The 71,679-nt window shown below is 37.4% G+C and overlaps 5 protein-coding genes and 1 pseudogene across 8 annotated transcripts in view; 4 read left to right on the top strand and 2 right to left on the bottom strand.

Moving 5' to 3' along the window:
• LOC143570448 (aluminum-activated malate transporter 12-like) overlaps positions 1-14,361 on the top strand; it is a 15,041-nt pseudogene extending 680 nt beyond the window's left edge. The window contains exons 3-8 of the transcript XR_013141933.1: positions 1-196; positions 304-367; positions 11,775-11,779; positions 13,001-13,062; positions 13,153-13,296; positions 13,760-14,361. The exon at positions 1-196 is cut by the window's left edge and continues 76 nt beyond it. The product of XR_013141933.1 is annotated as an aluminum-activated malate transporter 12-like (transcript). The remainder of the gene's footprint in view (positions 197-303; positions 368-11,774; positions 11,780-13,000; positions 13,063-13,152; positions 13,297-13,759) is intronic.
• Positions 14,362-19,204: 4,843 nt separating this feature from the next.
• On the top strand, positions 19,205-22,746 carry LOC143570458 (uncharacterized). The gene is made up of 2 exons (XM_077056108.1): positions 19,205-19,496; positions 22,127-22,746. Exons 1-2 carry the CDS (start codon positions 19,205-19,207, stop codon positions 22,642-22,644), a joined length of 810 nt encoding a protein of 269 aa, XP_076912223.1. The 3' UTR covers positions 22,645-22,746.
• Positions 22,747-26,933: 4,187 nt separating this feature from the next.
• Positions 26,934-30,754, top strand: LOC143570456 (protein ABCI7, chloroplastic-like). Its single transcript, XM_077056105.1, has 3 exons — positions 26,934-27,844; positions 30,004-30,263; positions 30,334-30,754. Exons 1-3 carry the CDS (start codon positions 26,981-26,983, stop codon positions 30,656-30,658), a joined length of 1,449 nt encoding a protein of 482 aa, XP_076912220.1. The 5' UTR covers positions 26,934-26,980; the 3' UTR covers positions 30,659-30,754.
• A 2,686-nt stretch (positions 30,755-33,440) lies between these two features.
• Positions 33,441-35,219, top strand: LOC143570447 (expansin-like B1). The gene is made up of 6 exons (XM_077056097.1): positions 33,441-33,588; positions 33,663-34,246; positions 34,330-34,439; positions 34,538-34,719; positions 34,801-34,933; positions 35,019-35,219. Exons 2-6 carry the CDS (start codon positions 34,099-34,101, stop codon positions 35,217-35,219), a joined length of 774 nt encoding a protein of 257 aa, XP_076912212.1. The 5' UTR covers positions 33,441-33,588; positions 33,663-34,098.
• A 1,704-nt stretch (positions 35,220-36,923) lies between these two features.
• On the bottom strand, positions 36,924-41,500 carry LOC143570455 (SUPPRESSOR OF ABI3-5-like). 2 transcript variants are annotated; one of them, XM_077056104.1, is made up of 15 exons: positions 41,381-41,500; positions 41,160-41,200; positions 40,457-41,048; positions 40,295-40,366; positions 40,118-40,210; positions 39,951-40,030; positions 39,732-39,873; positions 39,563-39,629; positions 39,380-39,471; positions 39,241-39,309; positions 38,993-39,169; positions 38,758-38,920; positions 37,860-38,687; positions 37,495-37,679; positions 36,924-37,292 (listed from the first exon to the last, which is right to left on the bottom strand). In XM_077056104.1, the coding sequence occupies exons 1-15, from the start codon at positions 41,426-41,428 to the stop codon at positions 37,113-37,115; spliced, it is 2,829 nt and encodes a 942-aa protein (XP_076912219.1). In that variant the 5' UTR covers positions 41,429-41,500; the 3' UTR covers positions 36,924-37,112. The 2 variants fall into 2 exon arrangements, with proteins under 2 accessions (XP_076912219.1, XP_076912218.1); XM_077056103.1 differs by having other exon boundaries at positions 36,925-37,292; positions 39,545-39,629.
• Positions 41,501-52,292: 10,792 nt separating this feature from the next.
• LOC143570453 (type I inositol polyphosphate 5-phosphatase 2-like) lies at positions 52,293-56,162 on the bottom strand. 2 transcript variants are annotated; one of them, XM_077056101.1, is made up of 11 exons: positions 56,082-56,162; positions 55,891-55,996; positions 55,695-55,790; positions 55,528-55,612; positions 55,327-55,431; positions 54,527-55,084; positions 54,306-54,441; positions 53,957-54,141; positions 53,246-53,354; positions 52,958-53,106; positions 52,293-52,617 (listed from the first exon to the last, which is right to left on the bottom strand). In XM_077056101.1, the coding sequence occupies exons 1-11, from the start codon at positions 56,109-56,111 to the stop codon at positions 52,401-52,403; spliced, it is 1,776 nt and encodes a 591-aa protein (XP_076912216.1). In that variant the 5' UTR covers positions 56,112-56,162; the 3' UTR covers positions 52,293-52,400. The 2 variants fall into 2 exon arrangements, with proteins under 2 accessions (XP_076912216.1, XP_076912217.1); XM_077056102.1 differs by lacking the exons at positions 55,891-55,996; positions 56,082-56,162 and having other exon boundaries at positions 55,533-55,612; positions 55,695-55,767.
• Between the last annotated feature and the right edge of the window lie 15,517 nt (positions 56,163-71,679).

The following is a 71,679-nucleotide window of genomic DNA, read 5'->3' as shown; positions in this document are numbered from 1 at the left end:
ACGTTTAACTTGATCACCGTATCAAGTTATCGCGTCGACGATATCCTAAAACTAGCGCAAGGGCGCATTTCCATGATTGCGATTGGTTCTGGTGTTTGTATATTTATGAGTCTTTTCTTCTTCCCGAATTGGTCTGGCCAAGATCTTCATAATTCAACTGTCACCAAGATTGAAGGTCTAGCAAAATCAATAGATGGTATATATGTGTATATTTAGACAATATATTAATTTCCATATGATTTACATTTAAGAGGTTAATTAATTATTAAATATGTTTTATTTTTCTTTTTAAACAAAATGCAGCTTGTGTCAACAAATACTTCAACGATGAAGAATCAGAAATATTAGAAATAGATAATGAAGAGACGTGGATCGACTCACTGGTAGACGATCTACTTTCCTCGGGTGTGATTATGCTATTTCACCGATGGTTCTCTTGGATCTGGGTTCTTCCACCTACAAAATGAACAGCACCGTAAACTTACCCCTCAGAAAGGGACAGAGGGGTCCTCTTTGGGGTAACCCTCCGGTGTGAGAATAAGTATTTGTAGGAGAAGATAATGTTATGAGAGTAAGGAAATGGAATGTATTGCTTAATAGCTGAATACTCTGTAGTTTGATGTGGTTGTGTGTTTGTTGTTTGTTGTTATGATGATCTCTCCTTGTGGAGTTGATGCTGTATTTATAGTGCTAGGGTTTCCACTGATTGGGCTAAGACCCAATTAGGGTTTTGTTGGCCTCCTCCAATTGATTTACGCCACGTGTCCTTTGGGACACCTGGTGCTTTCTCATTGGTTATAACCACGTGGTAGCACATGGGTTTTGCTGAGTTGTCCACCTTTCATTGGCAGCTGTCAACATCAGCATATTCTTATTCCTTAAAAAGATACCTTCTGGAAGGTTGTCTGACGTGCACAATCAAGGTTGCCCTAATCATGATTTGGATAAGGACGAGGTTGATCATGTGCATGTGTGATATGCGCCTATCCTGAGGATGCGCGAAGTCTTCTCTTTATTCTCACGCGCAGATGTTTCATGCGCAAATGTGATATGCACGAGCATGTGATATGCGCTGCGCGCGGATGCGCCACGCGCATATGTGATATGCGTGAGCATATGTGATGCGTGAGCATCTGTGGTGCCTGAGCATATGTGATGCCTGAGCATATGTGATGCGTGAGCATATGTGATGCGTGAGCATCTGTGGTGCCTGAGCATATGTGATGCCTGAGCATGTGATGCATGAGCATATGTGATATGCGTGAGCATATGTGATATGCGCCATGCGCATAGGTTTTGGCTTTGCGCCTTCATAATGTCTTGATTTCAAGCCTCTTGTCTATATCTTTGTGGGTTGACCCGCCCCGCTCGGTGTTGAGGCGGGTACATACCTCTTCAAGCCCCCCCAGTCTAATGTGTGTCTTTTCTCGCGCGAGCGAGGTAAGATAGATGTTAGACTAAATAGCTTGCTCTTTTAGTAAGGGTTTTGTCTTTTTCTTCTTATTATTCATCGTTGCGCGAAATTCTATCCTTTTAGTTGAAAGCGAATCGTCCCTGTACGTGGTTGGTTGTTGCTGACATGCGTCAGTGATGGAGACGTGTCAGACCTTTCGTGTGCTCGAGGTGCTACAGTTGCCTTTCGTGTCCCCTCACATAGTGTCAGGGACACGTGTCGCGCTCGCGTTGGTCCGTTCCTGCGAGTGGTGGCGCGTGAACTCTGGCAGCAGCTGTACAGTTTCTTTTCGTGTCCCCTCACACAGTGTCAAGGACACGTGTCGCGCTCGCGTTGGCTTACACCTGCGAGTGGGGGCGCGTGAAGTCCGATCGGCACCAATTTTTCTCTCTCCTGGGCCTATAAAAGCCAGCCCTTAGAGTTTTTATTCTTCATCTTCTTGCTTATTCAGAGCTTTTCTTTCTTTCATTCTATTCCGATTAGCTGTCTTCTGCTTCCAGGTCTCTGTTCTTCAGATCATCCTTTGTTCGTTGTTACAGTTGTATGTCTGATAGCTCAGACAACACAATCTCCCCCATCCATTGCCGTAGAAAATCGTTAGTAATGTCTACATTGAAGAAGACCGGCAAGGGGAAGAAGGCTGCTGAGGCCTCATCGGAGGAGGTAGGGAGGACCAAGGCCGTGAAGAGGTGGAATGAAATCCCCTGCAAACTGAGGCAGGCTGATCTTGACAGCCTTATCGCCTCTCAGGGTTTTCTCCCTGTGTTTGGCTGCATGTTGCCTGGGGCCGGGCAAACGGCGGCGGACCCGCCTACCGGCTATATATCCCTTTACTGCCATTTTTTCACCCATTGCAACCTTCGTCTCCCGATGACAAGGTTTTTGGGTGCGGTGCTTAGGTTCTATGGGATTCATATATCCCAAGTCCATCCGTTTGGACTCGTGCGCATGACTCACTTTGAGTTCATGTGCAAATCTCAGCGCGAGGAGCCCACCCCTCGTCGCTTTCAATTTTTTTACAAGCCCAAGATCCAAGATTCTTGGTTCTCATTTATTCCTCGCAGTCAGAAGGTGAAGTGCTCCACTGTTTCATTCAAGAGCCTTCATGACTGGTCTGAGAGGTTTTTTTACATCAGGGCTGGTGTGATCCCCATCCGCATGACGATGCGCGCGATCTCTTCTGCGCCTGCGGATGTGGGTGTCTTCAAGAACCCCGCTGGCGCCTGGGTTAAAAAGTTGACCGCCGAACCATCCCCCGCCAAGAAAATTTGTGAGGAGGCGCTGGTGGGGGTCGGTATGAGCAGGAGGTGGGCTGACAGCGCGACTGAGCCCGTTATCCAAGTTGACGGCTTGTGTAAGTTCATCTCATTGCCTTACTTCTGCGCGAATATGATTCTTTTTGCTGATATCATTTGACTTGTTTTGTGCAGTCGTCAAGGAGTATGTCCACGCCGCCTATGATGAGCATATGGAGGGTGGCTCCATCGCGCTGGGCGCTGGGGAGGTTGGCTTCCCCGATCGATTTGATGACATGTTCATCCCTGTTGATCTGGGATTTGTCTTTGACAGCGATGCGCCTGGTAAGCCTTTGTACTTATGCATTTTCCTTTATAATACCAAATTTTGCTAACATTTCTGTTGCGTGTATTGTAGACGCGCTTGAGAACTACGAGCTGGAGCTCGCGGAAGAGGAGGAGGAGGAGGCGCCCCAACTAAAGCGTAAAGCTAAGGGGAAAACTGGCGCAGGGGCCAGTAAGAAACAGAAGAAAGATGTTGCCCTTGCTGCTAAGGATCCTCCTACTCAGGCAGGGGGATTTGAGAAAACCCAGGAGTTTCCCTCCAAGTTTCCCTTGTCTTCCCTGCCTCAAAAAGTGGGCAGACCTCCTGTCCACACGAGGTATGGTGCTACTACCTCCTCCCTTCGCGCGGTGGAAAAGGGAAGCGGCGTTGCGCCTTCGACAGGTATACTTTGCTTATCCTTTGCTTATCTTTTATGGTTCTATGAGCGCGATTCTGATAGAATTACTAATGAATCTTTGCTCACTCAAATGTTTGTAGAGCCGGCGACAGCGCAACAAGATGCCGAGGCTGCGCCGGAGGTCGCTTCGAAGTCCCCTGTTTTACCCTCAAAGAAGGGTAGAATGGACTTCATGGCGATGTTTGCTTCGCGAACGGAGTTGCGCCAAGGTACGTATTGCGCTCTTATTTTCTGACTTTCTTTTAGATCAAGTCATGAACCATTTCTTTTTGTTGATTTTTTCATAGAAGCCGTAGCTGGCGTACAAGCTGCTGGCGGCACTCCTGGCGCCGGTGCCAGCGCCGTTGGCTCTGCTCCTGCTCCTGCAAGCGATGAATCTCCCCTCATCGGGATTACTAAGAAGCAGGAGGCCGTTTTACGCGCCGATCTGGCGGCGTCGAGACCTCCCTCACCTCCTCCTGCGCACAGCCCTCCTCGCGAGACTGATTTTGATTCTAGGTCGCAGGAGAAGAGGCCTATTTCAGAGGAGGATGAGGAGGTTCATGCTGAAGACTCTGACGGCGGCCGCGCCAGCCCTGCAGCGCCACGAGGTTTCGCGTCGCCGTCTTCTCGTGGGCCTGCCGCTGACTTTTCTGCTTCGTCCCCGCAGGTATAATTTTGTTTTTGCTCCGCTGCGCGAACTTTCATATTAATTTTTGATGACTTAGATCATTACTTTGTGTTTGCAGGAAGCCGATCACATCTACCGCCCGAGATGGAACATTACTGAGGACAGCTCATTTCAGTCCATGGGTGTGTGTGAGGACTTCTGGGCTCATTCTGTGCCTCCAGCTGAAAGGAGGTTTCAGGAGGCCCGCGCTCGCGATGACTTGCTTAAAGATCATCTGTTTGCTGGGTCGGCTTTCTTTGCTGCCTCCCAAGAGCTTCTCTATGATTACGTAAAGGTACGTGATGCTCTTGCGGAAGCCAAGCAAGAGGCTAAAGTATCTGCTTGGCATCTTTCTGATGCTCGAGAGAGAGCTGAGAAGCTCCAAGCAGAGCTCAGTGAGAACAGGGCAAGTGCCAACACCGCGTTCGTTAAGCGCGGGCATGAGCTACAGGCTGCGCGGGAGAAGCTGCAGGCGGCCGAGGCGGACGCTGCCAAGTACGCGCGTAGAGTGCGCGACTTGGAGCTGGACGCGGAGGCGCGTGACCAAGCTCTTGTCCAGTCTATAACTGACAAATCATCGCTGGAGAGTGAGGTTGCGCGCCTGAAGAAGGAGCTGGCGGCCGCGCAGGCCGATAAAGATGAAGCCTTGGCGACGGCAGCGTCTAGCCAGGAAGCACTTGATGCTGCGCGGGCGGAAAAGGAAGAAGCCTTGGCGGCAGCAGCGTCCGACAAAGAGGAGCTGAAAAAGACTAAGGAGACTGTTGAGTTGTTAAACTCTCAGGTTCCTGCCCTCGAGACGTCTGTTGCTTCCCTCGCGCAGGATCGCCAATGGCTAATCTCACAGGGCATGACTCGTTGCGCTTACGCGATGAAATACTCAGACAAGTTCCAGGCCCTTGTGATGGATTGCAACGCTGCCAGCGCGCTTGGTGGGTCGAGCTGAAGGGTTTACGGATGGCTATGAATATGGCATGTTGAAGAAGAACCCATCCGATTACCCTTATCAGAGCGACGTTGCCTGCGCGGACATGGCCGCGATGGGGGAGAAGTATTTGAATACTCCCATTCCCGTCCTTGCGCAGGTATTTTAACTTTAATGAGATTACCTTGACTTATTTTCCAAGTCTTTTTGTACTCATAATTTTCCTTATGATTTGCAGATATCCGCGCTTGCTGACCAGCCCGATCTTGGCGCGCTAAAGAATTTACTTGACGAGTGCGAAGGAGCTGGCGGCGGCGATGACGGCGCAGGGAATACTGCTCCTGCTAGCGGCTCTGGCGTGGCCAAAGGATCCGCTCCTGACACTGTTGTGCTAGAAGACTCCATTCAAGATGAACAACTTGACTATGGTCAGTTGGAGATGATGAGGAGCGAGCTGCGCCAGATGTTGAGGGCGGTGATGAGGATGATGAAGAGGCTGAAGTCGACGTGGAGACCTGAGAAGCCCTTCATGTTTTTTATTTTTATTTGTAATTTGTATCTCATCATCTTGTAAACTTGTAAATTTCAATGCTTTGGAATGAAATTTTGTTTTTCCCTTCTTCGCATCTTGCGCATTCCCATTCATCTCTTTATATTGCATGTTTGCTTGTTGAATATAAGATATGCTTGCACGTTGGAATAAGAACAAGGTTGTAAGGAATTTATTATACTTAACCCTTGTCATATTGTAAGTGATTTTGCCATATCTTGATTATGTTGACATGTGCCTTGGCGTTTTCATTATTCCTCTTTTGCGCGACTTTTTCGCGCATGGAATTATGAGTTTTTTAGCCTTTACGTGTCAATATGTGTTACTCAGATATCCATTACAATTTCATGCGCGACCTCGACCTGAGACCTTAACAACTATGTTTTGGCATTCGCTTTGCCTTAGTTGTGCTTAGGTATTTTTATGGTCAGTCTGCGCAGCATGTAGGATGGATGTTGTGAGTGATTTGAGCTAAGGCTCACATTATTGGGCTAAGGCCCTGACGTATTAGAGTTAAGACTCATTAACGCGTTTGAGCTTGAAGCTCGCGCATGTATGTTTTACTTCGTTTTATTTCGTTTTGATGTCAATACAATGTTATCATATTGCTCAAAATTAATAAAGGGAAGTGTGAAACATGTATGCAAAAGGTAATAGAATTGGGCTAAGGCCCTGACGTTTTATAGTTAAGACTCGTTAACGCGTTTGAGCTTGAAGCTCGCGCATGTATGTTTTACTTCGTTTTTATTTCGTTTTGATGTCAATACAATGTTGTCGTATTGCTCAAAATTAATAAAGGGAAGTGTGAAACATGTATGCAAAGGGTAATAGAATCCACAATAAGTGAAGATAGCGCGTATCATTATTCATAATGGCTTAAAAAGCCTTGATTACAAACTTGACATTTTTTACATGAAACATTTTCTAAGCTGTGCCGCGTTCCATGCGCGCGGGATCTTCTTTCCATTCAAATCTTTTAAGGCGTATGCGCCTTTTCCCAATTCTTCCAAGACTTGATAAGGTCCCTCCCAATTGGGGGACATTTTTCCCGGGGGTATCGCGCGGCTAGCTTCATTGTTTCGAAGGACAAAATCATTTTTCTTGAAGTGGCATTCTTTCACGCGCTGGTTGTAATATTTTTCCAGTTTTTTCTTGTATTTGGCTTCACTGATGATAGCCACCTCTCTGCGCCCTTCAAGTAAGTTGAGATCCAAGCGTCTTTCGCGCTCGTTATCAATCTTGCTCATCATGAGCACTCTATGGGATGGGCATCCAATTTCTGCTGGAATCATTGCCTCCGTTCCATAGGTTAGGCTGAACGGGGATTCGCCATTGCTGGTTTTGCTTAATGTCCTGTGTGCCCACAGGACATTAGGTAGCTCTTCGACCCAAGAATGGGATTCTCCCTCCAACCTTTTCTTCAGCCCATTTAACAAGCTTTGGTTCGCGCGTTCCACTTGTCCATTCCCCTGAGGGTGATAAACTGAAGTGAAAATTTGGTTGATGCGCAATTCCTTGAGCCAGCTGGATATCTTCTTGTCAGTGAATTGCTTGCCATTATCGCTCACAATTTCCATGGGCAAGCCAAAACGGCATATGATGTGGCTCCAGATAAACTGCTTCATCGCTTCGGCTGTGATTTTTGCTAGTGGCTTGGCTTCAACCCATTTTGTGAAATAGTCTACTGCCACTACCAAAAATTTTACTCGCCCTGGCGCTTGCGGTAGGGGACCCACAATATCGATTGCCCATTTGTGGAAAGGCCATGCGGAGGTTACCGGAATCAAGTTGTTCTTTGGCCGCATGGTGTTTGGCGCATAGCTCTGACATGCTTTGCATTTTTGGATCTCTTTTAAAGCGTCCAAGTACATGCCTGGCCAATAGTAACCTGCGCTCATTGCCTTGGCAACCACCATGCGCGGGCCAGCATGTATTCCACAGATTCCTTCGTGTATCTCTCTGATCACATAGCTTGCTTCCTCAGCATCTAGGCATTTCATGAGTGGTCCAAGATAAGAGCGTCGATATAATGTACCATCAAGCAGTTCATAGTTCTGCGATTTGTGCCTTATCTTCCTCGCCTGTGCACGATTGCCCGGTACCTTTCCCTCCTTCAAGAATTCCATTATTGGAGTTATCCATGATGAAGGGGTCGTATGAGTTACAAGGACAGACTTCGCTCCCACCGACGGGTTGCTCATTACTTCCACTCTGACATCTTTGCCAAAGTGATCGAAGCTGGTTGATGCCATCTTGCTCAGCGCGTCAGCAGATTTGTTTTCACTGCGCGGAATATGAATGATCCTGAAGCAGTCAAATTGCTCGATGAGTTTTTTCGCCTGCTCTAGATATAGAGGCATGGTGTTCTCCTTGGCATCATAAAGGCCATTGACCTGTGCTGCTACCAAGTATGAATCAACATGGGCCTCTAGTTTTTTAACTCCGAATTTGTGCGCGATGCGCAGCCCAGCCAGCAGGGCTTCATACTTGGTGCTCTTGAAGTCCAACCTGATGGCGTAAGTATATTCATGATTCTCTGGATCCACCAGTTTAAGGCCTGCGCCGGACCCCTCGTTGTTTGAAGCTCCGTCAGTGAACAATCTCCAAACATTTTCTTCATCATTGGCTCGCGGAGGGTCTACCTCGCGCTGAGCCTCTTCAATTTTTCCTTCTGGAATTTCAGCGATGAAATCAGCTAAGACTTGTCCCTTTATTACTGGACGGGGCTTATAGGCGATCGTGTGCTCGCCTAATTCCAGCGCCCATTTTGTCAGCCTTCCTGAGAGCGCGGGGCGCCGCAAGACTTGCTGGATGTTGTAACCAGTCAGAACTTCAATGGGATGACCATTGAAATATCTATGAAGCTTGCGCGACGCGTGTGTTAGTGACAAAACTAACTTTTCCATGATGGAGTAGCGCGTCTCAGGATCTGTCAGCACCCGACTCACATAGTATATTGGCGTTTGGATTCCCTTGCGATCCACCAATAATACTGCGCCGATGGCGCGCTCTCCTGCTGATAGGTATAATGTCAAAGTTTCACCAGGAAGTGGAGCTGTGAGCGCGGGCAGATTTATCAAACATTCTTTTATCTCCCTGAAAGCTTGCTCGGCCTCAGGAGTCCATTTGAATTGGCTTTTCTTTAAGCAATTCCTCAATGTGTTGACAAATGGGGTAGATTTGCTTGCATGGTTCGCTAGGAACCTGTTGATTGAAACCAATCTACCATTCAGCTTCTGGACCTCTTTCATGGTGGATGGCGAAGGCATGTCAAGGATGGCCTCCACCTTCTCAGGATTCACCTTGAAACCATCCTTGGTGACCATTACACCCAGAAATTTTCCCTCTTGTACGCCGAAAGTGCATTTGCTCGGATTGAGCTTCATGTTAACTTCCTTTAGGCGCTCGAGGGTTTCCTCGATGTCTTTGAGCATTTGTTTTTCCTCCCTGCTTTTGATCACCAAATCATCCACATAGACTTCTAGGTTTCTTCCAATTTGCTCGTTGAAAACGGCATCCATAAGTCTTTGGTAGGTGGCGCCCGCATTCTTCAAACCAAAGGGCATTTTTGTGTAACAAAAAACACCCTTGTCGGTTCTGAAGGCGGTCTTGTCCTCATCTTGTGGTGCCATTTGAATCTGGTGATAGCCCTTGTAGGCATCCAGGAAACATTTGAGCTTGAATGGCGCCACGGAGTCCACCTTTGCGTCGATGTTTGGGAGGGGGTAACAATCTTTTGGGCACGCTTTGTTGAGGTCCTTGAAGTCAATGCACATCCTCCACGACCCGTTACTTTTCTTTACCATCACAGGATTGGCTACCCACGTCTGGTATCGTATCGGGCGGATGATGTTTGCGCGCAGTAAATCCTCAACCTGCTCATTCATGGCCCTCGCTTTCTCATCCCCCATGACTCTCTTCTTTTGAGCAATTGGCTCTACAGACTTGAACGTGTTGAGAGCATGTTGTGCCAGGTCTCGCGGAACCCCAGTCATATCAGAGTGTTGCCACGCGAAGACCGACATATATGCTGTGAGCAATCTTTTCATTCTCAACCTCGTGTCGTCTGATATCGTAGCGCCAATTGTGATTTTTTGCTCCGGGAATTTCGGGTTGAGAATCCATTCCTCTGGCGCGTTGTCTGCCATTGGAAGTTTCATTCTCCCCTCCCGCGGAGTACTTGTCACTGCGCACAAATGATCTCGGTATACAAAAGTTACACCTGTTGGTGTTGGGAACCCCAACGCGCCGTGCGCTGGCGACGGTATGGCGTTAAATTGGGCAATCGTTCCTCTACCCAAGATCATATTGTGACAAGAAGTGGTGGGCAGGACCAAGAAGTTGACCACTTCGGCTCGCTTGTGTTTCTCATCCCCCATAGTTAGCTCAAATTGTATTTGACCTAGGGGATGAATGATTTCATTTGAAACACCAGAGATCGGTGCATTCACAATTTCAAGCCTTGCTTGGTCTGCCGGATCCAGTTTCCTGAAACATTGCTCATACATTATGTCTGATTCGCTGCCAGTGTCCACCAGGACTTTTGACACTTCATAATGAGCAATGTGTGTAGTGATGACAAGAGGACTGCTGATGGAAGGGCCTCCCCTGATTCTTGGGAAGATGACTTGTTGCTCGCGCCAATCTCCTTGGATTTGCGCGCTTCTCTTTCTTGATATTTGCCCTTGCCTTCCTCCCTCGGCTACACAGATTCTTTTGTACTTTTTGCTGGCTGAGGCTCCTGATTGTTCATTTTCTGGTCTTGAGTTTTTTACCAGGTGAGCCAGCTTGCCTGATTTTACATCTTTTTCAATTGCATCCTTCAAGTGATGGCATGCATCAGTGTTGTGTCCTGTGGACTTGTGAAACTCACAGTACTTGCCACTGTCTGATGGTCCCTTGTAGTGTAGTGGCTTGGGGCTTTTGAACTGGACATTCTCAGTGCTTAACACCTGTGAAGGCGTTTTAGTGAGGGGAGTCCATATTCTTGGCAGAGGTCTGTTACGATCTCTGCCGCTCTCCCTCTTGTCACCCTCCCCGCGATTACGAACATCTTTTTGGGGCTGGGGTGAGCTTGGTTGCGCCTGCTTTTCTGCGGAAGAAAAACTGGTTGGTTGCAACCTGGACCATACAGAGTTCTGTTTGCCCCTCTTTTCGTTGCTGCGCGGTGACTCAGCTTGATGCGCTCTTTCTCTTGCCCTATCTTGGGCAATTTGTTTTTCATTTCTCGCGAAGACTCGCGATGCTTCCATTAGTTTGGCCCAAGTGGTGGGCATGCCATCTCTGCTTACGAGAGCTCGGCGGAGTTGATCACTGCGCGCGCCTTGTATAAAGGCCACGTGCAGGAGTTGCTCAGTTATACCTCCGATTGCCAAAGACTCCTGATTGAAACGTGTTATGTAGTCTTCAATCGTTTTATCATTCCTGCGCACGCAGTGCATGATGTCATCAGGGTCGCGCGTGTGTCTGCGCTGCTGTACGAAGTGGGCTTGGAACTTTTCCAATAATTCCTCGAACCCATCGATTTGCCCAGTCGGCAAGCTCTCGAACCAGACACGCGCCGCGCCCGTGAGGCAGCGAGCAAACATGTGACACCATGTTGGCATCGTCCAGCTCTCTAGGTTTCCCGTGTTGTAAAAACCTTGCAAGAAATCGTCTGGATCTGTTGTGCCGTCATATTTGCCCAAACCACTTGGCATCTTGGTTTTGTGCTGGATGGGAGCCTTCGCGATGCGCTCAGTGAACTTTGAATGTTTCACCAAGATGGCTGGTCTGTACGGTGTGGTTACGTCCACTTGCCCTCTAACTGGTGGGCTGTACGGTATGTGCAGATCCAGATCGGCTCTGGCTCCAGGCGCCGTGTTCACGTGCGCGCGGAGCTGTGAGCCTCCTGCATGAGTATCTCGCGTCTTCCTCATGCTGTGCACTTCTTCATCACTAAACTCAGTGTGTGCAGTGTGAACAGAATGTCCTTCTTCCGGCGCGCGCGCCCTTTTTGTTCCATGAACGGTTTGCTTATCAAACGCTTGCTTTTGTGTTTTGTGTTTGACCAGCTCATTGTACTTGTCCATTAGACGCCTTTGCTCGTTTATGAGCCATTCTTTAGGGTCATTTGTTTCATCTTCTGGACCCATTGGTCCTTTTTGTTTCGCGCCGGCAAGATTTTGTAACGTGTGATCGTCTGGAGGAGTTTCAGTCTGGCCATGAGGAGTTGTGATGAAGGGACGGTTACTGGTGGTGCGCGTAGAATCACGCGGCACCCTCAGAAACTGCTGTCCCTCATTAACATCCTCACGTTCAATATCCTCCAGAACTTGATCAACGTTACGAACGCCAGAAACCATGGTGAAAAAAATTTTTTTATATAGATCTGATGAGATCTTGTTGCCGTTGTAACAGTGGATGGCGCCAATGAAGAGACGTGGATCGACTCACTGGTAGACGATCTACTTTCCTCGGGTGCGATTATGCTATTTCACCGATGGTTCTCTTGGATCTGGGTTCTTCCACCTACAAAATGAACAGCACCGTAAACTTACCCCTCAGAAAGGGACAGAGGGGTCCTCTTTGGGGTAACCCTCCGGTGTGAGAATAAGTATTTGTAGGAGAAGATAATGTTATGAGAGTAAGGAAATGGAATGTATTGCTTAATAGCTGAATACTCTGTAGTTTGATGTGGTTGTGTGTTTGTTGTTTGTTGTTATGATGATCTCTCATTGTGGAGTTGATGCTGTATTTATAGTGCTAGGGTTTCCACTGATTGGGCTAAGACCCAATTAGGGTTTTGTTGGCCTCCTCCAATTGATTTGCGCCACGTGTCCTTTGGGACACCTGGTGCTTTCTCATTGGTTATAACCACGTGGTAGCACATGGGTTTTGCTGAGTTGTCCACCTTTCATTGGCAGCTGTCAACATCAGCATATTCTTATTCCTTAAAAAGATACCTTCTGGAAGGTTGTCTGACGTGCACAATCAAGGTTGCCCTAATCCTGATTTGGATAAGGACGAGGTTGATCATGTGCATGTGTGATATGCGCCTATCCTGAGGATGCGCGAAGTCTTCTCTTTATTCTCACGCGCAGATGTTTCATGCGCAAATGTGATATGCACGAGCATGTGATATGCGCCGCGCGCGGATGCGCCACGCGCATATGTGATATGCGTGAGCATATGTGATGCGTGAGCATCTGTGGTGCCTGAGCATATGTGATGCCTGAGCATATGTGATGCGTGAGCATCTGTGGTGCCTGAGCATATGTGATGCCTGAGCATGTGATGCATGAGCATATGTGATATGCGTGAGCATATGTGATATGCGCCATGCGCATAGGTTTTGGCTTTGCGCCTTCATAATGTCTTGATTTCAAGCCTCTTGTCTATATCTTTGTGGGTTGACCCGCCTCGCTCGGTGTTGAGGCGGGTACATACCTCTTCAGATAACACAATAGATGATCCTATTTACAAGAACTATAAGGCCGTTCTAGACTCGAAATCAACCGATGAAACCCTAGTAAGCTCCTCGTAATTTTTTTTATATAAATAATATTGAAACTTGATTACTATTTTTATAGTTTTTTAACATAACTATTTATATGGTCAGGCGCCTCATGCAAGTTGGGAGCCGAGACACTCGTGGCATTGCCACAAGTTCCCGTGTCAACAATATGTGAAACTAGGAGGCGTTCTTCGACATTTTTGTTACGGGGTTGTCGCTCTTCATGGAAGTCTTCAAACCGAAATTCGGGTACTTTTTTCTTAATTATATATATACATATATATTTGCCATATATTTATTTACAAGTTGCTTAATAAGTTATTGTTTGTAGAGAGATCTAATTATATATAGAATGTTCATGAGAGAAGATTCTTTCTGGAATATATATGAATATAGAAGAGATTTAAATAGTTATTTCCAGATCAGGCTATAACTTATCATCAGATCTTTAATTTACTTTTCAACATGTAATATATATTTATATTGATTAATAAACAATAAAATAGACAATGATCAAAATTTAATTTTATTGGGCTTTGTTAAAGGATTTATATTGTTTTGTCACATTTTTTTATAAGTGATCATACCCTATAATGTGCAACCTTTTTCCATTAACGAGACATAAAGTATTAAAATAACTTTTATGATATTTAAATTCAAAGTTTGTTTATTGACTTTTGTTGATAACATATTTTGCTACAATGTTTTTCAGACTCCAAGATCAGTTAAGACAATTATTCAAAGACCCTTGCATTCATCTAGCATCTGAAGTAACAATCGCTCTAACCGAACTCGCTAATAGCATAAGAGACCGACGACACTGCTCGCCCGAGACCCTCACCAACCATCTACAACAAGCGTTACAAGACCTCAACACAGCTCTAAAGTCCCAACCACGCCTCTTTCTCGGACCAAACAGCCCCAACAACACTTCCAAAATGCTAGCCTTTGTGGCCGCAACCGCACGTCAGAAACTAGAACACCACCCATCAAACCTAAAACCAGACTCCCCGGCCTCCTTTGACCGAAAGTCAAAAGAGGCCGAGAAGCGGGTTTTGAGGCACACATTAAGTAAACTTAAGATCACAAGTTTGGAATTCTCGGAAGCGCTTCCGTTTGCGGCTTTTGTGGCTTTGTTAGTGGAATTAGTGGCTAGACTTGATCTTGTGATTGAAGAGGTTGAAGAGCTTGGGAGAGTGGCTTGTTTTAAGGAGTATGAACATGGTGATGAAGTGGTAGTTAATGTGGGAAGCAGATCAAGAACTGAGGTTAATCTTCCTAATTCAGTTGGGGCAGAGTGAGTAGTAAACGTGACGTATATATATTATTATAAGTATATATATATGTCGGTACTTTTGTCTTAAGACTTTTAGTATTGTGACATATATAATATAATATAATATAAGGATGGACATGGACGATGATGTGGTGGGCAATGGATGAAGATGCCACGGATGTCACGTTGAGAAGGTCCGTCCGTAGCTTCTCTGTTCGTGTGGACGGACATGTGTGTGGGACCCTTTCTATATTTTTTGTTTTCTTTTTTTTTTTTTTGCTTTTGTTTTTCTTTATTCTGTCTTCTATTTTAAGGAATTTTGAGTAATGTTTAATAGTAAGTTTCGTGGAGTTAAAAAATTATATATTAATAACTTGATACTATCTTCCAACATAACTGTTTTCTAGTAATCCACTAGTCATTGTTCAATACACTAAGGTTACAACAAAAATTAATAACATAAAAAATAACATGATTATCGATTACAATAAAGTTCTTTAAAAGCAAAAGAACACCACGTATCCTAATCCAATCCAACTATTTTACTCCTATTATGCGACTTAAGTCTTCTTTGGTTCTATTGAGCGAGGTTGTGATCGGTCGCTTTCTAAACACTCCAACATTGTCATGAGCATGATTGCTTGGATTGCTTTTCTTTTTCCTTTATGGCCTTTTATGTTGAGATGAATTTTAGTTAATCTTGGTAATTATATTTGTATATTATCTAATGATATGATGTACAAGGAATATAAATAGGAAACATAAATACACTCTAGACCCTCTATTATAAGATAATATAAATATTGTCTAATATTCCCCCGCAAGCTAAGGCCGAGGAGCGACTTGTAGCTTGGACCGTAGCTCAATAAACGTTGAGAGGGAAGTGGCTTTGTAAAGACATCCGCGATCTGATCGTCAGTCGATATGAAGTGAACAGAGAGTTCTCCTCGAGCAACCAGTTCCCGAACAAGATGGAAGTCCACCTCAATATGTTTTGTACGTGCATGAAATACCGGATTCTTCGACAAGTACGTTGCACCCAGATTATCACACCATAACGTTGGTGCCGTTTTCATAGGAACCTGAAGCTCATGTAGAAGTGCTCGAAGCCAAGTGAGTTCAGTGACCGTATCGGCAAGTGCTTTATATTCTGATTCAGTACATGACCGAGAGACAATTTTCTGTTTTCGTGCACACCAAGAAATAAGATTCGATCCAAGATAGACTGCGTATCCCCCAGTGAATCGATGATCATCTGGGTCGCCGGCCCAGTCAGCATCAGAAAAGGCATTCAAATGGTTGAAAGTAGAATCTGTGTAGGCATGAAGGGTAGTACCCGAAGTGTGTTTGAAGAGAAGACCATGATGTGCCGTACCTTTTAAATACCGAAGAATGCGCTTAACTGTGGACCATTGGTTTTCGGTTGGCGAGTGCATAAATTGGCAGACCTTGTTAACTGCATAGGTAATGTCTGGGCGAGACAATGTAACGTATTGAAGAGCACCCACAATCTGACGAACCTGGACTGGATTATGGAACGGGGGGCTGTCACTAAGAGCAAGATTAGCTGTAGTAGTAATCGGTGAGGATACAGGGTGTGCATGAGATAGATCAGCCCGCTCAAGAAGTTCAGGGATATACTTTTGTTGTGATAGGAGGAGATCTGAACCGTTAGTAACAATCTCAATGCCCAAAAAATAAAATAACTTGCCCATGTCATGAACAGCAAATGACAAGCCGAGTCGGCGGACAACGTGATCAATTGCTTGTGAGTTATTACCTGTCAAAATGATATCATCAACATACACAAGCATATACAATAGTGTGCCCTTAGAGGAGTAGATAAACAGTTAGGGTCGGTCTTGGACCCCCTAAACCCGAGTTCATGAAGAGCAGTAGTCAATCGATGAAACCATCCCTAGGCTCCTGTTTTAAACCATATAGGGATTTGTGCAAAAGACAAACATGGTCAGGCTTCTGAGGATCAACAAATCCGGGAGGCTGCTGTAAGTATACGGTCTCCTTTAGATTGCCATGTAGAAAGGCATTTTGTATGTCAAGTTGCCTTAGGGGCCATTTTTGTGTAACAGCCAATGAAAGCACCACGCGGATTGTTGTTGCTTTAACAACAGGGCTAAATGTTTCCTGATAGTCAATGCCCGGTTGTTGTCGAAACCCCTTGGCAACGAGGCGGGCCTTGTACCGTTTCATAGCCCTAGTTTGGTCTCATTTTAATTTGTACACCCACTTACAATCAACCACATTAGAATTCTGAACACGAGGTACTAAAGTCCATGTGTCGTTTCTCAAAAGAGCTGAATACTCTTCAGCCATGGCTTGACGCCATTGAGGATCCTTGTTAGCAACAGTAAAGGTGGCAGGTTCAGTGTCGGATTAAGTTATGTGGGTATGAAAAGAGGCGGCATTATATGGTGTGACGGTTTTGGGGTTTTGTCGAAGATTGGAAGGTCGGGACCTTGTTAGGGTAGGAGGTGGGTTGTCAGATGTTGTGACAGATAGTGGGACAGTGTTGTGTTGTTCAGAGATAGGAGTTGGGGGCTGTTGGGAAAGAACGGTGGATGTTGGTTGGTTGGGAACAGGTTGGTTAAGGGCTGTGTGGGTGGAAACGAGTTGTTTGGGGCGTCATTGATAGGTCTGAATAGGAGAAGCTAGCTGATTAGGGGCTGTTTGGGTGGGAACAGGCTGCTGTGGGGCTGTTGTGGACTGCTCGGGTATAGAAGGCTGGTTAGAAATGTTGGTGGTTGTAGTTGGAATAGATGGAGAAGACTGATTGTTAGGGATGTGGGCTGTGTTGGAGGGTATTTAAGAGGCGGCAGGTTGGTTGGGAGGAATAGGGAAGGAGGAGACATAGGGGGAGGGTTGAGGGGATGGATTTGGGGTGTGAGTAGGTTGAGCGAATGGAAAGTATTGTTCATTAAAACGAACATGTCGGGCAATGTAAAGGCGATTAGTTTTGGAATCAAGACACTAACCATGATGGGATGGACTATATCCAAGAAAGATACACGGTAACGAGCGGAAGTCCATTTTGTGGTGATTATAAGGACGTAGATGAGGGTAGCATTGACATCCGAAAACCCGCAAAAAGGAGAAATCGGGTTTAAATTTAAAAATGTGTTCAAAAGGAGAAATTTTGGAAGCAACACGAGAGGGCATTCTATTGATAAGATAAACTGCTGTGTCGAAAGCAAAGTTCCAAAATTTCTTAGGAACACCCGACTGAGCAAGAAGGGTAAGACCCATTTCCACGACATGTCGGTGGCGTCTCTCAACAAACCCGTTTTGCTCATTGGTGTGAGGACAGGAGAGACGATGAATGATTCCAAGTGAGGAGAAGAAATAGGAAAGAGGTCGAAACTCTCCGCCCCAATCTGTTTGGACAGATTTTGATTTGGTTTGAAATTGGCGTTCAACCATGGCATGAAAATGTTTGAAAGTAATATATACATCAGATTTGTGTTTTAATGGGAAAATCCACATATATCGAGTGAAATGATCAACACAAAGTAATAAATAGTTATCACCATTAAAAGATTTAACAGGTGCTGGCCCCCAAACATCACAAAAAATTAAATCCAAAACATTACTATTAAAAGTTGAAGATAACAAACGAAGTTTCGAGGATTTTCCCCATGTGACAAGAATTACAAGAGGTACTCAAACTTTTATTGCTAACAGGAAGTGAAAAATTAAATAACATAGACTTCAAAAGATCTGGATGAGGATGTCCAAGTCTTCGATGCCATGTATCGGTAGAGGCACGAACAGCAGAGAATGCAACTTTGTGAATAGGACGAAGAGGTGGCAGACAAATGGAGTAGAGCCCGTTTTCACTTGGACCCGTGAGGAGGGTATTGCGTGTAGATATGTCCTTCACAGCAAAAAAGGTAGAGTGAAATTCAAAGAAAACATTATTGTCGTGACAAAACTTTTGAACAGAAAGAAGGTTTCTTTTAATTTGTGGAACATGAAGTATATTAGAAATTGAATAAGTTTTGGTAGGGGAATGAATTTTGGTTGAACCGATATGTAAAATAGGTAAACCCTCACCGTTGCCAACATGAAGTGAATCCTCACCATAATAGTGTTATGAGTGTTCAAGGCTGCGGATATCTGATGCAACGTGACTGTTAGAACCAGTGTCCGGAAGCCATGAATTTGATGCCTGTGAGCGATAATCAGCATAGTTTGCGGACGGTTGTCGTGTCCTTAGGGTGTTAGGATCACGGTTGAGGCACTCAGACGGGATATGCCCGGTTCCACACCTATTACATGTACCATAAACTGTATTTTGATTAGATGCCCAATTAAATTTACCTCGGTTACCTCCATTGTTGTTTCCAAAAGAACGGGAGTTGCTTCGGCCACCACGACCGCGATTAGAGTAACCGCGACCACGGGAAGCATAGAAGGCTTGCGGCTGTGGTGTTTGTGGCTGAACTTGAAGACCAAGTTGAGACATAAAGTGTTGGAGTGCCTGAAGGGTCTCAGCAGGTATTGGACTAGTCGTAGCAGGAGGAGATGGCCTACTGGTTGTGGCAGTGAAAGCCTGAGCGGGAATTGGATCTGTTTTCTTAACCATAAAATCATGGTCAGAAAGAAGACTGTGAAGTTCGATAAAGGCAGTCGGAAACTGACGGGTCAATATAGTAGACTTCAAACTATTGTACTCAGTGCGAAGACCAGCCATAACAAGCATAACTATGTCTTTTTCTTTAAACGGTTCACCTATATTAGCCAAGGCATCAGCATATTCTTTTGCTCTCGTGAGGTAGGCAGAGGAGGTTTCATCATCCTTCATCTGTAGTTTGAGTAACTGTGATTTTAGAGTGTATTCATGAGAAGTCGTGTGAGGGGCAAATGCGCGTTCCAAGGCCAGCCATAATTCTCGAGAAGTACTTCCCTGAACATGCTGGAACACTCCTTCAGAAATTGTTGACAGTAGCAACATTCGTACGTGGGCATCATAGATATCCAAGTGGCATGATTGGGATTTGGTTGGGTTGTGGGAGGGTCCTCCTTGTTGGGGGATGCTATTGTGATGGTGGAATCGGGACATGGGATAAACCCATCAACATAACCAAAAAGCTTGTTGGTGATAAGAAAAGGTTGTATCATAGTTTTCCAGTAACCATAGTTAGTGGAAGAGAGGGTGAAACCAAACTTGTGAGAATTATGATTGGTTTTCTCTGTTGTGGTGAATGAAGCAAGCAACGCCATTGTCTTTGTATTTGAAAAAAGAGAAGGGTGGTAGCAGCAGGCAAGGGTTAATTGGCAGATTTAGGGTTGCAGAATTTTTGGAGGCATATTAGGGTTTCAGAGACGTGGCTCTGATACTAAGTTAATCTTGGTAATTGTATTTGTATATTATCTAATGATATGATGTACAAGGAATATAAATAGGAATCATAAATACACTCTAGACCCTCTATTATAAGATAATATAAATATTGTCTAATAATTTTTAGTAAATCCTGATTTCAAACAACGTATATTAGTTGAACACCACACGTCCACGCCAACAACTAAAATATCTCCATATGACCGGAGCAACATAACAAGATATCATAATGTGTTCAATCGATTCCAATGAGTATTCACATTTTGGTTATCGTCTAGTCTCGTCAACAATCCATGTTTTGCAAAGCACATCTGACGTTGCTATCTTTTTCATCTTTGCCTTCCACCTAAATAGGTTCACTTTTAGAGGAATCTATTTATTCCAATCAAGTACAAAATCCGATGTTATTTCCCTTTCCCCTTGTATCACCGACCTACACGATTTGGATGAAAAAAACTTCATACTGATCATGATTTCAAGACACCATTTCCATGTATCCTCAGGGACCATTTGCATCCCAGGTAGCAATTCCAAACATTGCCACAATGGCTCCCTTATCCAAGTCCAATCATATGCTTACTATCTTGTAAACTTTGGGGCTACTACAAGGCATCATTTCCAACATTGCTACAAATAAACCCGTTCGCATCAACTTTCTTTAATCACCTTCCATGATGGTGCGACATTGGTTGTTCCAACGGCTATGTGGGCAATACGACGAGCTGAGCAGAGCATTGATACATATAATCTTGAAGCCATTGGTGACCCTCTTTCATAAGAAAACCAGGTACTTTGATTCTACTAGGTCGAAACGACACTTACCTTTGCTTGCGTGGGATCTAAATTTCTCAAACATAAGGAGAGATTTAATCAACAATATATCACTCAAAAAATTATACAATGGTTGTTAATTCAACCAAATGGGTTGGTAACAACGAGTTGGGTCAACATGATTAATATATTAAGCTTCAAGCTCTTAAGAAAGGAATTTGAATAACTAATAAAAGTACATATGATGATAACATACAAATTAAAAGGGAATCAAGCTACACAAACAAGCAAAAACTTTAAAATTTCAAAACCCTCTACATTTAGAAAAAATATATAAATATACCTTTTTTAACGAGATCATCATCATCGTACTCAGTATATCCCACCAATAGCAAAGCTATGGTAGGGTCTGAGGAGGGTAAGATGTAGACAGTTTTACCTCTACCATTTAGGAATAGAGAGGCTGCTTCCGGTGAGACCCCCGACTCGATAGTAGTTTTGCATCAAGCCTTGGACATAAGATACATAACACTCAACCATCGGGACACCGCCGATTGGTGCATGTTCTGTTGTCTTTCGGCTATCAGCGCCACCATATGATGCTTGATCAACCTTCTGTCACTTTTAACGTTATTTTCACTTGATTAGTAAAATAACGTCAAAATTAGTGCAACTTTCTTGTTTTTAACGAGATCATGTCATTAATTTATTAGAATTGATATTTTGTGATAACTTTCTTACCTTGATTTTATTAGTTTACCGAAGAGATTAGTGAAACACTGGAGTATCAAATTTAAAAGATTACGATATAACCAATTACTGCTTTGAAAATTACCATGGCTGTAAAAAAAAGGTAGCAACTAAATAATGACAAAAAAGGGCCCTACCGAGTTCGAACCAATGACCTCTTAATCTGCAGTCAAATGCTCTACCACTAAGCTAAGAAACCCTTCATACTTAAATTTAGTGTCCATATTGATCTGATGTTTGCATCATTTTTCTATAGAAATAAAGTATGTAATATTAAACGGATTTCAATACTCACATTTTTTTAGTATAAACTATGATATAATGAACATATTTATTTCTATATATTATTGATATAAATATTCTGGTGTGTGTGTATTTCTATGTTTTATTGTTATTTTAACTTATTTTATTTATTTTCTTTAATAATCAATTATTAGTATAAAGTCGTACCAATGTGTGGTGCCAATGAGAATTGAAAAGGTGCAATATATTGAGGATAAGATACAAATGAGTGGATGAAAGATAGTGGCCCTCATGCTCAAGTTTGTGGTTTTTTTGGAATTGTTTTTGGGCATGGCTTCTTGCATTTCAAATTGTGTGCCTCTTTGGTTGGAACATAGGCAAAAACAAAACCTATGATAAACCTCAAACTAATTATCATAATATTGATCTTCCTTTCCCTTCTTCTCTACTCACCAAAAACTTTCCTCAATGGTACACACACTCTCTCTTAACATGTTTTTCTTGTTAGAAGTTATCAAATTCAACCCAAATACGTTGTGGGGTTGTAATAATACAGCTGTATCGTATAACCCCACAACGTAGTAAGTGGCTGAAAGTTGTTTAAAATATATATTAGACGAAATGAACGACATATATTAGTTTGGGAATATTGTTGAGTTTTGAATGATCTTGAACAGGGAAGGAACTAAAATGTTGCTACAAAGCCACCTTAGATGGATTTAGTGCGACTTCATTTCACGAATGTAGCGATTTCAAAGGCCCGTGTGTAATAATCGGCTACACCGACTCATTCAAGTTTGGAGCATTTAATCCCGAAGGTTATAGAAGCACGGATGATTACTACGACTCGTTTGACGCGTTCTTGTTTTATTGGGCCGACGAAGAGAAACACGAGCCCATTGTTTTGCCTAAAGTAGGAAGTAGTGGGGCCGCCCTTTTTGATTATGCTCGTGGTGGGCCGCAGTTTGGGGCGGATGGGCTTTTGATTGGGCCGCCACTCGCACCCGTCATGGGTGGGTTTGCTGGGCACGATACGAACTCGGGTGTTGGAGATCTTAGTCAAGCAAAGTCAAGATTGGGCTTGTCTTATGCCAAAAGGGCAGATGGAAAGGAGTCTTTGTTTGGAGATGAGTACAAAGCTTGTCTTGAAGAAGTGCTAGTTTTTTGCAATCCTAAAATTGCAAGTTTATATTAAACTAAAAGGCTGAGTGTCTAGAAATTGTATAAGGTTATGCTTGTTTTACAAACTTGTACTCTATTTTTGTAAATAAATTCATTAGCTCCTATTAATCACCAAGATCAAGTGGATTTTTATTTGTTATTCTTGACCAACTAAAGGTTTAGGTTTAGGTTACGTTGATTTTTATTTGTTACTCTTGCTTCTCAACAAACAAGATTGGTTGAATAAACAATGCCCACAAGTCTTGACTATTGAGTTAATTATATATTTTATTGATTTGTTTCCTTTTTTTTTATAAAGTATTTCACAAAATTCTATTTTAGCTCTCCATTTTCTTAATCACAAATTTAAAACATATATTTACATGTCCATTGTTTGTTTTAAAGATAGTTTTGACTCGTTAGGTGTAGTTAAAGTAAAGTGAAATGAGTATTTCATTAGATCTTTCATAATAGGTAAGTCATGGGCGCATTGAGACCAAATGGTTGGTCAAAGAACCAACTATATCTTTCCTTTTTATTAATATTTTTTTGTTTAATTATTTTAAACTATATATAATAATTAAAAGAGGTTTTAAACCTCTTAAGTATATAGTTCGTTTACATGGTGTTTGACATAAAAAAGACGTTTTTAGCCCCAAAACTACGGATGTCCTTATGTAAAGTAGTAAAAAGATTAGAAAACAGAAAAGTATAACCCAAATACCCATAAACAAATCTAGTCGTCTAGTCATTACCGGTTCAATCGACTATTGCGAACATGTTTTATAACACTTGATTAATTGATTTAATCTATATGTTCTCTGTTCGTTTTCAGTGAGGGTCCTAACAAATTATTATAAAACTTTTAAATAAGTTAATATAATAGTCAGTGGCGAAGGTTGAGACACCGGAGGGCCGGATTCAAAATGTATACAAAATTTCACAAACGAAGGTGGGCGGACTAAAATTTTTGGCCAAAAAGGGCTAAGTTTATACTACGTATAAAAATTTCGGTCGAAAACGTCTAAATTTTACATTACATATAAGACATTTCGGCCGAAAACGGCTAAATTTTACACTACGTAAAAGAAATTTAGGTCGAAAACGGCTAAATTTTACATTACGTATAAAAAATTTGGGCCGAAAACGGCTAAATTTACACTACGTATAAAAAATTCCAGACGAAAACCGGTAAATTTACACTACTCGTAAAAAACAGGGGGCCGGGGCCACCCGGGCCCTAAGCAATCTTCGCCACTGATGATAGTCCATGGGTGTAACAATAACTAGGGTTGTTCACGAGCCGAGTTGAATCGAACAGACCTTTGCTTGTTGCTTGACTGTTTACAAACCAAACCGAGCAAATCTGCTCGTTTACACTCGAGTGAAAAGACAAACAGACATTTTTTTAGGGAAAATTCCCAAAATAGGTATTTTTGATTAGGTTTTTCAAGTTTTAGGTGTCATTTTCAACATATTCCCAAAATAGGTATTATAAACTAGTCGTGACGAATAGTTTATGATTATTCACGAGTAGTTTGTATAATCAATTAAAACTTGCCACGTGTCTATAAACTAACCAAAAACGACTTGTTTCACTAATAATCTACTCGTAAAGATTAAATAAGTTTAAACCCTCGTAATCAGCGCCACACGAGTAAACAAGATATTCTTTAGTCGCAACGAGCAGATTATAAAACCTTAAGAGTCACGAGTATTTTATCAAACTAACCACGACGATGAGTTTGATAAGCAAATGCATCTAACTGGTTTGTTTTACAAAACACTAAGCGGAATGGTTTGTTTGTTTCGTCAACTAGTCTTTACGAGTAGATACAGGTCAACGACTACTTTATATCCATTATACGAGTATTTTGTTGATAACCAACTCTTCTCGATAAGTTTATCTAGTAAACATTACTCTTACGAGTAGTTCATTTGTAGTTAACTCGTCGTGACTAGTTTACCTTGTTTATATTCCCTATACGAGTATTTTATTGTTAATCAACTCGTTCTGATAAGTTACCAGATTTAAATTAACCATACGAGTATTTTATTGGTAGTTAACTCGTCTTGTGTATATCTTGCTATAAACTAGTCGTGACTAGAGGTGCACAAATCGGGTTTTTTAAATACCCGAGTTCGGGTATGGAACCGGGTTCGGGTATTGAGAAAACCATACTAACGAGTTTTTTCGGGTTTTTTTTTCGAGGTTTTTTCAGATATAAATTGGATTTTTTTTAAAGTTTGCACTTTTTAGGGGTATTTTTAAGGTATTTTTCGGGTATACATCGGGCATTTGAAATACTCAGTTTCGGGTTTTGGAAAAACCTGGTTCCGAGTATGGAACCGGTTCGGGTTTTCGGGTATTACCGGATACAAGACGAGTTAACTACCAATAAAATACTCGTATGGTTAATGTAAATCTGGTAACTTATCAGAACGAGTTGATTAACAATAAAATACTCGTATTGGGAATATAAACAAGGTAAACTAGTCACGACGAGTTAACTACAAATGAACTACTCGTAAGAGTAATGTTTATCAGATAAACTTATCGAGACGAGTTGGTTATCAACAAAATACTCGTATAATGGATATAAAGTAGTCGTTGACATGTATCTACTCGTAAAGACTAGTTGACGAAACAAACTAACCATTCCGGTTAGTGTTTTGTAAAACAAACCAGTTAGATGCATTGCTAATCAAACTCATCGTCGTGGTTAGTTTTGATAAAATACTCGTGACTTTTAAGGTATTATAATCTACTCGTCGCGACTAAAGAATATCTTATTTACTCGTGTGGCGCTGATTACGAGGGTTTAAACTTATTTAATATTTACGAGTAGATTATTAGTGAAACAAGTCGTTTTGGTTAGTTTATAGACACGTGACAAGTTTTAATTGGTTATACAAACTACTCGTGAATAATCATAAACTATTCGTCATGACTAGTTTATAATACCTGTTTTGACAAACGAAGTTTTATATAATTTACTATAAAACGATTACAATAAAGTGGCAGGCAAACGGGCAACAAGCTGCGCCGCAACCCCCTTTTGAATAGCAAAGCCAATCCTGCTAAAAACGAAGCTTTGGGACCTAGAAGCTGAAGAGGTTCCGTGTACGACGCGCTGAACCCTACTCAAAAATTTCACAGCCTCTGGAGCCAGAAAACCAAATGTATCAAAGGCAAATGGTAGAAAGACATGTTGATTATCTAAACAAGCTTTCTCGTGTTTAACAACTTTGCCCGATTCAGCCTTCAGCGCAGCCTGACCCACAACAAACCCACGGTCCCTGAGCCCAACAAGAGGAGACACTCCTGTAAGATCCACACAGGGGTGTTTCCCCCCTGCCCACCCGAACACAAGAATATCAACTGGTCGTAAAGTAGACCTCCCTTCAAGAGGATCCGTGAGAAAGTTAACAGGGGCCTTCTTTTTAGCAGAAATCCCTGCCCGTTTAAGAACATCACACAGAACATCCCTAACCAGATCATGTCTGTATTTAAAGCCAGGCAATTCTTTGCAATGCACCGCATGGTCACCAAAAGAATCCAAACAAACCTTGCGACAAATTGGGCAAGGTTCATCCGTCGGGAACATAGGGATCATTAACCGGTACTTAAGGATAGCCCGATACTCCAAACCCGACATACGTTGGCCTAATCCTTCAATGGGGATGGCCGTTAGAAAATCCTGAGACCGAGGAGCCCGAAGGCATTCAAACACCGCCTTTTGGCGAGGGGATAGATCAAACTTCACTTCTAAACTCTTAACGATTCCACTAAATAAGGCACTCGCCACAACATGTTGGGCTTTAGGGGGGGCGGTGTCCTTATTAGAGAACCCGCTAAGATCAAAATCTGGAAGTGAAATACGTAAACGATCCATCGCACACCCATAATCAAAGTCCAACTCATAAATATCACAACCCTGAAGAATATGGTCTTGCAAACACCACGATTGTGCTCTCGAAGCCACAAAAGCATATGTAGATACATCCTCGGCCGAACAGAGACCCAACCCCCCATAACGGATCGGAAGTGATGCCAACCTCCATTGGAGATCCCAAAGAACGGACCTCCACAAACCACGATGTCCTCAATCGCCCTTCGAAGACCATTGTCAAATATGGAAACAGCTTCCCTCACATACCTGTTTTGGGAATATGTTAAAAATGACACCTACAACCTGAAAAACCTAATCATAAATACCTATTTTGGTAATTTTCTCTTTTCTTTTAATCAATTTTCAAGCGAGTCGCAAGTGGTATAGGCGGCCCAATCAATACCGTAAATAACTAAATATAATAAACCTGGGCGGCATAATAAGCATTGGCGTCTGTTCCTCGATAACACCCCAACAATGGCTGCTGTTTCAGCCTTCACCACCATCTTCCACACAACACCATCTCCATCTTTCACTTCAAGAAAACCCAAACCCGGATTCTTGACCCGACCCCCAATTTCCGCCTTATCCGACCCGTTTGTCCTCCAAATCGCAGAATCACTAGAAGACTCTGTACCCACTTCACCAAATCTTGAAAAGCTTCGATCTTTATCCTCAGAAACCCTTCTGAACACACCATGGCCTTCACGAAAAGACGAGCCTTTCAGGTTCACAGACACGTCTTTCATCAAGCAATCGGATATCAAACCGGTTTCGTATCCTCCAATTGATCAATCTTCAACCAGTTTAACAAATTCGAGTGTTTTCGAACAAACCCATTTGCCCAATTTGACTATAATTGATGGGTACTTGGTTGATTCTTTATCACAGTTATCGGGTTTACCAAAAGGGGTTTTTGTTGGGAGCTTGTTGGGTATCGAATCGAGTGAGATTACGAAAAGGGTGTTTGAGGTTTTGCCGGTTTCGGTACAGGGTGACTTGTTTTGGTCACTTAATGGAGTTGGGTCACCTGATTTGGTGGTGGTTTATGTGCCAGAAGGGTGTAAGGTTGAGGGCGGTTTGTGTTTGAGGTATGTGTCGAGTGAAGGGAGCGGTAAAGGTTCGAGGAAGTTGCCGGTTTCGAATCCGAGGGTGTTGGTGGTGGTGGAGAAAGGTGGGGAGGTTGGGATAGTTGAAGAGTTTACGGGGGGTGGTGATTTGAGTTATTGGAGTAATTCGGTTTTGGAAGTTGTGATCGGGGAAGAGGCGAAAGTTAGTCATTCGTATATTCAGATGCAGTCTTTGAGCTCTGCACATATTAAGTGGACATCTGTTCGACAGGTTAGACTATTAGTATGTACTAAACTGTTGTTAGTATTGATTGAATATAACGCAGAGTAGAAGCACAAAATTATTTACTCTTGATTGAAAATGATATATTATTGAATGAAGAAATCATTTCACCAAAATTTGTTTTATAAGGAATTCTAGATTTTGATAGGTATTGCCAAATCTTTGAAATTGAAAACCGGAAATTTAATACTGGAAGTAAAGACTTTACGCATATTACACTAGAAATAATGAACGCCCTGCTTGCGGTGCGCACATATAATGTATATATGTGTGAACCCTTGGGTGGGCAAAAGTAAAATTGCACTAATTTTGACGTTATTGTACTAATCACGTGAAAATAACGTTAAAAGTGGCGGAAGGTTAATCAGGCATCATGTGGTGGCGTTGATAGCCGAAAGACAAGGGCACATGCACCAATCAGCCGGTGTCCCGATGATTGAGTGTTATGTGTCTTATGTCCAAGGCTTGATTCAAAACTACTATCTAGCCGGGGGTCTCACCGGAAGCAGCCTCTCTATCCCTATGGGATAGAGGTAAGGCTGTCTACATCTTACCCTCCTCAGACCCTACCATAGCATTGCTATTGGTGGGATATACTGAGTACGATGATGATGATGATGATGATGACACTAGAAATAATGATTTAGAAATTGCGATGATTGGGGAGAAATCTTCAATGCTGAAGCCGCAGCCTTAAATGATGGAATTTCGATCTGACAGTTAGGCCTACATGATCCGGCTTGTCGAGGCCTTTCCGTTCATTGCTTATGGGCCTTATAACTCCACTTATAGCCCAAGTTATGCTCCTTTTATGTCTGGGCTTTTTCTGGCCTGTTATCCTCCGTTTGGCTGGTCCACATATAGGGGTGTCCAAAATGCCTGAACTCGATTAACCCAACCCTACCCGAACCCGAATAAGCTAATTAGGGTTGGGTTAAATAGGATCAAAAAGTATTAATCGGGCTATTTGGGTTAATGCGAGTTGTTAATAGGGTCGGGTTCGGGTTAACCTGATTAGTGTTGTCAAGCCTATCAATTCAATGGACATATATTTGGTTCGGGTTGGGTCAAACACAAACAAACTCTAATTCTCAATCCTTTGTAGTCACACAAAAACAAATTCTTAATCATTTATAAAAAACTGACGGGTCAACACGGGACATAGTTATAACTTTTTCCAATGTATATAGAAACTAACCGTTTATAACTCTAGTTACACTCTTTTTGAAATAACCAGAATCACTATAAAGCTGTAAATCAACGAAAGCTAACAAAGGAAAGAATTTCTAAATGTTTAGTTTTCATATCCATCTTTATTATTTTGTTGTTGAGATAATACAGTTAGGGGTGTTCACGGTCGTTCGTTTAAAACTGTAAAACCATCCAAATTTTAAATATTTTATATTACATATATGCAACTTTTTATGTTTAGTTATATCATGTTTAATAAAAATAAAATTGCCAGCCTACAATCTAATCACATCTAAATCCAAATCTATTTATAATGTTTTATATCAGTGACTCGTAAATTCTTGCATGTAAAACCATGGTGACTTCTGAACTGATATAAAGTCAAATTCTTTGTACATGCATCTTGAGTGTTTGGTTCACATTTAAATTTAAAGTATCAGTTCATATGTTTACCCTTCTGATTAGTGTTTTAATATTACACATTTTATATTAAGGAGAATAAAAATTCAAACCATGAAACCAAACCGCTAGTAATGGTTCGGTTTGGTTTTATATTTCAACGGTTTAGTTTCGGTTTTCAATAATTAAAACAGTTACTAATGGCTTGGCAAAAAAAACCGTCAAAACCCCTAAGTAGTGGCATTTTGATGTAATGGTCATTTATGCGGAAAAAAAATAAAATCATGAAGAATAAAGATTTGAACCCGGGATATCTTTAGGTTAGAAAACGCTGCAGTTACCAAGTAACCCGACTAACCCGAACCTTAATAGGGTCGGGTTGCGGGTTAGATTTTATATTTTGAAAACCCGATTAACCCTATCGGGTTGACCGGATTAACACCCCTATCAAAATAGGAGTCTGCTAACTTGCGGAATAACATTATCATATGTTAACTAATATTTGATGTTTAAAACTTTTATATCAAAACATGAAAACATTCTTGGTTTTTTTACAGGAAAAGTCGAGTTCCTACGAGCTGGTAGAGGTAAGCACGGGTGGAAAATTAAGCCGGCACAATGTCCACGTTCAACAAGTCGGGTCCGACACAGTCACAGGATTATCAACATTTCACCTATCTGGAAGCGATCAAACACAAGATCTACATAGCAAAATAGTGTTGGATCATCCACGAGGATTTTCCAGACAACTTCACAAGTGCATTGTGGCTCATTCACTCGGTCAAGCCGTTTTCGATGGCAACATAAAAGTCAACAGGTAGTTTATAAATACATAGCTTATATTGATTGATTAATATCACGTGTATATAATTGTTAAATGTTGGCAGATTTGCACAACAGACGGATGCAGGGCAACTAACAAGGAGTTTAATTCTTGAACCGCGTGCAACGGTTAATGTGAAACCGAATTTACAGATAATTGCAGATGATGTGAAGTGTTCTCATGGAGCTGCAATATGTGATTTGGAAGAGGACCAATTGTTTTATCTTCAAGCAAGAGGTATTGATCTAAAAACCGCAAGAAAAGCGTTAATTGTTTCATTTGGGGCCGAGGTTATTGACCGGTTTCCATCCAATGATCTTAGAAAGAAAGTGGAACATCATGTAAAGAAGTTGCTTGATCCTGAAGTGCATGTAGAAAATTCAATATAAAGTTTGAATTTTTACATGTAATTTGTCATAAAATCTGGAATTTGATTATATTATGAGTTGATTCACATCAACAATTTTTATACTATCAAAATTCTTTTATTTCGATTTAATTCTCGAAAGAGAAGTTTTAATGTTTGTTAAAGAGTCAATAAATTCTTACTTTGTGTCAATACTTCAACAATGGTTTGTTCACTAAGAAATAAATTACCAAACATTACAAGAATATTATCGACTTCATCGTTTATTAGACAGAAGGTAAATGGTGTGTCGTGTTGGGCTGAATCGATTATGTGTTTATTTGTTGCGTCAAACACATCAAGCATAATCCGGACATACTAAAAAATGTGCAACCTGAAAACTAGTTGTATGGCCTGTTTATCTAAATAAGTCAAACGGGGTCAACCTAAACGTATCTTGTTTGATTAAATCGGTTAAACTGTTCAATTTGAACATCTTACCCTCCTCAGACCCTACCATAGCTTTGCTATTGGTGGGATATACTGAGTACGATTATTATTATTATTATTATTATTATTATTATTATTATTATTATTTGACAAACCAAAAGGTGATTATTTTTCTTGAAAAACAGATTTAAAGAATAGAACATAAACAACAAAATTTGACCCGTATAATCCGCAGCTAAATTTGCGACGTGATCTAAGTGAAAGGGTGATTGTATATTCCACATACAGCCATCAAAAAGATTAATGTGTCACTTTTGATGTCTTTGATCATGATGATTCATTGGCTGCAAACACAATCCATTTTAGGAAAGGTGCAAGCTTGTTCAAGAAAGTTTCGACAATTATTACAACCTAAAATGGCCAAAATCTAGCTATATATTGCTTCTTGAGTGGTTGGTTGATACTTTAATTTGTAAAGAACCTCAAAATCTTAACTTTCAATCCAAACTTTAGTTTTCTACAAATGATTCTCATGCTGATGCTGGAGTAACTGTATATATTATCTTGAAACTTGGATTATAGAAACTAAAACTTAATTAGCTTGTTCCCTAAGTTTACGCGTTTGAATAAGGGGTTTATATTGGTACACCCACCTCAAACTCAGACGCCAGTGATTCGATCCGAGTCATATTGGATGATACAATAAGTCGTACATATCACTCCTAACTTCAAGACAAGCATGCAACGTGTGTCACTTCAGTCAATGTGTATAGTGATACGACCCGTATTGTGCAATATGAGTTGTATGACATGAATGACATACGAGTCATATGGCTTAATACGGCTCGTATATTAATGCATAAATTTTTCGTGCCATTTTGAGGTTTTCCTCGTTATGCAATTAAGCCGGTTATTTGATAGATAAAAAGACATTGCGCTTCTAGTTTTCTAAATAAGCCAAATGATTAAATGACAAGGCAAAAGTCTTCTACTTATAGTTTAGCTTATTATAAAAAGGCCGGTAATTAAAATTTTTAAAATTAAAGAAAGTAGCATTCAGTTGTTTAGTTTTATTAAAAAAAAGGTAATTGTAAAAATATTATCAAATTTGATAATTAAAAAAAATTATAAATCGTACAACCCGTATTACGCTATACGATCCTATCCGATCTAATCCGTATGCTTCTCAAAACTACCCATCACTAACATCATACGAGCCGTATAGTGGAATATGAGTCATCTTTATGTTGGTGGTGGTGTATAAAAATTAGGAGCCTTTTAAATAAACATCAATATTTGATGGCTCCAACCAATTTTAATGTTTTTGAATCTTCAAAAGTTTATCACTTGAAATACACAATTTGAAAAATTCATGCAACATCTTCATGTTCTCATAATCTTTAACAAGCAAACATGTTTTAGGAGTCTTTAGTGGCTAAATATACCTTGATCAATCTAATCCTTTATATTATCTAAAGAAAATCAAACAAGGCAGGCTGTTGGCTGCCTATATTTTAAGCCCATGAACAACAACTTGTAGGCATATAGATGTTGTTTACACATAGTTTTGACATTATACAAAGACATAGTAGGGCCAACAGCTAATGATGGTTTCAAGATATATACACTTGATGGTGTCCAATTAAAAAAATCTTATTTTATTAACTAATTCCATTCTTATATAAGAAAATTTTCAACTAATAACCAGTTTCAATCATGTGTTTACATTACACACCTAGAATCAACCGAAACGTCACACAAAATCGTGAGAATAACTAAAATCGCAACAACAGTTGGTCATGTTTTGAAATTATGAAAGCGTGTTCGATGGTTATATTATTGTTAATTTTTCTTGCAGTTGAAATTTAAGATGTGATTACTTTGAACAAATAGAGCTAGGCTAGGAATTGCTAATGGGGCCCTAATGTGATTATTAGCACAAGTGGGAACATGAGCATGGTCATATACATACATATATATGCTTGATTTGAATGTATCAAATTTTAGTGCTTAACCACCTAACTGGCCTCACTGTTTTCCTTCTATTCCAAGCAACCTTAGCTTTTTGTGTTTTCAAATTTACTATTTTGTAGCTTCAAATCTTACCCTATGGGATAGAGGTAAGGCTGTCTACATCTTACCCTCCTCAGACCCTACCATAGCATTGCTATTGGTGGGATATACTGAGTACGATGATGATGATGATGATGTAGCTTCAAATCCACTACCAACTCATAAAAACTTAATTCCACGTTCGAAGTAGTCAAAGTCAAAATGGTGTTACCGGTATTAAGATTACGAGTTCTTGATATTTGATGTAAAAAACATGAATAATACGAGTTAGTATTTTTAGACCTGCTTAGGAAGTTCTTGTCCTATAAAGCGGTTCGCAACCTCCTTAAAGTTTGAGAAGACAAAAAAAAAGAAGCAAGCATTGGGTTAAGTTAATTTGTGAAAAAACTCTATGGAGTTCGCTTGTCGCACGCTACACCAGAAAATTTAAAAAAATGTTAGATTAATTGGGTTGAGTTTCATTGCAGGGGTAGTGAACTGCCTAAAACATAATAACTTTCTAAACACCTAAAAATACTAATTAGCTGAATTCTAAACCACTTAATCACTAATTATCCGGCTGTCTCATAGTTTAATCGACGTTTAAGTGCACACAACAATGTAGTCATGTAAACGACATGCATATATCGAGAAGCTAAGGCCGCTTATATCATCATCTTCATCGTCATCATCTTAGTCATCAATTCTCAGCTCCTAATTAGAAAAAGTAAAATAGTAAAATATTCAAGAAAAGTCATAAAAGTATTCTCATGAAGTTTCCTTATCTTAGCAGGTTAATGAGAATAACAAAATTCCTTCATTCAACACAAAATGTCAAGACCATAGAATCTTTTACCATTTACCAACTTATACAATCTCATATTGTCACTATAAATACCAGCACCTTATGTTAACACCTTCCATACCAAAACAAATTTGCATATCATTTCTCTTCTGTAATAATAAGCTTCCATTACTCAAATGGCATTTTCACTCCATGTTTCGTTTATTGTTTCCGCATTAATCTTTTCCCTGATAACTCCAACGCAATGTGACACTACTTCTGGTGGCTCGTTCATTCATTCTCGCGCAGCACACTACCCGGATTCTGATGAAAAAGGCTCAGAAAGTGAGAACCAAAACATATATAAACAAGCATACGCGTATATTATATTATCATTATAACCTTTTCATGATTCTTTGATAATGTAGCAGCTGGGAGATGTGGATATGGTTCATTTGGAGCAACAATTAACTATGGAAATGTGGCAGCTGCGTCCGATCTTTATCGAGATGGTGTAGGCTGTGGTGCTTGCTATCAGGTTATATATATATAAGCATATCTTAATAGCGCGCTAAAACATTTGTAACTAAAAGTTACTAAAGTATTTTTCTTTATGTATATAATAAATAATTTCAGGTAAGATGCACAAACATTAAATATTGCTCAGATGAAGGAGTGACCGTTGTTATAACCGACCAAGGATCCAGTGACCGGACAGATTTCATTATGAGCAAGAAAGCGTTTCGTAAAATGGGTCAGAATGAATATGCAGCATCATCTCTGCTATCACAAGGAATTGTGGATATTGAGTATAGAAGGTATATATATAAGATAATTAAATATGTACAAAAGAGTAATTTACTTTAATAATTTAATATAATTAATTTCCACCTCCACAGGGTATCATGCAGCTACCCAAACTATAACATCACAATAAAGATTGATGAAAGCAGTGATTACCCATATTATCTAGCTTTTGTCATATGGTATCAACAAGGCCAAAAGGATATCACTGCAGTGCAACTATGTGAGGTAAGTTTACTATATATATGTTTGTGTAAATAAATATTATGATCAAAATATTAATGTTGTTATGGTATATATTGTTAATATGCAGACCAACAATTTCAGTTGCAAATTACTGGATAGAAGCTACGGATCAGTGTTCATGACAACATCACCACCTAGTGGACCGTTGTCTCTAAGAATGTTATTTAGCGGTGACGATGGAGATGAAAACTGGGTTGTTCCGGTTAACCCAATACCTGAAAACTGGAAGAAGGGGGGTATATATGATACAGGAGTACAAGTAGAATAACCAGTTAACCGCGCATTTATAGGGATTTTTTTTCTTTACTAATGTGTTCAAAAGACGCGAAGAATAAAAGCAGACGGGATTTGTCTCTAGCATATTATTTAAGGTCGATATAAGTTGGTTAAAATTCGTTATTGTATTTTTTTTCTTTGTTTTTTGTAAGAATTGAACATCATTTGGGTTTTTGTTTAAGTAGGTTTTTGTTTGTCTAAATGGGAAAATAACTTTCAAAAGAAAATGATTGCTGATTTGCTGGAAATAAAAATATTATCTTTATAATATCATTTGTGGATATAAAGAAGTTCTTTTTTAAGGCAAAAGCTATGATGTAACTTCCTTGAACTATGGAGTGGGAAATCTGTCCTTGAGCATCACATCAAAATATGAAAAAATTTCATGTGTTCACCAAATTCATATATGAATTTTTTTTTAAAAACATATCATAAAAGATTTATCATTATATCACTACTAAAAAAACAGGAGCTTTATCGACGGACGATTCCATCAAATTCCATCATATCAAGAAAGTTATCATTGGCGAGAAGCCATTGGTGAATCTCTGTTGGTATATTGATCATGGGTGATACTCTTTCTGACGGTACACTGGCGGATTTGCCATCGGTAATCCGTTGGTAAGATTCAAAATTTTTCTAAAAAATCAAAAATATAAATTTCCAACAATAAAAATACAATAAATCTACAAATTATATTTAATTTTAGAAATGTGATTACATATTCCCAAATTTCAAATTGCAATATATGAATTTTAATTTACATTACAAAAGTACAATATACAATGTCAACCTATCTATATTATCTCGTCTTAGCACATCTCTAATGATGACAAACTCTCGAGTATAATAACTTCAGGAATCTTGATCCAGATCATGAACAAATTACATTGCATTTCATTTTGTTACAGATAAATTACATTGCATTTGAATATGTGATATTAGGAGCTTTGTTTATGGACCAACACACCAATGTCACACTTTGTTAAGTAATGGCTCCCTATGTGTCAATGGGATCACCTCACACAAACAAAAAGAAGGCATTCGGTTTGTAATTAGCCACATACAAAGACGAGGATTTCAAGACCACCTCGACAGTACATCTTCGTTTTCCAAGGTGATCACTTACCACGTATAGATGGCGATACCACATACAAATAAGCAGTTGTACGTTATATTCCAATGCCCTAGTTCCAACATATAAATGAATGCATTTCTACAGTATTCGTCAGTGATCCATGGGAAAAGATCATAAAAAAGAATTCCAAATCATTTTTATGTCATACCATTTTAACAAACTTAAAAATACAGTAAAAATGGTCAAATATTCCTTTTTTTCCTTCTTGCATGTTTTGGTTCTTCTGGTTTAAACCTACCTCTAAAGACCATACGTTAACCAGTGTCCAGTTATATATTGTAGGTTTTGTATGTTTAAAGGTTTCTTTTTCTATGTTTTTAATCTAGTTAATTGATTAGATCATGAACAAAAAAGAACTGTTATACCTGGCACGTAGGTGAAAAGACATTATTAACTAACAAAAGCATAAAACATGTGTAATGGTTTAACCAAGTTTTTAATTATTATTTAATCTTAAAATAATTATAATGAAAAAAAAAACGAACCAAAAATTCGTTTTTATTAAAAAATAATAAAAATGAAACAAATCATGCTGCACTTATCTTAATTTTGCATAAAACATTCATAAAACCCATTTAGTCCAATCATCCACAAAGTCAACCACCGACAAAATCCATAAAATCACAAACAAAAAGACTCACCAAGCATTCATCAGCTATGTAACATGACAAGCTTCCAAGTTCCAATACTTATCTACCAAACTAAACCCAACCTATTAATATTATTATTATTATTATCATTATCACTTTAAGACATCTCTCTGAATCTAGCAAGAGCTTTCTTCTGAATCAAGGTCCGGTAGCTATCACCTGCTTGCACCTCAAGGCTCGGGTCCAACTTCTTGGGTTGACTCCCAAGTCCCGCTCTCTTCTCAGTAGCCTGCGCCTGCACCGGCTCCACCATCCCACTCCCATCTTTCCCCAACCCCTGCTCGTCAAATCACAAAAACAAAACAAAAAACAATCCCCCGTTCTATGTTAGAAACTGTCGACACTATATGTATTCTGCCACCTGTTCCACCTTTTCAAGGATTCAACCACATTTGCAAAATGTTTGTGGGCCCACCCAATCCAACCCATGCTAAATTATAAAAATAAAGAATGTAAAAATTTTAAGAAATAAAAATTACCAAGCCTTCTTGCCAACCCATGTTGCGAAGCATTCGGTTACCGACATTAGTCTCGTCAATCGCCTTCTCAGCTGTAATTACGTCATAGCTCTGGATATTATTATTGCCATCACCGCCACGCCCGCCAACGCCAGGTGGAAAAGGCATGGAATCCATTCCGCCTCTTTTCAAAGCTGACTCTCGATCTTACCGTTTCAAACATTTTAAAAAACAAAAGATTTCCACACAAAGTCAATACATAAAAAATAACATTGTTGAAATAGTCAATAGCCAATGGACCATGAAGACTCTTGATTGTTTTAGATCCTACTTTCTACCAAAAAAAAGAAAACAAAGGAAAACAAAAATAATTTAAAGGCGCTTACTTGGATCACCGGATCCAAGATCGGATGTATTGTCGGCAAAAGATGAGCCGTACAAACTCCTCCGTTCAGCGGCCCGGTCCCTATAAGTGGTAGTATGTGTCTGTTCTTTAACTGCTGACTGTGCAGGCAACTCAGAAAACCGTCTTTTGCCACTCGCTGTTGATGCTGGTGACGTGTAAGAACCGAGAGCCGATGCATCGGTTCTAAACGGGACCGCAGAATTTTGTGCTTCTGTAACTGTTGTTGATGATGATGATGATGATGTCACATATGTGGACCCTCTTATTACACCTCTTAATGTCCCTCCAGATATGCCAGCTGCAGGCCTGGGGATCTCCTGGGCATCTGGTGGTACCGGGTTGTCAATTGCTACTTTGCCCTTGGTTGATGGTGGAATGAGATTAGGATTTTCTTCCGTTATGCCAGGTGGCGGATTGCCATCAAGCGCCACACGTGGCGCTTGACTTTCATGACTTCTTTGTTTCCACATGGACAAAACATTATTCATTTTTTTCTTGTTTGCTAAGATACTGCTTTTTGAAGCGAGTTTTATCTCCTTCATTTTTTCTTTTTCTTTTTTCTCGGCGGCTATGGCAGCGGCAGCCGCCGCCTGGACAGCATCTGGTAACGAAGTGGTCTTATCACTTGATGTTATTGTGGCTGCTGGAGCGAATATAACTACTTTTCTGGCATTGGAACCGTCAAATGACTTGGCGGGTTCGGTTTCTTTTCCGGTTGCTTTATCGTTCTGATCATTACACGAGATGTATTGTTGACTTTGGTGATCATAAGAATACCAAATTCCATTATTGCCATCATAGTACAGACCTGTCATAACAAAATACACATGTTAAACAATGTTGCAACATTGTAATAATAAAAAGCAAATAAAGAGGACCTGTATTTCCATCATAATAAAATCCAGAAGCAGCATCATAGTAATAACCAGATGCTTCATCCCAAACGAAGCCAGATTGTGGAGCGGAAGCATCCTTTGGATCTCCATTAGATTGTTTGTCATCTGGATTATACTCTTTTGGGGCCCATCCAGCAGCATCATACTACATAAAAATAAACAATAATAAATGAAGTAAAAAACAAATAGTCATGTTTTTAATATTTTATAATATTACCTGCTGAGAAAACGCTGCAGCCTCAATTGCTGCAGCAGCAAGGCTGCTAGAGTGAGATGAAGATGCAGCAGCTCCTGGCCCTAGAATGCTTTTTGCATATGCTACTCGTAAAACTTGACCATTTTTTTCAAGTGTGGTCCCGTTTGTTGCCTCAAGAGCTTTGGTGGCATCATCAACCTAAAAAATGTTTTTATGCACAGTTTTCTTAAATTATGGGGGAGGGGGTGGCTATTGAGATATAAACTTACAGAATGAAAATGTACAAATGCAAATCCCCTTGAAACATGAGTAAATTTGTCTTTGACAAGGCGAAGATCCTGCAAATACATTATTAGTAAACAAATAAACTTTTAATAAATTATAAACCAAATCGACAACCTTATATACCTTAACTGGAGCGTGTTTAGAAAACTCATAGCGGATCGTTCCCTCGTCAGCATTTTCATCCAATCCTCTTACAACCAAAACATGGGTGGGGCCTAAAAGTATAATTAACATCATTTAAAAAGCTGTTTCATATGTGATGGTAATTTGAATAGTGGAGAAACTAACCTGTCTCTCCTTTCTTACCAAATGAAGCATGATTTGATGATGCCATGTCAGCGGGAGGAGCATCATCTGTCCTAGGTTCATTACACTGATTCAAAACAGCCAAAAAAAGAACTGAATAAATGCTAACCATCTCAAACTACTATAAAGCATACTTAAAGAGTTGAGATATAAGAGAGTAAAAGACCACCTGAAAACAAGATGTTCTCCTTGCAAAATTAACACATCCACATATCGTGCACATCCAATCAGAAATAAGTGTTGTACTTTTGTGACTCATATAACCCGCCCTCGGAAAACCATCTGACCCAAAGGGAGGTCCACCTGGCTTACTGTAGTATTAAAAACAAAGATACTATTAGATTAAAGGTTCCACTGTAAAAAACACAAATATGAAATAAAACTGTACCTGTACTCAAAAAATAGCGTCCTACCATCAACAGCAAGGCCCTCTTCTCCAACTTTATCCATCATCATGCGTGCAGCTCCCTGATTTAAATAAATATAACAAACGAAGGTTTAACAATTCCATACACAACACTTACACACCAAAAATTATAAACAAAAAAGCAATACCGTGGTAGGAAAATCTACAAACGCAAATCCACGAGAAATACCAGAACTTCGCTCCTTAATAACACGCACATGACGAAGTGGTCCCCACTGAGCCTAGTTAATGATATAAGAAATAAGAAACTAAATAATAAAAAAAACAACTATAACATATTGTAAAGAGATGAGTGAAAAAAGTACAAGAATTTGATGCAGATCTTCTTCGGTTGTCTTTTGGGACAAGCCCTTCACAACAACAGTAGCAGATGGAGCCTGCAAAAACAAAAATCAATAGTCATCGAACTCAAAAGTCTAAAACCTAACATCTTTTATATATTATTAAAATTAAACATTAACACGCACCGCTGAATAATATTCATGATGGCGGGTTTTTTCACGGTCTCTTCTTCTATCTGACCTCTCATACCAATCATCATCATAACTGTCCTCTCTATAACTTCTCCCACGACTACGACTTCTTGGAGTTCTAGATCTAGACCTAGACCTAACACGGTCATCATGTCCACGTGACCGAGATCGGGACCGCTCGTGCCTTCTGTATGGACTCAGGTCCCGTTTTCTATCATGCGAGTCACGCCTTCGCCAACTGCCGTCTCGCCTACCACCTCTGTCATAATCAGAATCATAACTGTGTCTTCCATTATCATAATCTCTCTCACGACTATCATCCCTGCTTTGTGAAACACGTGTTCTATAATCATAATCATCATATGCATAATCATCACGGTCCCTTCCACTATATCTATGAGACCTCTCATATCCACCTTCATCAAAGTAATCACCCTCGCGATACTGATACTCGTCCTCATAATCCCGTCGTCTTGTTTGAGGCCAGCCTCCGCCAGCTGGCGGTTGAAAGGCGTTTCTTGAATATATATCATCTCTTGGTAAACGTTCATCTATATACCTCCTATCATCGTATGGATCACCCTCCCTGCAAATTGAATAATATCCCAGATGCAAACACGAGAAAAACCAGTGATATACTAGATCATAAGCAATATGCATGTTATAATCAAAGATAGTTCAATTTGAATTAACTAACCGAAAATTTGGATCATGAGCTGCAGGATAGCGATCGAGGGCCTGTGGATTCAAGAAATGAAGGTGTGTCAGCAAGATTATAAGGATGGAAGTAGAAGGCAAATCGATTCCATATCCTCACTGTCCCATGGCTTTATCTCACAGTCACAAAAAGCCCTAATATCTTTGTATTCATTCGTATATGATCCCATATATGTCATTTAAAATAGAAACCACAATTACGCTGTTATTTTCCCATCCATGCTGAGGACCATAGCGACCCAGATCCATTTTGGAATGACCCGTGAATGTTTATCCCTGCAAAGCTCTTGATGATTGCTTACTGTATAAACCTTTTTTTTCCTGTAATGGATGCACAAATAGATAGTTATGCTACAGTAAGCTGAGATGCAATAACATTTGGCCTCCCATTTTACTCGACTCGTCAAAGATCTAATGTCTTCCTAGAAATATCCATCTTTCATCTCCTTATAATACATAAATTATTACGGCTCTTGAAGAAGACCAAGTAACTCAACAAGGTTTTCAGATATAGCTATCAACTATGCATAACCTTCGGTCAAAAAATCCCCACAGAACATAACTATTAACAAAATCCTAAATTCATTAATGGTATTCACAAATAACAGCCCAAATTTAAAAACTGATCACCAATAGCTACTCATAAAACACATATGACCTCCATAAAAACTGAATAAATAGAGATTTTTGATTTTAGTGGTAGCCTAGAAACATCTTGAATGTGCAATAGCAAGTGAAACCATAAAAAGGTTGCTGCTAGTGATCAACATACTCCCAAAACATAAAATTCTACTTAAGTGCTGATACCTAAACAAAGACAAAGACAATAACCGCCAATTCACAAACCTATAGATCAAAGTAGTCCAAAACTAAGTAGCAAAAATCTGAAACCCATACATTCACCAACTTTAAGCTTCGCCTGACCCTCCTTTATTGTCCTACACATCTTAACACACATCTCTTTCCTAGTTTGTTAAAGCAAGTCCTATGAATTAAAAATAAGTATTTGCACTTAACCAACTGGGGGCATACCATAATCAAAGCACAACCAACATAAAATTATCAAATAAAATTATACAGATATAAAGTTTATAACACTAATCTTTTTAACTAATACAAAAAGTCAAAACTTATAATAGTTTTCTTAACCTGGAAGCTCCACATGAGCAACAATTACCACAACATCACAACAATCCCTAACATTTCAAAATGCAATTTAATCAACTATAAGGATAACTAAAAACATATATATGCCAATTCTTTACTTATATAAAAAAAACATAATCAAAATAACTATCGAGTAGCTATTAACATTAAATTATCAAATAAATTATACACATATAAAGTTTATTACACTAGTCATTTTAAGATTTTAACTAATACAAAACTTATCATAATTTTCTTAACCTAAAAGCTCCACATGAGCAACAATTACCACAACATCACAATAATCCTTAACACTTCACAATGCAATTCAATCAACCGATTTCAAGTTCTTAAATAATTTAACAGTTCTGTAATGATACTCTTCATATATATATATACATATATATATATATCAATTCATTAGTTTTACATAAATCATAACATAATCAAATAAACTATTGAGAAGCTATCAATAGTCCATACCAATGGCTACCTTGCACACACCTGCTAAATTCCTGTTCCACTTACAAACATAATCAACCATTACACAAATAATAAATAATTACCATAAGTTCAATAACAGATTAATAACAAACATCCGTAAACCCTAAATTCTCAATAATTCTAATACAAATCAACATAAAACTCACAATAATTAAGCCGAAAACGCTTAATCCTCCGATCAATCGATTCAAATTTTGATTAGCTTCTTCGTGTATTGAATTGACGATTACGACGACTGCGTAAAACAGAATCGAAGACAAATTAACATAAAAAATCAGAGATTAAAGAGATATATTAAGATGATATAATAAATATGTAAATTGTGAGAGGTTGTTATAACCTAATAAAGCGGTTATCGATAGATCTGCAGATATACGAAGAAGAAGTTACCAGATAATAATAATATTATTATTAGGGCAAAGACGTATTTGATTATATGTTTTGTACAGTTTACATATATGGCCCTTATACGTTTTACTTTGCATAAAAATGGTTTCGGTTTGGTTTGTTTTCGGTGGAGGTTAGTGAGTGTTGCTAATATCGGAAGTTTTTTTGTTACCTTATTAAGTGTTTCGGATTTGCGTGTATAATGAAAACTACAGTAAAGTGATAATTAATTGTAATTGAGTATAGATGGCTATCGTTATTGGTATTTTAGTCCATCGGTGGCTAAATGGTTGTTGGTGTAAATGAATGTCAACAGCAATTGGCGTGTGAATAGCTATTGGAGTATTAGTGGTAAGTACGTTACAATTGGTGTATATGTCCAATGACAGACCAATGATTTTTTTTCTTATGGGTTCGTCTTTTCTCAATTGTCAGAGTTCTCACAACTACACGTTAGAAATTTCGAGTGGTCGGGTTAGGTCAGAAGTCACATAAAAGTATTTGTATTTAAATAAAGAATTTGATCGCAATAAAGTTGTGTATCAAATTTTTTAAATAACTCCCAACAACCAAACCTTGATATGTTTCTTAAAATAAACATTCTAACGTGCGTACAAGACATATGGTTATTAGAATAAAAGAAAAATACGTATACGAAGAAGAAGAAGAAGAAGTTACCAGATAATATAATAAAATTATTATTAGGGCAAAGACGTATTTGATTATTATTAGGGCAAAGACATATATGGCCCCTGTACGTTTTACTTGGCATAAAAATGATTCCGGTTTGTTTTCGTGAGGAAATAAGAATGAATGTTGATACAAGTTGGAAGGCTTAAAGTATGTTTTTTATTTATTTTTTATGATTTATGATTGTATCGACGAACGCCGGGATTCAAGGGGAAACAATCTTTGTGAAGGTTATGCGACACTAACAGTGCTCTGTCGAGGGTCGTATTGTCATGTTAGTGAGTGTCGCTAACAATCAGAAGGTTTTTGTTACCCTATTAGGTGTTTCGGATTTGCATGCCTAAGGAAATTTACAATAAAGTGATTGTAGCTAAGTATCAAGGGGAGTTATTGGCGATTTAGTCCATCAGTGGCTAAATGGTTGCTAGTGTAAATAAATGCCAACAACTGGTGTGTTAATAGTGGTAAGTATATTACAATTGGTGTAGTATATGCCCAATGACGGACCCATGATTTTTTCTTATGGGTTCGTCTTTTTTCGATTGTCAGAGTTCTTACAACTAAACGTTAGAAATTTTGAGTGGTCGGGTTAGGTTAGAAGTCACGTAAAAGTATTCATATCTAAATATAGAATTTAATCACATATAGTGTATCAAATTCTTTTAAATAAATCCCAACAACCAAGCCTTGACATTATCTTAAAATAAACATTCTAACATGCATACAAGCTAGACATATGATTATTATAATAAAATAAAATCACGTAAAAAGTTGAAGTTGGTGGGTGTAGAACCCATGATGACCTTTCGCTAAGGGGAATAAAGGATTTGGTCATTTACCACTACACTGATCTTAGCCTTGATAGTACGGGTTCATTTCAATTATTTTTTTGAGTCCACTCAAAACTTTATATATCGTATGTGTCAAATTGTTTAAAATTATTGGTTTCACGTCAACTTAACTAGCACAAGATGGGTTCACCTCTAATGTCACAATTATAACCATAACAAACCACTTGAAACATTGTGATGGTTCATCATTTATTATTTTATATATGAAATTGAAGTTCAAACTCATTCAACATTCATATATACATTATATATATACCAACTTAAGAATTATCTTCATTCCTTGAATCTTAATTGCTTCGAATATATTTTCTTAAAGGAGCATCAAGTTGGTGTTCAGGTTTATTTACATACAATTGAACTTCTAATGGACGTTTTTGTTGGAAACAAAAAATATTCGCGCAATCTCTTATGAAATCATGGAAAATGTTTTAAAATAATACATGAAACCTAAAAATTGTATGAAAGCAAGGTTTTGCAAGTTCTAGAACCTGAATTCGGTGTATTTGATAAACCTAATAAAAGGTTTGATCTTCATACATAGAAAACTAGTCTTTAAAATAAAAGATTCAATCTTTGCGATCTTTTTGACGTTTTAAACCATAAAGGTTTTATGTTGAATCTTGATAATTATCAAATATCAAATTGAGCCAAAAGTCTCATACCATGTGTTTTTTTTACATATATATGCTATAGTATAGCATATATAGTATTCCCTCCGTCCCATTTTAATTGTCCTAATTTGATTTTTCAAGTCTTTCTTGTTTAACTTTGACCGATAATATTTTTGTTTATGTTATATAATACTTGATGTAAAATATATGAATGGATTGGGTTTTAAATGTATTTTACATTGATATAATTTTCATCAAGTATTATATAACACAAACAAAAATATTATCGGTCAAAGTTAAACAAAAAAGACTTGAAAATTCAAATTATGACACTTAAAATGGGACGGGGGGAGTATTTAATTTTATTCTTGATTTGGAAGTTTATGTATTTTCTTTTCAAAATTTGTATGCAATAGAATACAATCCTTTTTATTTATTATTTAGAAATCAAGACCAAGATTAAAACCAAGAAGATACAAAAACCGAATTAATAAACGGAAACAAGATGACGGGGTTGTTTTACATTATTCGTTTATAACTTATAATATTTATATGTTTTTATGAATTTTAATTTTATTTATTGTAAAAAAGTTAATAATATGATTAGGGTTTGATAATGAAAGAGTTTCTCAAATAAATGAGTTGTTATAACCCGGTTTAAAAACTATCTTAGGTTGGTGAGACCAATGACCCGCTTATTATTATTATTATTATTATTATTATTATTATGTTATAAAATTTTTTCTTAGTTATATAAATAATATCTTTTTTAATCGATATTAATTTTTAGTATATCCTTATTTTATAGGATTTTCATATCAAATATTTAGTGATTAATTTTTAATTTAATGAAATATTATAACCCGATTAAGGGCTATCTAGGTTTAGTGAGACCCATACCCGTGAATTCGGGTCAAAATGCATGAGAAACCTCCATTTACAAATAAAGCGTTCTAGTGGCTTGTTAAGATGTGAGGGGCAATCAAAGAGCTTTTAAATGTTTCATTTATACATATTTAAGATTTAAAAGATCAAGACCAAGACATAAAAACCAAGAAGATACAAAATTCGGATCAATAAATGGAAACAAAATGGATGTAGTCATGCAAAGAGGTGGAAGCATATGTCGCCTAGAAGCATTCCCAGCAGATCCCTATTCCATATATTTGTAACTAGTTTTTGAACCCGTATATTACGCGGAATTTGTTAAATAATAAAATTAATAAGGTTCGATATCTAAAGCAAATGAACAAAATTAAAGCTAAAAATAAGATAAAATATATAGCACAAAAAGTAGAAGTTTAGAATCTCAAATTTACAAATTCGAAAAAGTCTCTATATATACAACATTTGTCATAATTGTTTTCACCCATTACCCATTGATAGCTATGATGAATGAGATGAAAGATTAGATAATTAAAAGAGGAATTATAACTAATTTTTCAAATTTGAATTGACCCATAACCCGTTGATATGTAAGATTAATAAGATGAAAAATTAAAGAATTATTATAACCCATTTTTCAAAATTATTTTGATCAGTTCCCATGGATAGCTTGAATAAGGTGAGAGATTAGAGAGTTAGAAAGAAAATTATAACCCATTTGTTAAATTGGTTTTGCCCCATAACCCATGAATATGTATGATGAATAAGAAGATAAATTAGACCAAGAATGAATGTGAGATTACCACATCATCCTCATTATTTTCTTTTATTAGTATAGTTAGATTACTCTAAAAATCATTACATTTCATTATTCTATTTAATTAAATTATTTTTTTATATTTTTCATTACAGTTTCACTCTCATATACTCTAACCAATTTAACAAATACGGAGCATAAAAAAATAAACAGGGTCAATCAAAGTCTTCCCAAATTTACAAATAATCATTACATTTCTTTTTCCTCTTTATAATTTGCACTCACAAGTCACAACCACTCATAGCTTCTACCTGTAATTTATAAAACCGTCTAACGTGATTTTAGAGGAGCTTTTAGGAATACTCTAACAAACACTAATACTCCAATTGGTTTGAGATTGGATATCTTTTATAGGGTTGAGTTATAATAAGAAGATTAGTTTTCCTAAGAAGGATAAGAAATAATCTTGTCCATTCATTTTAAAATTGAATGGTTGAGATTAGATTAGAGAGACCATAAAGTGTAAAACAAGGGTAAGGGCATAATATGGATAACACATTTGTTGACTTTCTCTCTCCACATGCAAGACACATGTCAAAGAACCCCATCATTTTAAAACGCTCATAACTTTTTTATACATGTTTTTTTCAAAACAATTTCACCATAATAACGAGTGTTTTTTTATCTTTTATATGAGTACCATATTGCTTTATAAAAATAAAAAAAAATCGTGGGTTTTTACAATGTGTGTTTTATCATAATTGTGTTTTACAAAATGGTGTTATACAAGTGTGTTTTATTTTTTCATAGTGTTTTTTGCATTGTGTTTTTTACATTGTGTTATTTAATTGTGTTTTCATTGTGTTTTTGTCATTGTGTTTTTATTTTCATAGTGTTTTTTCCATTGTGTTTTTTACATTGTGTCTTTTTCATAGTGTTTTATTTTCCGGCGAAATTTCCAAAGATTTTTCCGGCAAGGTGGTGGCGGTGGGTGGTGGTAGTTGTAGGAGATGAGTGAAAATTTAAGTGGGTTTTAATTAAGTGTGTTTTAATTAAGTGGGTTTTTGAAATTAAATTAAGTAGGTTTCAATATTAAGGTAGTAGACTAAAATACCATCCTTCCTAGCCTTCTTAGGAAAACCAAACTTATTATTTGATCATTTCTTATCTTTTATATGTAAAAACTATTATTAAATCAAGGGTAAAGTTAAAATACAAATGACAACAAAAATGAGAAGGGTGAGAAGGAATCCAGTCCATTGATCTTGTATTTGAATGGCTGAGATTAATTTAATAAATAAAAATTGATGGAAAGGGCATGAAGGTAATAACACACCTTTGTTGACTTTCTCTCTCCACATGCAAGGCACATGCCAATTCCCCCATTATTTTAAAATGTCCATAACTTTTTCATACGACATTATTTTTTTAAAAAAAATTCACCATAATAATAAGCGTTTTTTATCTTTAATATGAGTATCATATTGTTATATAAAAATAAAAAAAATTAATGGGTTTTTTAATTGTGTTTTTTTGTTGTTCATTGTGTCATTGTGTAATATGTTGTTTCCATTGTGTTTTACGTTTCAAGTCATTATATTCACTATTGTGTCTTACGTTTTAGGCCATTGTGTTATACGTAGTCACTATTGTATCTTACGTTTTAGGTCATTGTGTTATACGTATTCATCATTGTTTTTTACGTTTTAGGTCATTGGGTTATACGTATTCACCATTGTGTTTTACGTTTCAAGTTAAAGACACAATGGTGTGCGAAAAGACACAATGACGAAAAAAGACACAATGGCGAAAAAAGACACAATGATAAGCGAAAAGACACAACGGTGTGCGAAAAGACACAATGACGAAAAAAGACACAATCATAAGCGAAAAGACACAATAGTGTGCGAAAAAACACAATAACGAAAAAAGACACAATGATAAATGAAAAGATACAATGGTGTGCGGAAAGACACAATGGTTTGCGAAAAGACACAATGATAAACGAAAAGACACAATGGTGTGTGAAAAGACACAATGACGAAAAAAGACACAATGATAAGCGAAAAATCACAATGACGAAAAAAGACACAATGGTGTGCGAAAAGACACAATGGTGTGCGAAAAAACACAATGACGAAAAAAGACACAATGATAAACGAAAAGACACAATGGTGTGCGGAAAGACACAATGGTGTGCGAAAATACACAATGGCGAAAAAAGACACAATGATAAGCGAAAAGACACAATGGTGTGCGAAAAGACACAATGACGAAAAAAGACACAATTATAAGCGAAAGGACACAATGGTGTGCGAAAAGACACAATGGTGTGCGAAAAAAAACACAATGATAAGCGAAAAGACACAATGGTGTGCGAAAAGACACAATGACGAAAAAGACACAATGTCGTGATTTTTGTTTAAAATTTTATATAACAAAAATCATACTCATATTTAAGATAAAAAACGCTTGTTATTATGATGAACTTTTTTTTAAAAAAAAATATCATACGAAAAAGTTATAAACGTTCTAAAATGATAGAGGTATTTACATGTGTCTTGCATGTGGAGAGAGAAAATGTGTACAATTACCTCTATACCATTTTTCTTTTGGTCCCCACTTGACACATGTCAATTATTTATGGCCTCTCACACTTCTCATTTTTGTTACCCTTTGTAGAATAACTTGACCCGGTTGTTAAATACTAGATATTTAGGGCCATTAATTAGAATGTTCAAATTTTACGATTTTAAATATGGCTGTGATAAGCGTAACCCTTTTATCTCGTTTTTACTTGTATCCTTTCCTCTAGTTTTAAATTTAAGACACCTTATTTCTTCTATTTTCTTTTACTTTTTTTATTGTCTGTCATAAATTATATTATTAATAAATAACATTTTCATTAAGTATGCTTTTTTTTCTATTTGTGGAATTGAATATAAAACTATATATATAATCTTACCTTCAGATTTTTGTCTGAATGACTATAAAATATATTTCTTAAATATAAAGTCTAGAAAACTCATAGGCCCAAACCAATATAAGTCTACAATCATATAATACATACACATAACATGCTAAATAACATAAAGTAATTACTTAAAAATGAAATTTTTCTAAACTTTATAGGTAAGAGACGCCATTTTTTTACCAATTCTAGACCCAAAGAAAACTTAAGAGTTTAACTTCTTCCACAATCTTAGTGAAAGACAAGAGTCTCCTATCAAACGTGAACTCGATCATAGCCTTCCATAAACACCATATACTAAACGAGAATAATTGAATGAGTGACCTTAACCTCCTATTTTATGAGTTGTGACCGACACCATTGGAAAATAATTTGCCAAGTAGCATGAGCCAAAAGATGTCTAAAACCAGAAGCAAAAATGAGGGGATCTCACACCATTGGAAAATAATTTGCCAAGTAGCATGAGCCAAACCACAATTATCAACAATAATTAGCATCTTTATCTAAACAGATATCTACATGTTCTTGTTTCAAATGATTATATCGACACAAATTTAATACTGGAATTGTATATCAAGGTTTTGTACTCATTTCATAAATTTTAATTTTATCAAGTTCCATGACTGTAAATAGTTACAGTTTTGAAGTTTGGTGACTAGGATCGATAAACACAATAACGAATTTAGATCATAAGCTCGATCTCTATAACTTTCATTAACTCGAAAATTACAATTCTTAAACTCGCTATGATATAACCCACAAGCTCGAGTATGTATACTAGTTTAAACATGAAAACCTAATTAGACTATACAAACTCCTTATCATACTCTAGTAAAAACATATTTAAACAATAATTAATAAATAAATTTCTTGTTGTCCAAGTCATTGGCTCGACTTGTTCACCACGTAATTTATTCCATGTAAACCGAATTACGTGCTCAACTTGATAAACAAGATACCAACTCATCATAGGCTCGATGAGTCGGCCCAACCCACCTCATTGACTTGAGGATGGGAATTAAGTCCAACAGTTATGACATGTAAGAATGTAAATAACTTATAGTTAGTATAACTTTAAAATAGTTATAGGCATGCAAAAACTCCAAGTTAGTATGATATTGACTGAGACCTGTCATGTTGTAGCAATGAATGAATGATAAATTGTATTTTGGGTATATTTCAAAACTAGGTTCAACACAACACAAAATGAAATTGGCCTACAAGAAACTTCTTATCCGTGTTCATATTAAAGAGGACAACAATAATGTGAACTTTTGAAGTTTGATTATATTGATACCTTTCACTTTAAATACACATGGAGTAATATTGTATTTAACGAAAATTGACAATGATCTTGTAAAGCAAAAAACACGCGAACCATCATGAAACCATTTCACAATGTTAATCTCGAATAAATCAACTTTTCTTTCGATATGCATTGTAGACCTGGTCTACATTCTACACGTCTTTGGAACATCCTAAATTTATCTTCTACCTTTTCCGCTTTATGCTACACGACTGTCTAATATTATTGCATACTCTCATGATGAAAATATGTTTTGAAAACAAAAAGTTTGAATTTGGGTTATGTATATATGTTATTCAAGAAATATTTTATGGATTATGAAATATGTTATGCAAGTATGCTTTGTCGCTTCACAAGTTTACAAAATTATGCGTTTACATGTTTGCAAGTTTATAAGTATATGAGTTAAAAGTTTACAAGTGTATGCACACAATTTTGGTTATCAAATTCATGATTCATTGTCCATATAAACAAACAGATTAACCATATGATTCATTCAAATTCTATATACATTGTATACCACCTTTTGCTCTAAAGCTGCCCATTTCTTTTCTTTTATTGTCTTGTAAAATCTTTAGAAAACGCCCTGCTTGCGGTGCGCACATATAATGTATATATGTGTGAACCCTTGGGTGGGCAAAAGTAAAATTGCACTAATTTTGACGTTATTTTACTAATCACGTGAAAATAACGTTAAAAGTGGCGGAAGGTTAATCAGGCATCATGTGGTGGCGTTGATAGCCGAAAGACAAGGGCACATGCACCAATCAGCCGGTGTCCCGATGATTGAGTGTTATGTGTCTTATGTCCAAGGCTTGATTCAAAACTACTATCGAGCCGGGGGTCTCACCGGAAGCAGCCTCTCTATCCCTATGGGATAGAGGTAAGGCTGTCTACATCTTACCCTCCTCAGACCCTACCATAGCATTGCTATTGGTGGGATATACTGAGTACGATGATGATGATGATGATGATGATGATGATGATGAAAATCTTTAGAAAAAAAAAAAAAAACCCAACTCTCTTCTATAACAAGAAAGCTGACAAAAACCAAAAATCATCATTCTAATCCTATAAAAAATCAAGATCAAGAATGTATTAATCAAGCTTAAGTTAGGGCAATAGTTCCAACTCAGACTCATCCAAAATGATCACCGGGTGCACTGCAGCACTTGTCAAATTTAGAGCTCTTCGCAGCTTTCTCGGGTCAAACACTTCAACCTCAAGTGCAAACACTGAACTAACCGGCCTATGATCAGACATCCTTATTTCAGCGCGGTTGTAACATAGTTGTTTAATGCCTTTTCCCATCCATAATATACGGTCACACCTGCATATTTGAGTTCATTTAGCACAAGTTCATGTAGATAGCACTTTGACATTTAAGGCCAACAAGACTGCTTTTCAAGCAGTAATCTATGAATCTCGACTTTTGACTTTTGAGGTCAAATATTTTACTTTCAGACAAAATATGTATGATATGTAGTTACAAATCTTTATCCCAAAAACCTTCACTTTGTCATATATGTTATGTACTTTAATAAAATAATTAAAAAGATTCTGAATATGCAATATCCAGATTAACATTTGAATTTGAAAAGTGCCTCCTTTGACTTCAAGAGTCAAAGGTCAAACCTTTACTGTTTTAATTAAGCAGTTGAATTACTTACCATGCTGGTGCTCTCCTCTTTTCTCCTTCTTTTGGATTTTCACCTGCGTATCGATCCGAATTGAATTCATACTTGTACGTTGGTGGAAAGTCGATAACACCCTCTTTCCATCCCTCAAAAACATGGCCTCTTCTCAATTCTTTACAAAGCTACAACATGAAAAACATCCCACTTAGCTACATAATACTCACATGCATTTGGTCTTAACATACCAAGTGGAAATTTTGACGCGTTTACATAAAATGGTAGGAAACGTGTCAAACAGGTCAAACGGGTCAAAATCAGTACCTGATCGCTATAGAGCAGCTGGTCCCACTGCTTCATGGAGACAAGCTTTCTGACTTCTTCATCCTGCTTGTTGATACGGTAGTTCAAGTCGCCAAACCAGAATATCTGACTGTTTGAAGAAACCAGAAAACGTTATGAATTAAAAGAAATGATGGTAAACGGTAGAAAAATCTATGATAAGGTTTAGAAATCATAGTTAGGGGTGCTAAATAGGTCGGGTTAACAGGTCCGACCTAAACACAACCAGAACACGAAAGCACGTGAACTGGAACATGACACGCTTATTCGCAGGTTGACCCAAACACGACCCGTTTGACCCGAAAGTTTTTATTTTACGTAAATTCATTTTAAAATAACAAAACAAAAAACAATTGGGTTAAATGGGTCAACCTACGAACCCACGAACCAAATTTGCTAATCGGGTTCGCAGGTTCGTGTTAGGTTTGTGTCGTGTAGGAAATTCACACATGCACTAGGTGACATCATTATACGGGCATACAGAGAGAAAATGGTCATGCGGGCCATATGACTTCGTCAGTGGTCAACTTAGCATACCTCATACGACCCGTATAAAATGGTATAGCCCGTATGATGTACCAGTCATACGATATGATCATTTTTTCCAAGTCACACGGCCCATATGACATGTAAGTGGTGTCTGTATCGTATGTCGTAGGTGTTGCTTTAGAGGTGCCCTTAAAAACTACTTACTCATGACACGGGATTGTTTGAGGTTGATCAGGATCTAAAACAGACGAGAAACGAGTGCGTTTCAAGATCTCAGACACGTTTGAATTCCGTTTCTCTTCATCTCCAACCTTATGTCCAGAAGTCAAATGAGAACAAACGAAGCATAATCTCGTTTGATAAAGAGACATGCTAACAGACACCGATCCCTGATTCAAAAAACAATAATCAGTTTTTACCTTTTCAACAAACCTCATGGTCAAACATAACATGAATCGACTCGTTCGTAACTAAAAAGTCAAACTTGCCACCTCTAGCAGCAAGTTGACTTGTTTGACTATACTACCGAGAGTCCAAAACAGAGCCTAGTTACCTTATTACCCATGTATCCCATAAGCCCGACCCCAACCGGGGAAACTTTTAAGTTGTTAATATGTCTTCTCAGCCGTTTCCGAACCCAGACTGAAATGTATATGCCCACCATCTGCTTACTAACAATTCTTACATACCTGATACATATTTCCTCAAACAAGTTAACCTTATTGAATCTCGCAAAATAACCCGAACAAAAATTAAAAAAATAAAAAACTTTACCTATGAGTTGACTTTTCTTGACCATCCAAGAAAGCCGATTTCTCATCCTCCATTTCTATTGGATCTTCAAAAAAATCATCTTCTTCTTCCAACACTTGGTTCACCACGTCATCAAGCGAGTCAACCATGTCGGTCCGTTCTTGGTGCTCGGCCCAGAGCAAACCCAAGTCACCCGAGCTATGATGCACCCGTTTTAACCCGCCACCAACGTCTTGTGGGGCCAACCAATCAGAACTTACTCTTGCAGAGTTACTTAAACTTAACACCCTTCTTAACGTTGCACCAGAAGAAAGCACTTTTGGTGTTATATCCAAGGCTTTTTCGGGCCAGTTTAATATATTAATCACTTTTGTTTCTGGAACACTTATCTTGGTAGGACCCAAACTACCATTGCTGTTCAAGATTGGAGAAGTTGGAGCACTGTAGCTTTTATGTATAGCCACTCGCTCGGATGTTTTGTTCAAAGCTTTTCGAATAATCGATTCCCATTTTAATATCGGCCTTCGAGTTTCAGCCCCCAAAACATTGCCAGCACTTAAAGGAACAACTTCCTGAAAACTGTAAAAGTGATTCGTGAATTAAAAGATGGTGCTTTAAATAATAAAATAAAACCAGTTTTTGCAAGATTCATAGTTATGCATATGGGATTTATACAAATATAAAAAAAGACTGTTACCCTTTTAGGAACAAGGTATAAACATTTGAAAAGTTATATATTCAATGCATATAGCTCAAAGAAACAGTACTAATTATGAAGTTGAAACCTAACATGTTTGACCTCAAAAAGTCAAAAGTCTTACCCAAGAATGTAAATATCAGCTGGTTGATCCATACAAAGCCACTCATCTATCTCAAGATCTTCATCAGGGATCCTTCCAGCTACATTCCATGTGCCAATTGTCATCCTGATGATATAAAAATAGAAAAAGAATCGATTTTTAAGACGTTTTCGATTACAAGAAAGTCAGAAAACAACTTTTTATGATATTCTAGAGCCAAACCTCACATCTTTTGTTTTAATATAGTGAACACGCATTGTCTCCGATTGCCCCCTCTTATGTTTTATCAACCCTTTTGCGGGTATCCCTAAATTCACAAAGTAATCACATAATTAGACGAAAATTCTCAAAAACAAACAATTATAAAAGATTTAGAAAAGAAATATCACCATATGATTTATGATCTGTACACGAAGACATGTTTTTCGGTGTTCTACGAGCATAACTCGTATCAAAACGCGTTCTTTCTTCTTTTACAGAACAAACTGTGATCAAGTTGGAAAACAAGAATGATGAGAAAACACAAAAGGTGTTGAAAAATGCAACCTTTTTGAATCTTGAAGTGTTTTAATACAATTTGCATACCATCATCTTCGCTTTCGGTCTCGGTATCAACTTCATCTTCACTAAAGTCATTATTTTTTGGCTGAATGTTTAACCATTTCTTCATCACCATTGATGGCCAAAACGCCTGCAAACAAACACACCAACATAAAAGTCACAACTTTTTTCCATTTCTTGTCATGAAAGTATAACAAATATTACTCAAAACGTACCTCAGATCGCCTTCCTCTTCGGCTTTTCATCTTCTAAAACCAAACAAAGCCAATTCCTTTTAGTTGTAGATTTTGCAAGCACTCAGAAAGGCATCTTAGTGTATATATATATAGGGAATCAATCTTTAAACACATCAGGAGGGACCACCACTTGTTCTAATGCATCTTTCGCCGTTTATTTTTTATCCAACGACGACAAGAAGCACTCTAGGCATGCACAAGTTGGGCACCTATTACATGATATCATAGATATTTAATAAAGACCATAATATCCCTGATCAATAACTTCCAAGATGGTTCATTCTTGCAAAAACAGCAGTGTTTTTTTTAACTTTTTCCAATTGTTTTTGAGTTTTCTTATAAAAGTGATGCTTATTTGTCACAACAAGGCAACTTAGATGCTTCTAAAGATCAATAATTATATGTGTTGAAGCTAAATAGTAAGGACATAATGGTCAAATCTTGCTAACATCCACAACCTCAACTAGCATGAAAAGTCAAATCTGATCTCTCTACATGGTCACACCTAATCTTTATTTAAAATAAATAAATAAAAATGTAATCTTGTTGAACACATAGATAAAATAAACCAGACATCACTTTCACTACAACTAATATACAGTATGTAAATGTAATCTTGCATGATTGATATATAACATGTACACATCCTAACTTTCAACAAGAGTGTGTGTGTGTGTGTGTGTCTTAGGCATATTAATCATTGACTTCTTTAATAGTTTTATAATTGTACTTTGACCTGCATATATAAAGCATGTAAATTGTATATACTCAACTTGTGATAATTAATTATTACTATATTGAAGTGGCTACATATAACATGTTGGTCTGCAAGATTAACATTAACATAACACCGACTATATCTTGATTATGGTCCCCAATTGGTCACTAGCTACATTTAGGCTTTCTTTAACACAAAATCTTGATAAAAAGTTAAAAAAAAATATCTAATCAGTTAGACTTAATTAGAATGCATTTGATACAGACAAAAGTAGATATTAATAAAAATAAATGGACCCCTCATGCAATCAGAGGCATAGTTAGGCAAAAAAGAAAAATGCCTATATTCATATAACATATTAATATATCATCATATCAATGTTGAGTCAATAGAGTGTGGTTTATAAAGATACCAAATTGCACAGCTGTATAGTGTTTGGCAGGCTGGTCTGATTAACCAAAAACACATAAAATGATCCCTTGAATTATAAAAAGTAAAAGGACCCATATGTGACTTGATTCATTATAAGTTATTGAAGAGCTAGCACTATATGTGGAGGTCAAATATTGTCTAGAAAAGCCTAAAAGGGGTTTTTATATTTTTATATTTTTTTTTCTAAAGTTACAAACTGATGTAGCGGTAAGACGATAACGAAGATCAAATCACGTTGATTCTGTGAATGCCCGTGATGAACTTCTCAAAACTCCCAAATCCCACCCAAATGTCAAGAAAAATGAAGAGAAATTTCTTTATTATTAAAATTCAAGTCTCACTTCTCACATTACATAAGCATAATATAAATAACTTCCAAATTCGAAATGGGCCCAAAAAAGGGTATGGGCCAAACACAAACCCAAAAATAAAAATGTAAAAACTGCTGAAAAACATAAAAAAGCCCATAACTTTATTTAGGAGGCGTTTTTGGGCTTTGGACAAGGGACTAACTACTGTTGGCTGTTTTCCACAACGTGCTTCTCGTCTCAAGCTTCGATTTAACTGGTCGTGGGCTTGAAACGGAGCTTCGTAGGCCAAGTTATGCCTGTTTTCGTGGGTCACCTTTAGAAGCACAATCATGGGCCTCCAGATATAACATGACACGTTCTTCAATACTTGGGCCTCTGTCACCAATTTTGTAAACCCTTTTCTTGAAATGTATTTAGAATGAATTATAGATAATGCAACTAAAAAAAATAAAAAAAAAAGTGGTTATGATAAGAACATATGAAGGTGAGTGGGAACAAAGGGTTGTTACTTTTTTCAATGAACTTGAATAGGACCAAGATGATAATTTTCTCCAGAGGAGTGTGATAGCAACTAGAGGTGGGGTTTTTTTTTTGGTTGACTCAAATATTTCAGTAGTAAACTTGAAGTTACAGCAAATATGATGATGAGGTTTTTTATCTACTATGATTCCTTATGGGCTGGTGGGTCATTTGTTAGTTTTGTACTTCTCAAAAAAAAGTTACTTTGCTATTTTAGATTTACCTTTACAACTTTACAAGATGTATCTTTTTTGGGGGGGTTGCACTTTGGTTAAGTAGGGGTTGAGTTTGGCGCTTCTAGCAAAATGGCGACGGCGTATGAAAACAAAAGAAGGAAATTCGTTGTGGTCCAAATGCATCAAAGCGGTTCATAATGCAAACGATCATTGTTACGAGAGGATGACCAAGAAATTGGTACCGGGAACATGGCATATCTCCAAAACTGAATAGGAACTTTTAAACAGGAGGCAATTTTATAAGTTTTTTTTTTTTTAAAAAGTTTGACGGGCATAGGTAATACGCTATAAAGTTTTCTTAAAACGTGATTTCCAAGATATTTGATTTGGAATCGTTAAAGAACTGTCTCATTATTCAAAGGGATTTGAGGAGAGGTGATTAATCGATTTCCTTTGCATGGAGTTGTAGGAAAAAACATTATCGAATGATGGAGAAGTTAGATTTTTTTAACTTTGAATGTATGATCATGAATTTCAGTTTCCATTATACTGGAGACGACTGACATCGGTGTGGCAATAGCTTTTTATGATGCAAATATGGGAAGTATGTTCTTTTTTTCCTTTTCTTATTGAATCCACATTAAAGTTGTGTGGATGCTACCGATTGCTCAAAATCCGACGACCAAAGGGGCAAACATTCAGTCGGATATTTGCATGTTTTGGTCGTCGGAGCCTATAACCATGGATCATCTTTGCATGCTTTGTCCATATGTGGAAAACATTTGGAGGGATATTTCCAAATGGAGCGGTTTAGACCTCTTGATAATGCATATATCCGACTTAACATCGTTGATCTTGTTGAAGGTGCATTGAGTAAACTTGTTAAAAAACTATTTGCTTCATTTATAATGTTGATTTAAGAAGTGTGGTGAGTGTTCTATAAGGAGAAGTTCTCTATGGCAAGGATCATTAGAGAAATCAAAACCCAATTATTTTAGTGGAAATTATTTTGGGCCATAAGTGAAAATTATTTTGGGCCTTAAGTAAAATGATTTTTTTTGTTAGATTTAAACAATTAATTTTTTATATGAATTTACCTGGTTATGATTTGGATTGTGTAAATAACTTTTGTTTATAGAAATTGACTTAAATGAGTTGAGTAATTGGATTTAAAATTTTAAAAAATATATTTTTTTTCATAAGAATAAAAAAAATAAAAATCGGGCCTAGCGGAGTGATCAGGTTGGTGGTTGTCTACCACCCTACCCTCCTATCCAAGCCGGCTATGGAAAGGATATAAACCTTTCAAACAAACAAGTTTATGGATTTCAATTACATGTAAATCTTAGCGTGTTTAGGATTTAGTGAGGTTCTTTGATCTTGCTTTACGAGTCTCAAATGAATGTTCATATCTAGTAGCGAAGCTTGGACGAAGATGTCGAGGGGGCCGGACGAATATACACATTAAAAAAACCGTAAACGGAGGGGCCATGATCAAATTTTCGGTTGAAAACGGATAAATTTACACTATGTATAAAAAATGTTAGACGGAAACTGATAAATTTACACTACTGCGCGGAAAAATGGAGGGGGCCGGGGCCACCCCTGGCCCCAACTATCCTTCACCACTGTTCATATCTTCTCAAATTCATGATGTTCTTTGAAATCAAATAGAAGATTTAACCATGTTTGACACAAAACACATGAATAATGCTCATGTATTACAAAGATAACACATTATTACGGTGGTGGAGCTTGAACAATTTTATCAAGAAGGCCAAAAATTTTAGATAATCATAGTTCAGACATATAAAGCAATCAAATATTTTTAATCAAATAAAAACCGTAAATCCCCACTTCATACTTACATATGACATAATTACAAAGATAAAACATACTCTATGAGTCCCAAACCATGGGCATATCCCCTCTCTGTCCCGTCTATGATTATCTCTAATATTTATCTCTAATATTTCCATATATTCAAAGTTCAATATTTAACTTATTTATTTCAAATGTGAAACAATAAATTTCAATGCTTTTTAACCATCATCAGTTATGACTTTAAACTTCAGGCATCTTAGTAATCCTAAAGTACAAATATTCATAATTGTATGGTGGTTTTTATGCTCAAAATCACTAATCAAAGGATTATCAAGAATTTTTCTATGATTTTAAGCACACAATGAGTTATTCTTTGCTTTAAAATCAGAGGACTGATAAGAGATGTTACTAAATGTACTCCCCTCCTCCTCTATCTAATTTTATTTACTAACTGTACTCCTTCATTGAACTTATCAAAGTAATTATCATTTTCCTTTAAAATTATATAAACACATATTAGTTCATTCAATATTTTTTTTCAATTAATATTCTCCACTCGTATATCAAAAGCAAAACTATTAAGCTTCTATTATTAATTTTATTATTATTATTGTAAATATTATTGATAAATATTTTTTTTGTTTTTAATAGTATTAATATTAGTATTAGTCACACAAACACAATATAATAATACATTGACATTGATAATAATAAATATTATTATTTTGATTGAGAATCATAAAAAAAAAGAGAAAAACAAAAAAAAATGTTATTTTAGAAAAACAAAAGAAAATGTTTTTAAAGAGATGTCATAAGATAAAACATTTTAGAGGGGAGTAAGGTTAAATTATTTTACAAAGGCTAACAAAAATAAAAAGTGTGAGAAATCATAAATAATTGACATGTGTCAAGTGAGACAAAAAGAAAAAGGATATAAAAGTAATAGTACATATTTCTCTCTCCACATGCAAGTCACATGTTAATACCCCTATCATTTTAGAATGTCTATAACTTTTTCGTATGATATTTAAAAAAAATCATCATAATAACAAACGTTTTTTTATCTTTAATATGAGTATGATTTTGTTATATAAAATTTAAAACAAAAATTACGTCATGGTGTCTTTTCGCACGCCATTGTGTCTTTTCATTTAAACAAAAATTTAAAACAAAGTTATTGTGTCTTTTTTCGTCATCGTGTCTTTCAACTCATCATTATGCTTTTTTTTAATACTAATAACACCGTTGTGTAATAATAATATGTAAAAATAATGATAAAATAACAACAAATTATTTAATACATAAAACACAATGATTAATACATGTTACACAATAACTTGAAATGTAAAACACAATGGTGAATACGTATAACACATAGACTTAAATTGTAAGACACAATGATGAATATATATATATATATATATATATATATATATCACAATGGACGCCCTGCTTGCGGTGCGCGCATATAATGTATATATGCGTGAACCCTCAGGTGGGCAAAAGTAAAATTGCACTAATTTTGACATTATTTTACTAATCCCATGAAAATAACGTTAAAAGTGGCGGAAGGTTAATCAGGCATCATGTGGTGGCGTTGATAGCCGAAAGACAAGGGCACATGCACCAATCAGCCGGTGTCCCGATGATTGAGTGCTATGTGCCTTATGTCCAAGGCTTGATGCAAAACTACTATCGAGCCGGGGGTCTCACCGGAAGCAGTCTCTATATCCCTATAGGATAGAGGTAAGGCTGTCTACATCTTACCCTCCTCAGACCCTACCATAGCATTGCTATTGGTGGGATATACTGAGTACGATGATGATGATGATATATCACAATGATTTGAAACGGAAAACACAATGGAAATAACATATTACACAATGACTTGAACGTAATACTATTTTTCTCAAATTAAATGAATGTCATATCTCAATCCGAATAAAAGACAATGAACGTATTACACGATGACTAAATCATAATGACGAACAAAAAGACACATTGATGTAATCTTTGTTTTATTTTTTGTCCTTAATATGAGTACCAATTGAAAAACACAATGATCAAAATATATAATATAACGCATATGAAAACTCAATTAAAAGACACAATGAACAACAAAAAAACACAATTAAAAAAACTTATTATTTTTTTTTTGTATTTTTATATAACAATATGATACTCATATTAAAGATAAAAAAACGTTTGTTATAATGGTGAATTTTTTTAAAAAAATATGTCGTACGAAAAAATTATGGACATTTTAAAATGATGGGGGAATTGATATGTGTCTTGCATGTAGTGAGAGAAAGTTAACAAATGTGGGTTGTTACCTTCATGTCCTTCCCATCAATTTTTATTTATTAAATTAATCTCAATCATTCAAATATAATATCAATGGATTAGAATCTTTCTTACCCTTATCATTTTTGTTGTCCTTTGTATTTTAACTTTATCCGAGGGGAGTAATACCAAATAAAAAAATAAGCGTTTATGAATACGTTTTTCAGGTTTTAGGTGTCATTTCCAACAAATTCCCAAAATAGGTATTGTAAACTAGTCGTGACGAATAGTTTATGATTAACCACGAGTAGTTTGTATAACCAATTAAAACTTGACACGTGCCTATAAACTAACCGTATGGGTAATGTAAATCAAGTAAACTTATCAGTACGAGTTAATTACTAACAAAATACTCGTATCGGGAATGTAAACAAGGTAAACTAGTCATGACGAGTTAACTACATATGAACTACTCGTATGCGTAATTTTTACCAGGTAAACTTATCGAGACGAGTTAATTACCACTAAAATACTCGTATAATGAATGTAAAGTATTCGTTGACCAATATCTACTCGTAACGACTAGTTGACCAAACAAACTAACCATTCCGGTTAGTGTTTTGTAAAACAAACCAGTTAGATGCATTTGGTAATCAAACTCATCGTCGTGGTTAGTTTGATAAACTACTCGCGGCTCTTAAGGTTTTAGAATCTGCTTGTCACGATTAAAGGATATATTATTTACTCGTGGTCGTTGATTACAAGGCCTTAAACTTATTTAATCTTCACGAGTAGATGATTAGTGAAACTGGTCGTTACGGTTAGTTTATAGGCACGCGTCAAGTTTAATTGGTTATACAAACTACTCGTAGTTAATCATAAACTATTCGTCACGACTAGTTTATAATACATATTTTGGGAATTTGTTAGAAATGACACCTAAAAGCTAAAAAACGTATTCATAAAAGCATATTTTGAGAATTTTCTCAATTATTAAAGGGATTGAAAATATAAATGATGAGTTATGACAAGTAAAAGAGGATAGTACATTTAGCCTAACCCATTGACAAATTGTTTCACTAACATAAACGAAAAAGCAGGCCATTTATTAAATTAGCCGAGACGTTAGTTTACTGTTTTCTTCAATTATTTCGGTTTAATTATGTCGATCTTAATTAAATTAATCAGTTTTTATATTGTCCCTAAAATTATTGTATTATTATACACTTAAAAAAACATAAGAATGGAAAATAAAATCCCCCACAAAAGATGTGACACCATTCTATATCAAGATTTATAACTAATCCCTTGTATGCCCTATGAATAACCGCCACATCTAGTCTGTTGATAATAGATTAATTCTAAGTACGTATTTTATTATTAAGTCTGATACTGACATGGTATTATATATATTTTTGAAACATGACATTTACCTATTTAAACCGACCATGTAACCTATTTTATTTGATCTATAAACATACAACCCAAATTGTAATTTAAAAAGGTTTAATTGAATTCCCAATTGTTTTATTTTTTTATTTTTTATTTTTTACGTTTTGTTAAGTGATGCAATATATTCTCAATGAAAAGAAAACAAGGGTTAGAGTCCAAAGCCAAAATGCAAATGGCAAGTCTCTAGTTTTTTAGAAATAAATATTTTAATTCTAAAACAATAATGTGGATATATATAATATGCACGTTACTTATTATGAATTGTACATTCGTTTTATCTTTTTATGTTTTTGGAATATCTGTATGCAACTAGTTGATGAACGTTTAGTTTGAAAGTGACAATAAGTAAAGATTTTGGTTCTTGATGTACGAAATGCCATTGATTTTGATCTATCAATAACTTTGAAAATGAAATCCACTCACCAACCTTCCCAACATGTCTATACATTTATTATATATATTCAAATTCAAATCAAAAAGATATTATTTTTAAATAGCATAAAAAGAGTTATAATGCGATCGAAGATCATTTCATCGATAGAGAATAGTGATAATAGTTCTTCTGGTTTTAGGGTTCTAAATACTGACTAAAATATATCTTTAAGTTAAGTGATGTTATTCAATCAAATAACGTGTTTACATATCATTCTCAAGATACAATGATTCACTCGTAATGTGCTTATTAACGATTCATGGATAGTGATAAGACAAATTATGTCACTAAGTTTTCTATGATTTCAAGTAACTTTAACTCATGTTCAAACAACAAACACAAGTGTATATATACATTATTAGAGAAATAAATGAGGTTTGGTTCAATAATTTTGTTCGAATTAACATATATGGAATGAAGAAACGAAAACATTCTTTTGAGATAGTAAAGGAATTTTAATCTTACTAAGTCTCTTGTACTCTCGTTCCAGTGTGCTGTTGGACTTAATTTCCGTCCTCGAGTCAATGAGGCGGGTTGGGCCTACTCATCGAGCCTATGATGAGTTCGTGTCTTGTTTATCAAGTTGAGCACGTGACTTGGTTTACATGAAATAAATTACTTGATGAACAAGTCGAGCCAATGACTTGGACAACAAAGAATTTATTTATTATTTATTGTTTAAATATGTTTTTACTAATTAGTATTTGTGTATGATAAGGAGTTTGTATTCTAGTCTAATTAGGTTTTCATGTTTAAACTAGTATATATACCCGAGCTTGTGAGTTATATCAATTAAGTGAGTTTTCAGTATTGTACTTTTCGAGCTAATGAGAATTACAAAGATCAAGCTTATAATTTAAAAATTCGTTATTGTGTTTATTGATCCTGGTCACCAAACTTCAATTGATATCAGAGCGGTTAAGCTCTTGGTGTCTTATCAATCAAAGTCGTGATTGATAAGGAGGAGACCGAAGCCATCAATTAAAGCCGTGATCGATTTGGAGGATCAAGTTCACGTTTTTGCTACTTGGATTTTTGCAGCTTGAGAGTTGGTGTTAATTCACGGTGAATTAATATAGACGCCACGTTGACTTTCGAGGCAAAGTGGAAAACAAGAATTTTATTTTCTTTTTTCTCCTTAAATTGCAAGCGCACAAAAGGCAAATATATACTTCTTGTTTGTAGCAGTGTGGTTTATTTTTATGCTCACGACAGATTTAAAGAAAATTACAAGTTGGTTTACGATTAGAGTGTTGCAAAGGGTTGTTCATCGGGCTACGGAGTGATAGGCTGTTAGTTCGAGTTTTCCGAGCAATAAGGATGTGCTCATGTTTTGATTCGGAAACTTCAAAAGATCAAGTAAGACTGGTGTTCGCTCGATTAGCTGACCAATATCGCAACCAAAGGAGTGGATGTGTGAGTTCATACGACCGAGAGAATGGTCGGGGACAGGGTCACGGAGGTAGTCGAGTTCGGGAGAGCCTAAAGAACACAGTCATGGATCAACATGAGTTATTGGAGATCAAGACCGAGATGATGAAGACCAATATGGTTGTGAAAGCCGAGAAGGTCATGATCATGGGTGGTCAAAACAACACGTCAAAGGAGAGAAGTTCAAAGTCAGAGACCACCTATTTCGAGTCCGAAATTAGAGGGGTGATTGTTGGACTTAATTTCCGTCCTCGAGTCAATGAGGCGGGTTGGGCCGACTCATCGAGCCTATGATGAGTTCGTGTCTTGTTTATCAAGTTGAGCACGTGACTTGGTTTACATGTAATAAATTACTTGATGAACAAGTCGAGCCAATGACTTGGACAACAAGGAATTTATTTATTTATTGTTTAAATATGTTTTTACTAATTAGTATTTGAGTATGATAAGGAGTTTGTATTCTAGTCTAATTAGGTTTTCATGTTTAAACTAATATATATACCCGAGCCTGTGGGTTATATCAATTAAGTGAGTTTTCAGTATTGTAATTTTCGAGCTAATGAGAATTACAAAGATCGAGCTTATGATCTAAAAATTCGTTATTGTGTTTATTGATCCTGGTCACCAAACTTCATGTGCCACCACGTCCGCCACCTCGCTACCACCACCTCGCTGTAACCACCTCACTACCACCGCCAACACTGTTGCCTTTGTTGCTATCCCACTGCGAAGGCCATATTTCATTAATTTTTAACAAACTTACAACTCGCATATTTTATCAACTAAATGTGACACAACTCACAAATTACAATTCTTTAGTGTATTATATAGATGAATAAGACAAAAAAACAAGACAAAATGGCAAAAGACGTCATTTATGTTTGCATGGTTTTTCAATAGACGTCCTTTAGCAAACGTAATGATAGAAAACATCCTTTGTGTTTAAAAAAACCTTGCACGATTCATCCTTTTCACTAACGAGGGTTAGTTTTTCTCGTTAAAACCAGTCATGTGCACCTCATGTGAGGGCAATTTAGTCTTTTTACCCCTCGAGATTTATTTGTGTAATGACTTAAAATTTTGGTCTTTTGAGTAAATAAATATTTTTTTCTTTTTAACCCTCATCTTTACCCAAGCATTCATAAACACCCACCACCCACCATCACTATCAGCCACCATCATCATCATTTCACACACCAGGCTCCGACCTGCCGTCGACATTTTCCGGCAAAAAATGACAAAATCCATACACTATTCCACTCTCTTCCTCCCTCTCTCTCTCATCCAAAACCACCGTCACCAACCAACCACCGTCGCCCACACAAGACCAACAACTGCTGCTTATGTAATTGACGCACCCAAAATACACATACCTTTATATTCCTATTTGTATTAAGTCAAGTTTTCATAACTTTTCACCTCCCAGTTCTTCACCTGTGGTTCCGGTTGCAACCCTTATAACATCTTCAATCAACTGAAAATTACCCATAATATCCACATGGGCCCCACTCTACTACCAGCCGATACCACCGCACCTCCACACAAGACCAAGAACTGCATCTCAGAATACCGACCGCCACCACCGCACCGCCAAAAATTAGAAGAATCAAGATTAGATCTGAGAAATTAGACGATTGACAAGATTAGATCTGAGAAATTAAACACTAATCAATCGTTCGGTCATCGATCCCCTTTGTCGGAAAACTGGTTGTGGTGGTGATGATGATGTAGATGACGTGGAGGGGATCACAACGGGTCAGAAAGCGTGGTGGTTGATTTGGTGTGGTGGTGGTGGCGGCGAACAACTGGGTCTCATGTGGAGCCGCATACCAAATCATACCCGGGTTATATGGCATGGTGGTGGTGGTTTAAACACTGAAAGAGAGAGAACGAGGGAGGGAGGGAGGGAGGGAGGGAGAGAGAGAGAGTCTTTTATATATATATATATAAATCTATGTTTTATTTTTAGTTATTAAATCTATTTATAAATTTACAAATGTACTCTCATGTGCATTGCACATGACCAAATTTAACGAAAATACTTAACTGGGTTAGGGTTAAAGGACAAAACGTGATAAAGTTTTCAAATATAAAGAATGTTTTCTGTCATTAAGTTTGCTAAAGGACGTCCATTGAAAAACCGTGCAAATATAAAGGACGTCTTATGCCATTTTATCAAAAAATAAAGTATCGTTAAAGAGGTAATGGTGTAATAACAAATTACTCGTGCGTTGATTTCTCTTGTTCATGTTCAACCATATTTTTTATTGATATTCTAAGTACATTAGACCATTGGACCACTTTATATAGAAAAAACTTAGAAAATTTAGGATGCATTAGACCATTCGACCATTCGTAATCGATGGTGTTTTGAGGCATTTTGAGGCCAAAATGCCGGGGAACACTGCACCTTGGCGTTTTGAATGGTATTTTGGAGCTCAGCCTTTTGTAGATAACGTTGGCGTGACACGAGTTTTGAGGGTCTTGTGAGAGAGATGTATTTTGAGAGCATTTTCCATTACGCTCACTTTTTGCAAAATCTTCAAAAGTTAACTAGCACCGCATGCCACAAAATGTCCGAATGTGCCTAGTTTTGACTACGTGTTGTCTTAGAACATTCATGTTGAAATTTTTCCCACTCTCTTCCTTATAATTTAAGATAACTATCATTTGTGTGGTTTATTTTCTTTCTTTTTTTCCTTATTTTATATCATTTCAACCCAACTTATTAACACCGTTAAAAATGTAATGTTAAGTTAGTATGAAATGACTTCTATGCCCTTACTAAAAAATAAAAAAGAACATAGTGAACTATCATTTTCGTCTTTGTGGTACTATCATTTTCGTCTTTGTGGTTTGACCATTTTCTTCACTTACATCTGTTTTATATTTTATTCCCTCTGTTTACCAAAGGGTTTTTCTTTATACCAAATAATATTACAACTTCTTAGAACATTTAATGTGATGTTTAGTTTTAACGTGCCATTGTTCAATTTTTTGAACTGGATAAATACATATTTGAGGTGATGTTTAGTCTAGACTCTAGAGCATATTTACAAAACTGGATGAAACTAAACATGAAAAGTGACTTTAATATTATTTATTTTTTTAATTTAACTTTTGTAAACAATTTCAACCCGTCACTTTAATTATCTTTTTTTTTTGAATTAAAAATAATTTTTTTTGTTTGTTTTTACTTTCAACGTTTAAATTTTTTGAATAAAAAAACATTATTGTTTATGTAATTTTAATAATTTTTTTGTGTTTTTGCGTGTCATTGGTTTATTTATTGTTTATGAAATTTTAATTTTTTTATATGACTTTTATTAGTTTTATTTTAAATCTATTAACCAACACTTATTTTATTTTTAAATAATATGAAATAAAAAATAAGATACCTATAAAAGTATTTTAATTTATAAAAGTATTTAAGTTTATAGAAATAAAATATAAAAGTATGTGATTATGTGGAACATATAGGTGTTTAAAAGTGGATTTAACGTTTAAGGAAAATAAGACTTTTTTGTGTTTGAAAATGGATGAATGGAAATTTGATGTGACAGCTGATGTGACGCGTTTAGTTGTTTTTTACTCATCCACCATTGTAGATGCTCTTATGATGTTCCGGATACAAAATTGTTCGTAAAATATCAACCGGGTTGACCCATTACATGTTCTCTCCTTCTCTTTTCAATAAAATAATTTAAAAGTGATTGTGTTTCGTTCACGTCTTGTTGTCTCATCAATTTAAAGGAAGTTGATTTCAATTTGGTTTTAAATATTGAATTAACCATCCGATGTACTTAATTACTGCAACTCTACAAGATAAATGTAGTACGTTATTACAAGTTGAACCTCAAACAGTAGCCGTGTCAATCACCGGCTTGTGAGTTGTGACAAGTCCATCACACGATTAGGACCTTTTCTTGTAAGTAATGCAAATATATAGAGGAAAAGTTCAATTTAAAAACAAAGGAGTTTAATTACACGGATGCTCCCTGTTATTTGCACGGATTTCATGTTCGATTCCGAACTTTGAAAAGTTACATGCATGCTCCCTCATACTTTGATGTAGGTAACATCGGTGTTCTCTAGTGTGGATGGTCGTTACTTTCCGGTTAAGTGTGTATGAAATTACTTTTATACCCTCATTATTAAATAATAAACAAATAAAACATAAATAATAAAATAGACCTCATGCTCGGCCACTCAACTGTTTACACTTTCATTTTTTTTCAGTAACCAAAACTGTCGGCAACCATCTCCGTTATGTAAACTCTTTACAATTTAGAGTAATTAAATTAGGAATTCACAATTAACCCTCACAATACACTCACAAAGTTCTGTTACAACATCTCTAGAAATGTAGGTGGCATGTTTAACCGGAAAGACGAGAACTATGGCGAAAGTCGGAAACCTAAGCATGATATCTACCAATATCCTAATTTACAAACACAAATTCAAAAGACTGATGTACATCAAATTCAAGATCTTGATCTTTATTATATTTATATATGGGTATGGTTATTTTAGTAATTAACATACACTTAACTGAAAAACTTAATGTCATCCAGTTAAATGACCACAAGTGTTACCCGCATCAAAATATCAGAGAACATGCATGTAATTTTTCAAAGTTAGGGACCAAACGTTAAATCCGTGCAAACCACATGGAGCATTCGTGCAATTAACTCAAAACAAAAATATATTAATATTCCATCTTAGCGTCCACCCACCCCAACATTTATACAAGGATTGCGTATGGGCTAATATAGAAGTTGTCCCTTCCAGTAATATCGCTGCTATCTTTTTTTGCAGCTATGGTTGTTACTGCAACTATGAGGTATGATTCAGCGACTACTCCCATCGAATATTTGGGCCTACTCGTTATCAAAGTGTTCAAGGATACTTCCAAGTTCCAACAAGAAATATATAAAGAGTCGGTGCATTAGCAAATAAAGAAAAGTTAACCACTATGGATATGTTTTGGTACCGATACGTGCGTTCTAAGGTGGCGCTGGAGGTGTGGGTTGCCGGGTGAAGAGGTAGGTCCCAGCAGAGCCCAGTTGGACCCGCAAGACTCACCTTAAACAGGGACGTCTGCGCAGAGACCAACTGGATCCGCAGCACCAACCATGCTCAGAGAAGTGACGTTCTTACGCGCAGTATGCAAGCTGGTCCCGCAAGAAATGCCTCCCATGGTGAAGGACTCCGCCTGTTCCCGCAGCCTCGGATACAAGCCATGAGGGAAGGCCACCCGCGCAGCATGGCTACACGCACAAGGCACTTAGCTCTCAATCGTTCAGTGTCACCTGAAGGAATGAGCCAAGCCGGGAGCAATCCCGCACAGAGGCGGGAGGGGGAATACTCCCGCCCAAATAAGCCAGTCCGTATACTGAAGGATCTTTTACTGTACCTGACGAGGTGTGGGCAAAAGATCTGATCAGAGATGCGACAGCTCACTGACAGCAGCATGGCAGACAGCACGCCACAGCACTGTGACCAATAGCTGCCGCCTACCCACCAACTCCTGCCATACCACGTGCCTAGCCTGTAGTTGGCAGAAGAGGAAGAGTACACGACACGCCTGCTCTGTGTCAGCCGCTACCTATCCACCACTCACAGGCAGGGCACGTGCATAGGTTACAGTTGGTAGCGTGTTGGGCCGGCTAAACCCCTTGGAAACCTACCTTCGGCTATAAATACCACAAATGGTATGACCATCTCATCTTATCATATTATCATCATATATACCTGATATCTGCTCTAGCAATCTCTTAATATACTTTTATATTTAAAGAGCAATCTAGTCTGATTCTCACGCCGGAGGGTGGTCACAAGGAGGAACCCCCCCCTTTTCAGTGACGAGCTCACGGTGTCTGTTTTGCAGGGTATCAGAAGAACCATCTTCCAAGGGTCTAACCCCTCGTGGGAAACATCTCTCCAACCCCCAGGTTAACAGTAACCTGCCCGGGGTCCGGTTAGTGTTTCTTCATTG

This window comes from Bidens hawaiensis, unplaced genomic scaffold, assembly GCF_021521415.1.
Source record: "Bidens hawaiensis isolate Kalapana, Puna unplaced genomic scaffold, B.hawaiensis_p1.1 tig00024988_1, whole genome shotgun sequence".
NCBI classification, from domain to species: domain Eukaryota; kingdom Viridiplantae; phylum Streptophyta; class Magnoliopsida; order Asterales; family Asteraceae; genus Bidens; species Bidens hawaiensis.
This window is presented reverse-complemented; position numbering and strand designations above follow the sequence as displayed.

Bases quoted from the DNA above. Each gene is read 5' to 3' on its own strand.
- LOC143570458 (XM_077056108.1), top strand. From the start codon at position 19,205: ATGCGCGTTCCAAGGCCAGCCATAATTCTCGAGAAGTACTTCCCTGAA. The intron at 19,497-22,126 runs GTGAAACCAAAC...GATCTTGAACAG, and splicing joins CATAGTTAGTGGAAGAGAGG to GGAAGGAACTAAAATGTTGC.
- LOC143570456 (XM_077056105.1), top strand. From the start codon at position 26,981: ATGGCTGCTGTTTCAGCCTTCACCACCATCTTCCACACAACACCATCT. The intron at 27,845-30,003 runs GTTAGACTATTA...GTTTTTTTACAG, and splicing joins AGTGGACATCTGTTCGACAG to GAAAAGTCGAGTTCCTACGA. The intron at 30,264-30,333 runs GTAGTTTATAAA...AAATGTTGGCAG, and splicing joins GGCAACATAAAAGTCAACAG to ATTTGCACAACAGACGGATG.
- LOC143570447 (XM_077056097.1), top strand. From the start codon at position 34,099: ATGGCATTTTCACTCCATGTTTCGTTTATTGTTTCCGCATTAATCTTT. The intron at 34,440-34,537 runs GTTATATATATA...AAATAATTTCAG, and splicing joins GCTGTGGTGCTTGCTATCAG to GTAAGATGCACAAACATTAA. The intron at 34,720-34,800 runs GTATATATATAA...CCACCTCCACAG, and splicing joins GTGGATATTGAGTATAGAAG to GGTATCATGCAGCTACCCAA.
- LOC143570455 (XM_077056103.1), bottom strand. From the start codon at position 41,428: ATGGATCTGGGTCGCTATGGTCCTCAGCATGGATGGGAAAATAACAGC. The intron at 40,367-40,456 runs GTGCGTGTTAAT...TTGTTTTTGCAG, and splicing joins ATCATGAATATTATTCAGCG to GCTCCATCTGCTACTGTTGT. The intron at 38,921-38,992 runs GTAATATTATAA...ATTTTTATGTAG, and splicing joins CTGCAGCGTTTTCTCAGCAG to TATGATGCTGCTGGATGGGC.
- LOC143570453 (XM_077056101.1), bottom strand. From the start codon at position 56,111: ATGAAAAGCCGAAGAGGAAGGCGATCTGAG. The intron at 55,613-55,694 runs GTGATATTTCTT...TTGTGAATTTAG, and splicing joins TACAGATCATAAATCATATG to GGATACCCGCAAAAGGGTTG. The intron at 53,355-53,956 runs GTAAGTAGTTTT...TTCTTCAAACAG, and splicing joins CAAACAATCCCGTGTCATGA to TCAGATATTCTGGTTTGGCG.